This window comes from Ammodytes marinus, assembly GCF_949987685.1.
Source record: "Ammodytes marinus genome assembly, chromosome: 16".
In the NCBI taxonomy this organism is placed as follows: Eukaryota; Metazoa; Chordata; class Actinopteri; order Uranoscopiformes; family Ammodytidae; genus Ammodytes; species Ammodytes marinus.
The window spans coordinates 10,103,612-10,175,494 of record NC_137220.1 but is presented as its reverse complement, the minus strand read 5'-3'; the positions used below and the strand labels follow the sequence as shown (position 1 = coordinate 10,175,494).

Here is a 71,883-nt window from a genome sequence, read left to right as displayed (position 1 = left end):
GGAGTGCACCCCCCCCCCCCCCCCCCTACACACACACATACACACCCCCAGCCCCTCTAGGCTCTCATCTAGCTCTTATCTCTACTTCACACACATTTTTTTTTTCTTTGGAATAAATTAAAATTCCATCTTTAAAGTTTCAGTTAAGAAACAAAGACAGACAAAAAACTCCTTCCCCGGGAGCTTTCTCTTTAGTTAACTCCTGCAGCTGTATGCAAATGCAAGCAAACATATTTAGAATTTACCCAGTGGAGAGACTTTACCCAGCATGAAAACTCACAGCATTGTTCTATTCAAGAGACTCTGCCTGAAGGGGGGGGGGGGGGCAGAATAGGGGCTGAAGTGGGGGTGAATGGCCACACACGGTTTTTCGATTGACTAATCAGCAGTGAGACCTCCCTCCCTCCTCTCTCTGTCAGTGCCCTGGCAGCTCTGACAGCTGCCTCACTGATTAGGCCGTTCTATTCAACGGGCTTTAAAGCAAACAGCGCCAGCCTCTGATCCCCTTCACCAGCCAAAACCACCACCACCCTTCTTTAAACAAATACAGGCTCACGACTTCAGCATCTATCAACATCTGCCCAGACTTTGTTCCACAAACAGTCCCGTTGGGCCTTTGCCTTGTGCCGCAATTTAAATCTGGAGCAGAAAGATGTGTTTTCCGGTCATTCATTTTTGGATAAAGATCACAAATCGCAGATGCTCAACAGCAGAATAAAGAACCCGCAGGAATGTGGGTTACATAGTAGAAAAGAAGAGTTGCTCTGTGAGTGAGGGGTTAACGCCCCACGACCTGGCGTGTAGAGACACGTGGCACAGATAAGGTAGGGTGATGTACGGCAGGTGCTGCCTCACCTTAGGGTGAAGGGTAAACAAACCTGGCGGTTACAAAAGCCCGCGGTCGGCCGGCAAACCTTTTCATCATCACTATTCAGCAGCTCGCACCTGCTCAGTGTGCGCGCTGTCATAAAGAGGAGGCTAATCTCCCCCTGCTCTTATGACTAACTGCTACATTGTAACAAGCGCCTGCAGTCTTGTGGTTTGATCCTCAGGTCTGTCAGTCACACAGAGGGCTTGTGTCGATGGTTTATCAGATCTGCTGCAGCATTCAACACATCTGAAGCGGCCGGCAGCAGGTCCAGCGTGGTGAATGGGGCTCAGCCGGGGGTTGGGATACACTCACGGGGTGTGTGTGGGGGCGGACAGTCTGCCTCCTGCTTTGTTCTATGTCTGGGATGCTTCGGGGCGCCGGCAGAGTTGCCATGGAGAGAGTGAAACGCTAGGACAAAGGGCCTTTATTAAGAGCAGGGGGTTGTTTAACTCAATGTGTTTTCCACTGCGTTAAAAAAAAAGACATGTTGATTGATGCTTATCACACTGGGGCTGGATGTGAAGGGGAGAATAAAAAATACTTTTGGACACACTGTTGAATGTGATCGTGTGACCGCTTCATTGGGATTGAAAAGAAAAAGTCCACTCATCTGTACTGTCTCCTTGTTTCTTTGCAGACGCACATCTTCACAGATGGAGAAGACGAGGAGCTAAAGAAGAAAATCGGTAAGTTTAATGGTTGGGAATTTCACACTGGGAACAGAGATTCACATTGTTTTGTTAGAAAGGAACCCGACTCTGAATTTATGAGGAAACCACATCATATTTGAAAGGTCATAAAGTGTCTGCTTTTAGATTTTCCGCCTCTGTAATGGATGCTATTAAAATACATAGAGCCTCTATTGATAGTGTCATTTTAAACTAAATGTATTTTATTGTTGCCACAGGGAGTCATGCAATCAACACCAACTGCTCAGCAGCCCATAGCCGACAAGCTCTTTCCTGCAAGATGGCGGTGGAATATGACAAGTTCATAGAGTCGGGGAAGAAGTAAGTATAATTTTAACTTTGTTCATTATTATTAATTAGTCTTGATTACCCCTGGATCTAATACATCTTCTGTTGGTGCTTCTTTAGGTGGTTCTGTCACGTAGATGACGACAACTACGTGAATGTTGGGACTCTGGTGAAGCTGCTGTCCCAGTACCCCCACACCCAGGACATGTACCTGGGCAAACCCAGTCTGGACAGGCCCATAGAGGCCACAGAGAGGCTGGGGGACAACAAGCTGGTACGCCGAAGATTCTCTCTCTTTTTTTCTTTTTTTTTTACTGCATAATGTATTTCAAGTTGATTTTATCAGATCATTCTGCATATTTACAATGTTTTTCTTCTGTCTCCTTTATAGAAACCAGTCAACTTCTGGTTTGCTACCGGAGGAGCCGGCTTCTGTTTGAGCCGGGGTCTGGCGCTGAAGATGAGCCCATGGGCCAGGTAAGAGATACACATGCACTTACACACACATCCTGGACTATTGAAACGTTAGACTTTTATAATGTCTGGTCACGTGTTCAGGTGATATGTCAAAAAAAATGCTGAAGATGTACACTACATGGTCACAGTCAATACTGACCTAACCGCCTGTCTTATTCATTTTGTCTCTCCAGTGGTGGCCACTTCATGAACACTGCGGAGAAAATCCGCCTGCCCGACGACTGCACCATCGGCTACATCGTGGAGTCGGTTCTGGGTGTCCCTCTGACCCGCAGCAACCTGTTCCACTCCCACCTGGAGAACCTGCAAATGGTGTCAAGAGCTGAGATCCACAAACAGGTGAGAGGCCTACAGCTTTAAAAACAAATATAAATCAATAGCCTTTTTTAATGAATCAAGTGTTAGGGTTTTTATTTTCTAAAATGCTCATGCTTTTGTTGTGATCTTTTCTTCCCCCCAGATCACTCTCAGTTATGGGATGTTCGAAAACAAGAGCAACATCATCAATTTGAAAGGAGCTTTCCCTGTGGAGGAGGATCCATCAAGGTGAGAGAGACTTGCTATGCATTTCAGGACGTGACACAGATTGAAAGGTGCAAATGTGTAGAGACGGTGTTGGCATTTTTCAGAACAGACGTGGTAGAAATGTCGCACCGCCAGGTTTCTACAGTAGCACAGAGCGGACAAACGCTATGGCCTTATGCAAAATGCTTGGAAGACCAATTATAACTCCTATAGAACAATAACTTAAAACACCTTCATCTCATCACTTGATAGTGTGGAAGGACTTGAGGCAATGGTGTATAATGCCATCTTTAGTTACTTGCTTCTTGTCCTTGAAGGCCACCGTAGCACTAGCTTCTGTACATTGCCAGAACGGGAGGGGTTAGACACAGAGCGATGCAATCTAGAACTCTCACCTCTAGATGACGCCAAAATACTCCTCAATTACACACTGTACTATTCATCTTTTTTCAGCCAATCAAATTTCTAATATCTCTCTCTCTTCTCTCTTGTCTTCCAGGTTCAGGTCTGTGCACTGTGTCCTGTACCCAGACACCCCATGGTGTCCTCACCAGGTTGCCTTTTAGGGCGACCGCTCCTTTCTCATCCTCGTCCCCGTCTAGCCTCGGTATCTGAAAGGCTTGTGGGGACCAGTGTTTGGTTATTAGACCGCGCCGCTGCTGTATTCTTGCTGCAGTGTTTAGCGCGGTCTTTAGTTAGTGTTACTGGGCTGCTGTGCGGCCCGCCTCGGGACTATATTACCTTCCTGTCCGGTGCCAGGACCTCATCATCCCAATGACGCTTGGGGTGGAGGACGCCGGGCTATCGGCAGGATGTTGCTTTCAGCGTTTGCGCTTTGCAGGCAATCAGTTGAGCTTTTGTTATGAATATGTTGCTTGTAAATGTATCTGCAATTCTCATAGAATGTATTGTTATATATATATTCGATGCCTTTTTGCCAGCTTTATTAACACATGTTTTTTGAGCCTTTGAAAATGCAAAGCCATGCAAGGTCTTTGTTTGTTGGCTTTCAGGCTTTTCTCACACATAATTTGGCGTTTTCTGGCTTATGTGTTTTAGTTCTTTTAACTCCGATGACTCCGGACAAACGCTCCAATATGAAGATATTGTTGTGCTTTTTTAGGTGTACAGTGTTATTTCTCCCACATCCTGAGCTGGCAGGTGGGCAGATTTCCAAATGCATCCTTTGGTTGACCTAATCTGAAGTATATCAGGACAAAGCACTTTTTGATATTTGACGGTTTTGTTTGATAAACTTGTCTAATTTACGTCCATTTAATGACATGCTTCAGATTTGTGTCCAAACTAGAAGAAAAAAAAGAAATGACAACCCCTCAAAATCTCAGTATCCATTCATTCTTATTTATTTAATAAGTCTCCTTGTATTTTTTTTACAATCTGGGGAAAAATAATGAGTGGAAGAGATTTTGACTCGGGGTTACAATCAGCTTTTGATTTGCTTTGAAGAGTTTGTTTTAAAAAACGTTGCACAGCTGAGTTTCAAATGAACTGATATTTGCTCCTGGAAAGATTTTCACCTCCTGAGTTAGTGACTTTAACTTTGTATGAATGCCACTTAAACGGCATCTAAATAATGACCACTATGTGTAATCTGAGCCACAGTCTATAATAGTTTGCACAAAAGACTGAAGAGCCTTTCTGTTGTTATTACCGTGAATGTTCCTTTACTTACACATCATACCGCGAGGTGAGAACTTTACAGGAGCAACGTCAGTGTTTCAACAAGGAGGTGTCGGTTGCCTTTTGTGTCGTCTTTCACCCATATTGGGTTACATTGTACATTGATTACAGTATTGTATACTGTTTAAACTAGCAGTCATTGTATAATGTTTAGAATGTTAATTCCACCTCTGTGTGGTTTACATAATGCTTTTAATGACCTGGAAATGTTTTGTTTTTTTGTCTACTGTTTTGAACTGTTAAATGATGTTAAAGTGTTTATTCTCCAGTATCTGGAGCTTTTGAGCAGTTCATTCCCAGTACTGGCTTCTCAGGGATTATGAGCTGATCCTGGTATTTACTACCATGGGACCCACGGTGGGACTTTCAACTTTGAATAAAAGTGCATAACCACTGAGAAACGATACATATTTGGTCTTGTCTTTGTTTGACTTTTCTGCCATGTTCCAGACAACACATTTTGATGTACAAAACTAACACTTTGTACCTACTCTTTGTTTACGGAAACATATTGACATTTTTTTAAAAACTACTATTAACATTAAACAACCAGTCCTGCATGGTGTTGCAGTGGAGACCACAAAGATATGGATGCATGAGGCAACCACATGTGCAGAGTAGCCTAAATCCCCCTTATTCATGAACTGTACTTTAGTATTATTATTATAAGTAATTTGTCGCTACTATTTCCATTTCATAACATTAAAGCACAACTACTTTGAGTGACTTTCCCTTTAAAAATCTGATGGTTTCATTTAAACAAATGAGGCAAGTAAAATAATCAATATCTCACACATAAAAAGTCCAAAAAGTTATTTGACATAATTCTTCTTTTCAACTACGTAGGCTTCCGAAATTGGAACTACACAATTTCTAACTTGACAACCATCCTTCATTGAGTTTAAAGGTTGAGGACCTTTAGTATAAAAAAGCTGCCTCATAGGATTATACAATTCTGGACAATTTTCTTTCTTCTGATGATCAAACTCCAACACAGTTAAAACATTTTTTTCTTAATCAGCACATGCTGGCTGAACTCTTGCAGACCCGGAGCTGAAGATCCATCACCAAAGCTTTGCATGGGAGACACATTACTCAGTGCAAAACATCCCTGCCACAAACCATAATCACAGCTTTGCCTTGAAGAGATGTATAGTGGGAAAAAAACACGAGTCTTTTATGTGTTAGAATCTCATGTTAAAACAATCTTCATCTGCACCCTCTTTCCTCTCTTTGTTGACTCATAAAAATATTTCCAAATACATCTGTACACAAATTCCAAATGGTACAATTTGTGAAATTGAACAATTGGAACAGTTTGATTGGTAGTGCTGCTTGGTGGCAAATGGTCAATCAGCTTCACTCAGCTTCCCCACAAGAGGAAGAGGGAGATCCCTCTTCTGGCACTGCACCCATGGGAAAAGACTGCATGTGGCTTAAGTCTAAACTCTTGTATCATTACATTGGCAAGCTGTGAATGTGCAAACAGTAATCGGATCAGCAGCAGAAGCCTATGATCTTTTCCTCCGCGAGACGAAAGGTTTGGTACATAAACAAAGCATTAGAGTTGTTGGTCTTATCTGTCTCTACTCTTTGAAAGGTCCATACCCTCAAAACTGTCATTTGCATGTGAAATGTATAAGGTCACAACTGAGGAGACTTGCACACTATCACAGCAATCCACAGTGGTTTCTGTTCACTGGAAAATCAAACATTATGAAACATGTGCTGCACAGAGGAAATAAAGTAGAAGTATGAGATGTAAGTAGACATTTCCTCCAGCTCATTTGTAGCCTAATCCAGCGGTCCTTGAAACATACCAGTCAGTCACATCTGTGAGCAACTGTGAATGAGCGGCGGTTGTTACATGTGATTACTGTCCTTTGGTGGTTTTTTCCACTGTTTATCTTTCCTCCACGTTTGCTATTGCAATTAAATCTGTTTCCCATACCAGCAGCTGCACAATAACAAATACAGTCAGATTGAGCTCTTAAAGCGAACGCTATTAGCATTTAAATTTAGGGCCCTGAGCTGCGGCCAAGTTTTCAGCCTCATGCAGGGAGACAGTTTGGACAGAGCTTTGACAGATGAGGAACCACTTGAGACACTACATGGGTCGTTTGAAAAGACAGCGTGTGTTTAACAGGTAGGCAAGTAGGGGTAATCTGGGCTAAATTTGGTTTTCTGAATAAAATTACTCAAGTTTAACGGAATTATTTCATTGTCACAAATGCTGTCCTCTCCCCCCCCCCCCAAAAAGAAAGAATTTAACACCATCCCCAGTCTTGTGTTTTTTAATTTATATGTGAAATTTAACTTTTCACAAGAAAGCACCTTCCTTAAAGTAAAGCGTTTGAATGGATTATGTTTCCATTGAGGAGCTATACTTGCACTTCTGGTAAAAGTTACCAGTAGTTCCTCAACTGTGAACTGCATCACTTCAACACTATCAGCAGATACATCAACTGTTTTGACTCTAAGTATGAATCAGGCGTAACGTCTGTGGTTCAGCTCTTTGCAGTGGAATGATTTCAGTCATGCTGTTTTGCATATTGTGCGCCGTGGCAACAGGTGAGAGATTTACAAGAACACAAGCTTCCAACTGCAAACCTCCACCGCCGCTCGGCCACCTAACTGTCAGTAAACTATGGGGAAATATGACTGGAGGCCGTTGCTGATTATCTCCTATTGATAATGGATCCGGGTCCCAAAATGTCCATCATGCTCTGTTTACACAACAGAAGATATCCTGCATGACTTGTGTCTGTCTCAGTTTGAGTCACACTCAAGTGCAGCCTGTCTGCCCACCTACCTTTCTTCACCCCCAGGGAGAAACCAAATAAAAAACTTGTCTGTCACAATGTAATGGGCCTGAACTGAGAGCCATTAAGAGTTGTATTATTGTTGTGACTTGTTCTCCCTGTCTTTTGAATAAGAAAGAGTTCAGAAGCAATTCATTTATCTTAAATCCCACAACAGAATATTCAGTCTATCACGCTGTCACTACAACTACATTTGATTATGTAAATACTAAAAAATAATGACAAAGCAGTGGCGGGCTAGAGGGGTAGCATGAGTTCTCCCTTGAATCTGGTTGCACCTGGTGCCCACCTCAACAGGTGATATCATGGATGGATAACTGAACAGACTAACTGGTGGCAGTATCTGTATGAAATGAAATATGCAAGAAAGAAATGCACAAAACAAGATGCAAGATGCCTGAACAAAGACATTAAATGACTGAAGAGAGACAAGGCCACCACAAAGACACAGATGAGAATAAACATATGGAAACATAGCGTGTGAAATGACACAAAAAGAATACGAGAAAAATGCTTAACAAGATGCAGGATGGCTCACAAAAGGACCACAAAGGAATGTAAAACGACCACAGAGACACATAAAACAAGACAATAAAATGACTTCAAAGACAAAAAGCCACAAAAGATAAATACAAAATGACCACAAAGAGTCTTGGCTTCTTGCTTTTCTTGAATATAGCTAACTTAATGAACTTGTCAAAACTGTTTAAAATTGCAGTCAAAAGAAGCAGATGTATTCTTTATATTTATTCATGTTAAAAACTATAATCATACAGTATATTTACATTCAAATCAAATATAAGAACACCTTTGAAACCCTGGATATCAAGGCTCCACACAGCTCCTAACAATGACATTGCTTCGGCACCGTCTTAAGGTGGAATGACAGGAAACGTGTTTGCTTGTAATGCCTCGTTTCCACCGAGTAGAGCGGGTCGGATCGGAGCGGCTCAGAGCGGGACAGCTCACTTTTAAGAATCTCGGTGTTGTTTCCACCGCCGACCCTACCCTTACTGGTAGGGCGGGGTTTAGGCTGGACTGCGATAGCCGACGCCAGAATGTGGGTCAAACTATCGGGCTGTGGGAACAACTGTGGTCAAGCCAGCGGTCTCTTGTTTTTGCTTGGTCAAACCAGCCGCTTCTTTATTTATTCCCCCCGTGTTGTGAGCACAGAGACGGCTCGGTGCAACTGATAGAGACAGTGAGCGAACAGCACTGGCTGCGGCAGCTACGTGACATCGTAGCAGTGGGACACAGTGTAGCCAACTGATTCATTTAATGACGAGGAAAAACACCACACAATAAACAGTGCCGCGCTCACATTTTCGCCAAAACTCTCTTCACTCTAGCCGAGGTGACTACAAACGGCGGAGATGATTCAAACCAGCCGCTTCTTTATGTATTCCCCCCGTGTTGTTGTGAGCGTGTATTTTACTACTATCTATGGCGTAAACACACAGAGACCGCTCGGCGCAACTCAGAGACAGTGAGCGAACAGTGCTGGCTGCAGCAGCTACGTGACTATGGGACACAGTGTAACCAACTGATTAATTTATTGACGAGGAAAAACACCACACAATAAACAAAGCTGTGCTCACATTTTCGCCAAAACACAAGACTCTCTTCACTCTTCGAGATCTACACATGGCGGAAATGATTCTTTCGACCAATCAAATGACGGCAGTGTGTAGCTCCGCCTTCTCATGCATTTTCGGCCCGCTTTCAGGCCGCTAGTACCCCTACGGAGGAGTACTGAGATCGGGAGCGGCTCAGAGCGGTTAGGTGCGCTTAAACCGTACCCTACCCAACTTTTGGCAAATGAAAAGCCAAACTACCCGGACCGAACCGCTCCGACCCGACCCGCTCTACTCGGTGGAAACGAGGCATAAGTCTGTTAACAGTTTGTAACCCACGCTGATTAAAACACAAACACGTGGGTGTGCTTTCTTGCACCTCCCATTAACGGCTCTGAGTTCAACATGTGAAATTTCACATCTCTGTAAAGTCACAAACAAAACAGTGTCTTTAACTGTCAATGGAACCCCCCCTCTTCACTGAGCGGGAGGTGCGGAGCTGCTGGTCTGGGTGGTGAAGTATGGATGGCTGCCACAGAGGGACATTCCTCAGAGTGCAAAGGGGATTACAGAGAAGCCGGCCACTTGCACATTGTCTTCATGACTGCCCCCTTTGCTATATCAGTCAGTCTGCAATTAACAGGCTGCATTGTCTGCAGGATTAGGAGCGCCGGCGGGACAAGTCCCATTGGCCTGCACAGAGATCTCACAGCAACTGGCCCAGGCTTTAATCCTGTCTCAACATGTGCTCTAAAAGGCCCGACAAAGTAATAAGCCAGGTATCACGTATCCCCGCTATAGAAGGACTTGAACTTGGTAGTAAGCAGCTCTTGAGGAATTTGAAGGAGAACCAGACAGTCCCCCTTCAAAGGCTGACCAGGACCTTTTGTTTCCTCTCTTCACATTATACGTTGTTGTTGTTGTTTTTATTATGTTAAAGCCAAATTAAAATTATTTGATTCAATCAGATAACACCAATCTCTTTTCGTACATAGAAATATGTAATTTATAGTTTATAACACACATTTATGCTTATGTACCTATACACACAGCCACAGACATAATTCTACTCAGGGTTGATTGATGTACAATACATGGTTATAACTTCCACTATGAAGACTTATTTTGTTTAATTACAACTGTATGATATGTTTCGCTTCTCTTGGGGACTTAAAAGTTGTTGAAACTATGGTCAATTAATATTTCACATCTTCTTATTCCTTATTGCCATGCTGGTTGAGGCAGAGGGTTTGTAGAAAGAGGTCCCATAACATGCAAAACTAAAAACAACATGACTTATTACTAATAATAATAGCCCTTAATCCACTAGAGGGATTTAAAGTGTCAGATAACTGTCAGTTTTCATCGTTTATATAGTTTGCACATCATCAAAAAACGTAATATATGAAGGTCATTTGCATGAGAGTAAGTATAGCAGCCATGGTGTTTGGCAGAAATGCAAATCAGGATGCAAATGATGCTGCACAACCGGAGGTGATAACAAGATACTATCATCATTCACCGCAACACACACTTTTGGAAGATATAAGTGAACTGGTATTATGAAGGGAAAATACTTTGCGAAGAAGACTGATAAAATATTTAAAATTGAGTGGGTGAGAGAGCATCAGAGGGAGCACAAGAACAAGGCTGTCTCTGTCTGTGTGTGAAGAAAGAGGAGGAGAGGACAGCTCCATAAATCCTCTATAGCAGTATATACAACTACGTGCTCCCTCTGACTTGCTCCGGGCCCTGTGTGTGCACAATGGAGGAGGTGAGGTGTGAATAAGTTTGACTCCCAGGATGCAGCTGCCTCCCCTCTGAGCTCCGGACACAAAAGACACAAACCAGGCTCCCTGTTTCTCTGACTCCCTCTCCATTGTTTGCTCGAAAACAAAGGTGCTCACGTCCTGTGTTTGCATCCAGTGTTCATCTGTATAATGGAAGGACACATGTTGAAAAAGTGAGAGGTAAACATGAATATAATGAGCAGTAAAAAGGGATGAAATCAGAGGCACTTCCATTTTATCCTTATACTTAACATGTATTGTACTTTTTACTTCATAACAAGTATTTGATAGCTGTAGTGATTAGCTACCTTTCAGAATAAGATCAATTGATTGATTAAGAAAAGATTTATGAAATACAACACTTCATTGGCTTCTATAATCGTTATGGCTTGTGACCACTCCAAAAAAGTACTTTCTTGTAGCGGGCCCCCTTCCCCTACGTTTCAAATGCTGTCTTTACAAATTCTGCCGAGTCGTTGAAGTAATGTAGTAATTGTGTATTACAAAATTGGATTGATAAACTCGTTTTTTCCTTCCTTCGTCTTTTATTAATCATCATATTATGTACCCACAGATTATAGATACATCTTGTGACCCTTTGGCGGGGCTGATACAGGCAGATTTTGGAATCTGGCAGCTAAACTGCTTTTTATCAATCAACAACAACCAAAATCATGCTTCTTCACAACAGCCATGTAAGGCTGCTGGTTTTCCGGGTTTTACTTAGTTTTAATTATGTATTTCACAAAGATCAGGTTTAGAGGCTTCCTTGAAAGCATCACTGGAGGAGGATTTTCCCAAATGCTCCTTGTCATGTGACAAACTGCTAAAAGGCAGCTTATTAATGGCAGCTTATTAATGTCACTATACCCAAATAAATGGAATCTACCGGCAATCGGAAACGTAGGGAATACATCTAATTACTTGATATTTGATAAATGATTAGAATTGATTTAGTTTCTGCTCAAATACAGGAAATTTTTGTGGATATGAAGAAGATTTGTCTGACCAGAATTTCATCTGTGGGAAAAAAATAGAGAGTAAGAATATAGGTCTGCACTATGATTTAAAATTGGTGTTTTTTTTTAAATGGACGTGTGGACTTGGTGCAGCGTTAACCCTCTCGTGTGCCTCCTGGCCGTCATGCAGCTGGCCTGGCATTGAGATAAAGAAGAGCCGTGGACCGAACCGCCAGGCAGAGCGCCCAGATAGATTCAGGAAGTGTCTGTGGTGGTTGTTGTGTGTGTGTGTGTGTGTGTGGGGGGGGGGGGGGGGGGGGATGGGGGGTCAGAGGGTGCTCCCCCACCCACCCTCCCTCTCCCCTCTCCATTCAGCTCCTCACCTCAAAGCATTAGTAATGCATTCCTCCAGACCAGCAACAAGCAGGGTAATTCAATTTCCTCGACAGTGAGACCGTGTGAAATTTCATTTGCATCTCTGGGTCTGGGTGTGTAAAAATCCTCTCTGCTCTCCACCGTGCTTTGTTTACTGCCTTTGTTTAGTCTGGCCTGCAACAATAAACAGCAGAGGAACCCAGGAGGTGATGTAATATGTCTAGATTCATATTTTTTGAACGAAAAATGTCTGGAATGTAGTGTATTTCCTGACAAAACATTGGTGAATTTTTTAATATTTCAGACACATTTTGAATACGTGTTTAAAGTTGAAGTGAAACATTTAAAAATCAAATGGTGCAAATATGTCAAGATAAAGAAGATAAAAGAAGTGTTTTTTAAGTATGTTTGTCTGTTTGTTATCCATTTCAACCCCCAGACTACCCCATGAGAAGTCAGTGTTTGGGGGGGGGGGGACAGCAGCTGGCCGGCGGTATGAAGGAAGTTGACAAAACCAGACTGGTGGCCCGGCTATGACACTGACCTCTCGCCTGCTGTCGCTCCCAGAGAGGTCACACACACAACACTGCCTTTCTGCTCCACTCACAGTCTATCTGTATGCAAAAGGCTGCAAGTCTGGCCCAGCTCTGCAAAACAGGAACGCATACCAACCAAATCCCAATGTAACCTCGACAATAAACACCACATTGAAAACCTCATGAATAAAACTGAAACCTAAATAACTGAGTTTTTATAAAGGGCTATCCCTTTGAATCCGAAAACTTTATTTATCCCAAAGGGGCAATTTTATCTTAAAGGGGAAGTAAGCGATATTTTTTGTTAAAGAGGACCTATGATGCTTTTTGACTTTTATGACCTATAAACGTTGTTATGATGATTCATAGTCATGCTTAACCATACTAAATTATCAAATAATGACTTACATGCATTTCGACGTATTCCCTGCTGACCGTCTGGGGTGTCTGTGCAGAGCACTAAACACTATTCTAGCCAGTCGAGAAGTCACGTGTTCAGAGCGGTTCAGAGCGGTCAACCCTTCCGTAACTTCGTGACGTCGCATGTAACTTCGTGACGTCACCACGCGGATGTTTCCATGTATGGTAATGCTGTCACTTCCCTGTTCGCGTCTGCCTCGCGCCCTTATAGGTCCATGCTCGCGCTTCCCGCCACTGAAAGTGTTCCGGAAGGAAGGTAACCAATCACAACGGAGTGGGGTTTGCAGGAGGGGGGAGGGGAGCGGAGATCCCCGAAGCACAGGCGGAGTGAGCGGAGATTGCCGAAGCACACACACTCAAGTGTTGACAGGACGTGCTGGATCGCCAAAATAAGAGAAAGAGCTTCCCGAAAATCTACATAGTTTTTTGTGATGTGATTCGTGTCAGGTTACTCTATAGCAGTGTAAAACAAGAAATTAAGACCAGAAAAGTAGTATAATAGGATCTCTTTAATATAGGCCTATGTGTTAAATCACTTAAACAGTATGCACAGTTCATAACACAGGTCTCCCAGTCGTTCAGCTTTGCAGTAATTGCCAGATCAAATTTTGAGTATCCCGCTCGTTTTTATCCAATCAGGAGACAGAGGGCTATAAAGAGGCGGGTCTCTGTGCCCGTGAACGATGACTCACTGCTCTCCATGGCGGTGTGAGTACCAGATATGCTCGGCTACCAGATAAGTTCGGGTTGCACAATGATGACGCACTTCCTGTAAATTATATTCAAATAAACTTCAAAAAAACTGTTTTCCCTACCTTTTCCTGAAGCGAAAATGTATTTACTGTATTAAAACCAACATTAAGCTTACAAGTTTGGCATTCGCCTTTTATTAAATAAAACAGAGAAAAAAGTTTCATGTTCGGGCTGTATTGAACACTCTCGCGAGATCTCTTATAACGCCGCGTGATCTTGGGGACAATAATTACGTATTCCATAATCCCTTGCTATTCCGAACGATAGCTTATCTATTTTTTCCGAAAACTACACATACTTTCTTTCTACATGTATCTTTATTGTAATGTTTATATTGTGAATGATAATATTATAATAGAATGCAGTTTGCAATAGATTCGCAAGAAAGAAGTGGATCTCGCGTAGTACAGGAAGTGCGTCATCATTGTGCAACCCGAATTTATCTGGCAGCCGAGCATATCTGGTACTCACACCGGCACTATCTGAAGACAGGACGTTAGCTAAAAGGACCATATCACTTACTGAACCTTTAACTGTTTTAGATCCTTGTGACACTCTATTAACAAGCATCAGACTCAACTCTGGAAAAATATATCATCATGTAACTAACACTTGTTAAAAGTGGAGTCAGCAATTCTGAAGAATGCTTTGCAAAAATGTATTTTTTTGTCAAAATAAGTCAACATAAAATATCAGCTCACAAATCAATCCCTATCCACTGGTGTGCGCTCTGAATTTTTTTTAGTGTTAATACATAGCCTAAGCTCTGTAAATGGGCATGTTACCCGCTGCTGTGGGCCCCCTTTGTTTACAGAATAAGGTGAATAGGCTGTGAATTAACGCCAGCTTATATTTCAGCGCACACAGTACGGGCAGGTAGCAGATTGTGAGGCGATATTCCACTCATTTCGACAACAAGTGTTCTCCAGAATCACTGACTTCACTCCTTAACTGTCTGGACAGAGAAAGGTTTATAAATGGCCTTGAGCTTCTGAAATAGATTTCTATCCAAGATTCTGTCATTCCTAAAATGATTTATTGACAGTGTTGAAGCTCAAAATAACATTATTTTGAGAGGAATAATTTCAGTACGTCATCTCTTATTTTTTATTAGAAGAATGATCAACACACTGTTCAACTCTTCCCTTGAAAATAAATGCAACATGTTGGAAGGATAAACTCTATCAGGTGTCAACTAGTTTTCTTCTGTCTGCTCTGGAGGCGATCTTACATTACTTTAACCACTTTTATGTCCATCACATAATACACATTAAAGATCACATGTTATATATATGTATATATATAAGATTTCATCCCTATATTTCTTACTTTTGGTGTAAATATAATTCACAATCATGCTACTGCAAACCTGGTAGAAGAAAACTTCTGATTATTTGTATGGGTTAAAACCTACTTGTGTATCATATTTGAAGATTATGTATCAATCATAATTTTACATTGTTTAAATTGTAAGAATTGTAACAAATTATGTTAAAAAAGAAAAAAATAGACGCTTTGAAAAACTAAATCGGGGAGACAACTCAGACAAGAGAGCTGGCAGTGGAGTTCTGCTGCTACCTAGTGGAAATATTTCAATCCAATGACAAAGAACTCCAAGCAGCACAACAGTTAAAGATCGTTTAATTTTAAAACAGCATTCAAGCTCAATATAACCACAGGTTGTACAAGAACACATTTTAGAGATTGCAAAAAACAATGTATAAAATAAAAAAGTGATTACATCTACAGTGCTTTTTTCCAGAAAAAAAGAACCCAACTCAAAAACTCAATGAAAAATTAAAATCTATTTACCATATTCACATTAATGAAGCAGCACATTGTGCTTGCTATAGATTCTAAAATGGAAATAAGAGAAAAACATACAAGCAAATCAAATAGAAAAAAGAAAAAAAGTGAAATTAAGGTTTTAAGAAATTCAAATTGAAATGTCAAGTCCAGACACCTCTTTTTTTTCTTCATTTTGAAAAATGTTCATAATCTGTACAACATAAACAACAAAGAGAATATGACTACTAACCAGAAACAGACAGACTGGATGAGTGTAAGAATGTTTTACAGAGCTGAAATTGATTTGAAAACATCAGGCTCATTTTCTGTTGACTGCACAGGCAACCAGGAGCTGTCAACTTTACAAACTGGCCTAAAGTAAAGACATTGAAAAGATCGTAAAAGAGTTTTTGTGCTTAACGTGTTGGCACAGTCTAATTTTTTTTCAATAAAATCACCTCTCGTACCGATCAAAATGCTCATCTATGAGAAGCAGGTTGACGCAGCAGGGGTACAAAACATCTCACTTGCTGGATGGTCACGCTTCAACAGGAAATCACATTTCCTTTTGACAATTTGCAGATCTATAGAGAGCAGAGTCATCACAATCCCTTCACAGCACCCACTCACTCACTCACTCTGATCTATCGGTGGTATAGAAATGCTAAAACACATTTGTGAAACACTGCATTGCCAATGCATAACGAGTCCCTTTTTTCAATTCTCTTAGAAACTGCGATATGCATATTTTCACATGATGATGCATTCATTCTCGTTGGAAATGTCTAACTCTAAACTGCTGCATTTAGTAGATAGGACCATTGAGAAAAGGGTGTGTGTGTGTGTGTGTATGTGAGTATGTGTGTGAACAATTGCCAGTTCTGTTCAGGGAGATCAGGCTCTACAACTTAGCAGGAACATGTTGAGAATAACAAGCAGTCTGGTGAAGAGGCAAATCATCATTAAAAGTCTAGAGTAATTTGCAGTAGACATCACGCAGGAGTCATCTCGGATTCACCGTCGTCTTAAAACATTTTTAAAATAATTGCTTCCAGTGGTATAAAACGTCCCTCACAATTCAGTTCTTTTTTTTCCTTGGTCGTCCCCTTGTCACAAAGCTTACATTTCCATCATGCAGCTCATCTTTGTCCTCATCACATCCTCTGAGAGCATTGGCCTGAATCAAATTCACAGCTTCACAAGTTACAGTCACTGCTGTGGAATAGTGGCTCATTGATTTATACAAAATAAAAATAAAAAACGCCACAGGAAATAAAAAAGTGTCCCAAGAGGAGATAAGGTTTTCAGTTTTAAGACCTGTAAGACGTGCAATATACTGCAGGAAAACTGGTCCCAGACATCAGGTTCAACGCCAACTGCAAAAACACGGCAATGTGCATGTGTAATATATACAGTAAGAAGATAATAACTGAGGAAGAACAAACATCTGACTGGTTGACTCAAACAAAGTAAAAATAGCCAACTTGCAATTCATGTCCCACGAGAAAAACTTTAACCTAAAAGGAACTGAGACGCTGCCCTCTGAATTGAATCTGTTCCCTCGCAGTTTGTGAGAAATAATGTGGACACTTCTCAGGTACTCATTTGTATGCGTAAGGCATTTCTCTGTCTCTCTCCCATAGCGATGAGAGAGTACAGTACAGTACAGTACTTAACAAAACAACAAGTTGTCATCAGTGTTAGTCTATGAGCACTTCCAGAGTCCTCAACACTGCAATGCCATGTTAGACGTGACAGTGAACATGTCGTGGTGCATTCAGGTGGAGAAAAAAAACTAAGTAAACTAAAATAAAAATAAAAAAATCAAGTAGGAGTGTAAAAGTCAGTCCAGTCCCTCATATCAGAGTTGCAGATGAATTCCCAGCACCAAATATGATTCTTGTAAATAATAAAATTCAGCCAAGGTTTATGGAAACTTGAGAAGAAAAAAAGGAATGTCCTGACTATTTAGATGAGATCGCTACAGTGAAACAACACAAGCAAATTTGGTTTTCCATTTTAAAATCAACAGAGAAGGATGAAAGGGGAAACCATCTATGAGAAGTAATGAGTGACTGACTGACTGGATGAGTGATAAGTCCAGTGTTGTGGAGTGTTGTGTTCTAGTGAGCTGCTGCTGCTGCTGCTGGAGGGCTGTTTAGGTCTGGTCTGTTGTTTGGGTCTGGTCTGTTGTTGGGATCCGGTCTGCTATTTGGATCTGCTCGGCTGTTGGGGTCTGGCCGGCTGTTGGCCAGGTACTTGGCCCGCATGCTGTGGGTGTACTGTGGAAAATGACACACAGAAGAAAAACGTCAATCATCATTTCACTCTGGTAGAAATAATTAATTCCAAGTAGTTCATAAAGTGCAATTTCTCATTTATTTTCCAATAAATTCCATGTATGATTCTGAGATTATTTTATGAATTAAATTGAAAGTCAGAGAATTTACAGAAGCCACCTGTGCCTTCGAAGACGAGCAGCTAGTTACTTTAGATGGCATCATCCGCACCTGCCTCAAGTTTTTTTTACAATATAAAGTGATGAGGTCAAGATGTATTTAGTTATTTATTATATGGTACTTCTACTTCATCTTCCAACAGGTGCGTCTTCGGCAGGTGGACACCCACTATATATAAAAACGTCTTTAAGTTGAAGTTTGTCTGATCTTTGCTGTAGAAACATGGCGGCGCGCCCAGCTCCTATGGAGATCGAAAAGGCTCTTTCTAAAGGTATATATATATATATTTTTTTTTAACGTTTATTTTCAAGCGATTATACAGTAAATAAAACAAACATATGAATATTATATTGCATTTCTACCAAGTCGGTTCTAAAAAAACACCCAATTCCCTTTATACACTGCACCTTTAAATTAAAAGCCACAGGTTCGTAGCCTGTAAAATGTATCAGATGGAACAGCAAAGACATTCAAAGGCTCAAGATGTGTAAGAACAAAACTCCTGGTGAATAAAACATCAAAAGCAGAATCAGATTATACAAAACTCTTTACAAATTACCTTCATAACTAGTTACTCCAGAGTGCCTGAATCTAAAGGGATTGTCAAAGATTCAAATACAGAAACAACATCACAGAAACGGCTACAGAGGAAAAGGACAACAGAGTTCGAGGTAGTGTTGTTTTTGGCGGCCTGTTTTAAGTTTAGTTTTAGTCCAGTCTTTGTGTCAAACTGTCATTTTAGTTTTTATTAGTCTTAGTCACGTTTAAACTCTTTTTAGTCTAGTCAAGTTTCAGTTGACTAAAAGTCTTGAGCTTTTTAGTCTTCTCTTAGTCAGAATTATCTGGGACTATTTTGGTCTAGTCTTAGTCAACAAAAACTGATGACATTTAAGTCTAGTCTTAGTCAATGACATTTGTATTTTAGTCTTTTTAGTAATGCAATTATATTTAACCCAGTTAATATAGTACAAGTACCTAGTATAGTACAGCCAAAACCAAAATGTTCTTTAATGGCGCTTTTCCACCGCAAATGTAGCTCGACTCGACTCAACTCGACTCAGTTTAACTTGGTTTGGTAGCAGCACGGGTCGTTTTCCACCGAAAATAGTACCTCCTGAACGTGGGCGGGGTTGTCGTAAGGGGCTGAAAGCCAACTCCGGAGTCAAGTAGCAAAGCAGAAATTACGAGCAGTTGTTGCACTATTAACTGAACCAACCGCCAAAAACACGGATGAGAAATGTTTAAGAAAATACTCCCCTTGTATCTGTTTGCTAAAAGAAGTAGAAGAATATTGCTACGGGCCGTTAAAAGGGAGGGTTTGTGTCCTGATGTGTGACTGCCACACAGCTGTAGGGATGCGTCACGTACATCCCTATGCACGTAAACACGGGCATGATAAAGTTGACTGTTAAGTGCTTGTTTCAGGATACGTGTTTTCAAATGCAAGCCGTGTCTCAGCCTGAATATTTTATTGAGGTAATCAGTGCAGTCCGAGGCTTGTAATGTAATCGCTCGCTATCATGTCTGTCCCAGCTTGCTGCTATAGGCTATAGCCTAGCTGCTATGTCTCCTCTCGTATGTTCAAAGTAACTTCCCCAACAGCCAACACAACTGGGTGAGCTTAGCGAATATATGGAGAGAAAAAAATCGGGTCTGTGATGCAAATCAAATGAAAGCGAGCCAAAGAAGGCTGCACGCGGCGAGACAAAATACACATAAAAGTCCCGGAGAGTTGTTGAGAATCAAGGGGAGAATAATCAACAGAATGAAGCCGGCAGACGGTAGTCTCTGGCCAATCAGCGGCCGGCCGTCTGCCGACGTCACCTTTTAGCTCGACTCAGCTCGCTTGGACCCTAGAGCAAGGCGATACTAAAAAAGCAGCCGCCAGCAGGTACCAGGTACCATGAAATTGCGGTGGAAACGCCAAAAATGCGAGTTGAGTCGAGTCGAGTCGAGCTGATACCATGCGGTGGAAAAGCGCCATAAGTCCCCCATTTCACAAGTCAAACAAGGTTATCTTATCTTATTATATTATTTTTACCTTATAGACTCAAGAATACATGCAATTCCAGACACGGAAGACTAGTGTTGTTTTTGGCGGCCTGTTTTAATTTTAGTTTTAGTCTAGTCTTTTTGTCAAACTTTAATTTTAGTTTTTATTAGTCTTAGTCACGTTTAAACTCTTTAAGTCTAGTCAAGTTTCTGTCGACTAAATGTCTTGAGCATTTTTCTCTTCTCTTAGTCAATATTATCTGTGACTATTTTCGTCTAGTCTCGTCACTGTCACGTGAAAAAGGTTAGTTGACGACGATATTTAGTCATACATTTTGTTGACAAAAACAACACTAGTTCGAGGAACTGTAGAAATGAAAATCTTTGCAAATCTTTCACTTTTTTTTTTGTCGCTAAACCTCGTTATCATCGCACATCAGCAGGGCAGAGTCATTCATATACATTTAGGATGCACCCATGCATTTTGTCATACAGGCGATACAAGCACACAATAAGGCTGCATTTCAAACTCATAAGGAAACACTGAATCGATCTGGTTGGCTTTCAAAAGGTTTTTTTTCAGGAAGATGGTATATGTTCATATAGGCCTGTTGAAAGCTGAAGGATACAACACGGCTTACCTTGGACATTGAAGACTGCTATTTTTGAATACTATAGAATATTTGTAAAAATTGGTTTAAGTATTAATTTTGAGAAAAGGAAACACAGAGAATACATTGCATCTACAAACATAGGAAAACTAATTATTGTACCACTGAATGTTGTAGTATACACACCCTTGCTTTATTAAACTGCCTACACAACAATTACCAAGACCCAGGGCAGAGTTACAGAATCACACGTTCCTCCCAGTGTATCTGTAGTGCACAGGTTGTGGTGGGGGGGGGGGGGGTAACATGCAGCCCAGGGCCACAGAAAACACACATTGGGTGAGACATTTAGCAAGAGTCAGGATCAGAGGGGGAGTGGGGGAATCCATTGAACCCAGTGGGACCTACATATATACAGGGGGGGTGGGAAGGGGGGGGGGGCGAGTAGAGCTGGGAGATTTGGGGAGGTGGTACAGAGGAGGAACAGGCCAGCAGGTGGAGAAGGGGCGGGCATGTTTCTGTACCTGTTAGCATAGCAGACGAGGTTACCAAAAGGATCTTGAACTCTCCGAAGGCTTTAACTGCCAGCTCTGACCGCTGTTACTGTCCGCGGCAGTCAAATACAACTGTATGGATTCGTAGAAAAACAACAACAAAAAAAAGCGACAAGTAGAGAGTATATTGAAGATATGCAGAGCAGCGTCGAGGTCCAGGGCAGACACACAGACACCAGGGGGGGGGGGGTTTGGTCTCTGGTAGAGGTTCAAGCCAGAGGGGTTGGCAGGGAGATGACAGGAGGATATGATTGAGGTTGGTTCAGAATCCTGGTCAAAACCTTGTTTTTACTCTCTGCAAACCATGTCTACTTGTTTCAGGTCGCAATTTACAAGAACGTTCTGGCACGCCGTACAGTCGTAGGGACAGGACAAGGTTTCAGTCCTCATCAGGCAAAATGTATATCGACAATGGTCAAATCAATAAATGTCCAAATGCCCCCTTATCGAAATTCGTGGCTCGCACGCTGTTTGAATTTGTTGTTGGCCTTTCAATCATTTCTAAAATGACAAGAGGAAGAGAGAGTTTGAGTGAACGACTCAAGAGCTGGACAGAGAGAGAGAGGAAGTTGCGGTCGAGCGAGAGTGGCCATGAGAAACAAAGTGAGTGCTGGAGTGGGTCAAAACTATTAGCTGATAGTTTCATAGCAGTTATGTTGTAAAGCAGATAGAAATGGCCATTAGTTCTTCCGTTTCGATAGTTCTTTGAAAATTTTGGTCTTAAGGGCCAACTGTCAGTCTCTCACAAATGAGTCAGAGGTTCTCCTGCAGTTGTCATGTTGCGACAGTAAATCAACACTTACCGTGGGGGGAGGAGACTCTCGTCCAATCAGAGGCGTGTTTTCACAGCGAGAGTTCTGAAAGTTGGCGTTCTGAGCCCTGTTGAGTAAAACACATAGCAAGATCACACACAACAAGCTAACAAGTACATAAATAAACCCCTAAACGCTGCTTTAAACACATTACATGAAAATCTACATGTCAGTTTTCAGCACAACAAGGCCTTATGGTAGCATACATAACCTGAAACATGTGGATCCCCTCCCCCGCAGTTTCCCCCAACACTGAACTTCACTGGTGAGGCGGAGAGCTTTGGGTTTCACGGACATCACAGCTGGAGAGCAACAGCTGCATTGCTGGCCACTACATGACTTTTCTATAGGAGAAGCTTAGCTGATCTCGGGGGACATAAAACCCGGTTCCTTAGTACATGAGGTATCTAATATCAGCCCCACAGTGCACAACACACAGGCTGGAGCTGTGAAAATAAATGACCTCCTACTTCTGCCTTTCACTTCCCATTCGCAGTACTGTTTGAGCGGCGATGACTCACATGTACTCGGTGACAGGTGCGTTGCTGACGGTGTGGGCTGCGGCGGGGATGGAGGTCTCACTGCCGTAGCTGCTGCCACAGCTGTACAGGCTGGGCATGTGGACGCGGTACAGGTTGTCATGGTTCTGCCTTCCACCATGGATCACAGACTCATCCTCACTGTCCTCATCGCTCCTGTAAATAGAATAATAAAGGCTCATCAAAAGATTTAGGAGGAAATTCAATACTTTAAAAGGCCTTATTTTGAGAATATCAAATTCAATGCTTTAATGGTAACCCTGTTTAAAGCCGCCACCAGAGGGACCCCATGTGCTATCATCTAACTGATGACAAAGGAGCATAGAGGTGCCACGTGGTCTCGTTTTTTTGTGTTTATTCTCAGTCACATTTGAATTCACTTTCATCACAGCCTTAGGGCGAGAAATCAGTGAGAGAGTTCAATGCTGTGTGAAGCAAAGACAAAGCAGTTTTTCCACTGACCTTAATGGGACTGAACAAAGACAGTACAAATAGCCTGGTGTAATTGGTTCAGTTTTTGCAGGAAAATTCAGAAAGCCCTAATTTTGCCTCGGGACAATAAATGCATTCGTTCCCGATGTCAAATAAAGACACTAAGCCCACTTCGGCAGAGAGAATGAGTTTCCATTAGTTCAATAGTGTATGTGAGATAACAATAATGCACTGAACATGGTCTGTGAACAGAGCGCAACAACGAAAGAGAGCATGGAGCCTGTCTCCCTCTAGTGTTCATCCCACACACCTTTTCCTGCATATTTAACCCATGAGATCATAGAATTTCATTCAGTGCAGCTAACAATACATTTCTTTGAGAGCATATTATCAACAAAAACAAAAAGCGATGCTAACATCTTTAATTAAATCAGAACTCTACATAAAATCCCAGATGGAATTATATGATATTGTAGAAATTAGTACGCCAGCATTGTTTTAACAGTAAAACAGTACGAGCTTAGCAGGGGACCACCAAGATAAACAGACTGGTGGCGTGTAAGCCTTAGCTGTATAACAGGAAGCGCCAGCTGAGATCAAACTGATAAACATGCCCCCCCCCCCATGGTTAGGGGGGGATCAGTTAATTATGTGGTGCAGACGAGGCTGAAGGCTGTGACTGGGAAAACCACTCTCCCTGCAGAGCGTATCTGCTGTCGATAGGATCAAGAAATCAGAATGATGTCATCCGTCAGCTGTAGAAAGAGACATTAGAGCCTGTGGTAAGGATAAATTTAGGCCATCTCGGCACAATTAGGTGGGGATAACAGGAAGCAATCTGCTGGAGGAAGCAGCTGGAGCCTTCTGTACGCATCGCATTGGTAAGCAGCCGCTCTTTAAACATCAAACAAATGGCAAGTTTTACACAAAAAGAAATCCCTGTTTCCCAGTGTGCGTGGATGTTTCCTAAATGACTTTTGTCCACTTGATTCCAATGCTGTGTCTGAACAAGTGCTGCAGAGGGTTACAAAGATATGCTATGAAACCATTATTAATTGATAGGCTTATCCTCTTAAATTATTTCTCACTGGTTGTACACCGTCCCGCATACAAACTCAGCTTAAAAGCTTCTGCAGTGGTTGCGATGTGGGCTGTGAGTTGAAGCGTGGATAGGTTGGCCAGCGGATGTCTTACCTCTTGCTCTGCCAGGTGTGAGGCACACTGCAAACGATGGAGCTGAACATGAGAGCAGTGATGAAGGAGAAGAGCACGAGGTAGATGAGGCCTTCCAGTCCGTCGTAACACAGTCCCGTCATGGCCTGGACATAGTCCTGCAAGAAGGGGAGACACCACCTTTAATAATTTGAGTCTTTGTCCATTTAAAGCTATTTGGGAACCCGTAGAAGGAAAGAGACAAATACAAATGCAGTGGTAGAAAAGAGCTATAGAGTGTCTGTTTACAACTTTTGGCATGTGCATTCTAAGAGGGTCTTTAAAACGCATTCCACTGTGATTTCTCATTTAAACTAGGTCAAACTAATGAGCTCACGGTTGGCAAACTAAAAGGAAGGCAGTGCCTTTTGACTCAGACTTGAAAAGAGGCATTATGATCTACGATATCATGATTGAGAATCTCTGTTCTGTATGCACTCACCGCATAGCGGTGGTGAGTGACAGGGTGAATGTTTAGGGAGCAGGCAGTGCAGAAACAGCAAAAAGAAAGTGCTACACTTGCACATGTGCACTTAGTGTTTGGAAGCCACTGAGGGACTCTCCTCCAATAGCTTTGCAATAGCCAACTACTTGTCATTCAGCAAGCTACATAAATGGTACACAGCCAGCATCATTTGGACAAGACCTCGCATACAGGAAGGCAAATGTTATTTATGGTGACAGGTGTAGCCAACTGCGCAAGCATAAAAGAGAGGTTGCTTTGTACAACTAAGCTGCACTACAAAGATGTCATAACCACTCAATCCGCAGGGACTTGTTCACAGTGAGAATGTCTCAGTTTTTTAAGTCTTCTCCTGCTTTGCTCACCATGTGCAGGCTGCGGCAGTCCACCAGGGCAGTGAGCTGATGTAGACTGATCTCTGTGGTGTTCAGTATTCCCTGGATCTCTTCCAAACTTTCCTGGAAATGGATGAGGTAAAAAAAAAAATTAAAACTTGCAACAGGCTTAAAGTTTAAAACCAACTTTGGCACCTTGGTTCACTTGAAAGTCATGACTAGCCACAAAGACACTTAAAAAACACAATCATTATTATGATTATCTTTGTCTACAAAAATGCAACTAAGTAGTTGTTTCCTGTTCCTGGTCCTTAAACAGTCAAGAATAAGAAAATGTCAACATTTGCAAAAAATGTAGAAAGCAAAAGTAAACTAAAATTAAATTCATGGTTATCCATTCTAGGCACATTTATCAGGGATGTCTCCTTCATAAATATACAACAGCACACAGCAGCTTCAGCTGAAAAAGCAGATTTTAATGAATGATACATTTTAATGAACTGTTCCCCTTCTTCCTCTGGTTCTCATTACAGCTACGGCAGAAAAGGCGTCCGATTGCCTGATATAAACATTTCCACCACCTCAGCACATTTCTCTGTGTGCGTATGTGAAGTGAAATATGCCTCACTCTATTCTCAATGTCAGCTCTCATTTGTGCCTCTGTCAACACAGTGCAAGGACCAGCGCTGGACAATACCACACAGCGTTGTATTGACAAGGGCCAGTGAAAGCCTAATGCGGCTAAATGGACATAATGCAGGTCCCAGGTGGGCCGTCAGCAGATCTTTATGTGGGCAGGTGCACTTCACTTCGTTTGGGCCCATCCACTGGGATATTATGTCATCACAAATGGTACAACACCACAGGACAGCTTGTGTCTAGGGGTGGGGGTGTGGGATGTTTATGGTATTTTTAGTTAAGAGTGTATTGATGGGGCTGGAAACATACCTTAGTTTGTTTATACTCTCTGGTGGCAGAGCGCAGCAGTTCAGACACGTCATCCTGCATCTCCACTAATGCTTTGTGGCTCCCAGAAAGCTTCTGAAATAGAAGTATGAATACTGTAGCGGCCCAGCACAACTCAAAAGTAAATCCATTCCCTAAATCAATCCAATCAATCGAGTGCTTTCAGTTGCCCACCCCCTGGGTAGTAAAGTGGACCTCAAGTGGAAGCATGATGACAGCTAAAAGATTACATAGCTTTTATTTTCTTTATAGTCATACCGAAAATAGACGCAGCACTCAAAGGTTTTGATTTATTCATGTGGTTCGCAACATACAAAGCAGGTAGTCCATTAAAGCCTTTGACTATAGGTTCATGGCTAAAGTGACATTCTCCTTCTCTAGCTTCTAAAACACACACTCTGATGCGAGCGCATGCTATCAGCACACAGGAAGAGCTGCCTTGCATCAGTCTTCCTGCTGGCAGAATGGGAAGTATTGTACTGTTGCATGAAGAAAAAGTCTTTCTTTGAGGCAATGGGAGTGACTCATTGTGCCCACTTGAATTCTTACTAATTACAAAGGTCATACATCATACAGAGAAAACATCTCGACTAATAATCAACATCACATCTGACGGCATGAGTTTTGATCTGAAGGGTAAATCATTTGATAGAACTAATCCAGTAATATATGAAACACACCTGCTGGTAGGGGTTGGTTTGTTCCACACTGCAACCAAGGTAGTACTGCAGGATGTCTGTGGATAAGAGGACAGAAGGAAACAGAGCAGTATATGGTTAGCAGAGCCACATACATTCACATGGAACAATTATCTTGAACTACATGGTCCGACCAATAGTAAAAAATGACCAAAGAAGTTGTTATGTCATATGTATGAGAGAGACAAGCAGAACTAACATTGAGTAGAACCTTTGAGAGGCTGGAACACATCAATGTGGGGCAAAACAACACAAGAAATAGAATTAAAAGTTTGTGTGGTGTTTAATAACACATTTAGCAATCAAAAGCTTCATTTGAAATCATTGCGCATATTCCATTATATTTACTGATAACTACTCATTCCTACATCACTAAAGAAAATGTAGTTATGTGTGTTGCATTTTATATTTCTTATTTCATAATACATACTGTGTATGCCAAGTAACAGACCGATGCAGAGATCTTGTAATTAATGATACTGTTTATATGGTTCTGTCTTGTCATGTTACCTACTGTTTAAAGCCTGACTGTAACTGCACCAACCCACTGAAATTATCCTGAGCTCTTGAGTTCACACATACTGAAAAATTAATGAATGTGTTTTTTCCCTCGACACTTGTGCAACAATGAAAGACATAGCCAGCAAGAGGCGTAGGTATAACACTCCTCACTGCAAAGAGCCTCCTGCAAAACAGAACTATGAGCACTTCTATCACCTCTAGTGACCAAAGCTGTATTCTATTCACAGTATACATGACACAAATCAGACTGTAATTATGGTTTTGGACTTCCCACATGCTATCACAACCCACTCCAAATACTTCTTCCAAATCCCAGCAGTGAGTAGGAGTCAATGAGAAAATCCTGAGTGACTTAAAAAGTCACAGCCGTGTCCACAAATACAAGCTGTGAGAACACCACCGCCGACCTAACACATGGTGGAAGTGACGTCCACGCTCACTGCTGTGTCAGGAGCTTGGTTCCCACACGCAGTTGAGCAAACTGATGAGCGGAGGATTTCCGGTATGGAGAAGTACATATCAAGCTAGCTTCAGTCATACACCCCATCATTGGGCTGGGTTCACTTCCTGTGTTAACTGTGCCTAAAAACAGATTGAAATATAGCTGCCAATATACAGTCGGTCGAAAGAGGACTCGTCCATAGCTTATTATGATCAAACAAATGCGAGTTTCTGGAAACATCTTCGTATTATTTATTTTTGATAATAAACGATTCTTGTTCAACACAATTGAACAGCTATCTAGAGGAGGAAAGCACTAATTCTAACAGTAATAATAACATACTTTGTCCTATCTAGAGATTTGTCTGGCGCAATTTCAGGAAGGCAAATGGTACAAGGAAAATACAATATAACAACAGAGTAAAAGTCTGCCCTTTCCTTGGCCAATATAAGTAAAGAAAAGCAACCTTAATGTAAGCCAAATAAGAACTTTGTTCATAATTTGCTATGTTTTATATGAATTCACAGTTATCTTTATAGAAATATACAAACACAAAAAGATATTCTTTCTTTCCATTGTTGAATAAATAAGGTATTACAGGGGGAAAAAATAGAACTGAACTTACCCTAACCCCCGTAAAGCATAAATCAGCCCTAAGGCAAACACAGCTTCATGCTGTATAATACAGTTTAGTGCATAGAGTGCTCATGGTTCAGTTGGAATTCCAGTATTTACAGCTGAGCTACGCCTTGACTAACCAAAAGCTTGGTCTGTGTATTCAGAAATCAGCATATTTTAGAAAGAGCACAAAAAGACAAATACAGTATACAAGCTGATGTTGGAAAATAAGTACATCAAGTAGAGACAACATAAGAGTCCTCTGTGTGTGTGTTTCTAAGAACTATTTTCTCTCTTTTCTTCAAGGAATGAAGAGGGATTCAGGAAACACATTGTGTTTCAGATCCTCTTCTTATCTGCTTCATACACTCTGTCCCCCACACAAACGCACACACACAATAATCTTCCCTTTCCAGGCATCCCATCATAGGACAGATTGGGCAATTACTACAACAAGACGTGTTAGAGAGGCTTGTAAACTGCTATAAAAAGGAAGCCCATTGCCCCGTTGACCCTGCCGCAGATGTGGCAGTCATTTGTAGAGGCTTTTTATGGGCCGTGGGCTAGACCAAGCCCCGCTCTATGGAACAATGTCGCCTCACTGCTGCACAATAATCAGAGCATTGAGAACAGGAAGCGAGAGAAGACTAGGCCGACATGTCCTCTACAATTTGATGACTAATATTCACCATTTTAAAAGAGTTGAAAACAAAGCCAGCTCATTACAACATGGCGCTGTCACTACAATATGAAGGATACTTGGTGCATGTGATTCATACCTTGATTGATGACTCCATACTGCTTCGCCACTTTAATGACATATGTCTCAGGAGCAACACAGAAGTCACTGGAGGTCTGGAATGAAAAAGAAAATGAAGACTTAGAAATCAGGATGAAACACTTGTAGAGACGTTTTTTTTTTACTGCATACTAACAACAAAGACATCAACCAACTTCAAGAACTTCAAGTAGCTTTTATCCTTCATAAATCAGCCAAATGCTTTGGTCTTCTTGTTGAAAGAAGACCAAAGCAGTATATTATAGCTGCAATGCTAGTCCTATCTAGCTTGGGCTCACAGGTCTTACTACTATTCATTTACAGTATGGTGGTCCAGTATGCAGCTTACCAAAGTGTGTTAACTATCACAAAATGTAACACAATTTATGAATTAAAGTAGAAGATTTTTTTACATTAATTGCAAGTCGCAGTATCGCTTTTAGTTATATTATACAGGTTTTTCTCCAGGTCACTCCATGCCACATTTTGTCAACACTCTGACTCTTCAGCTACTGAATTTAAAAATGCTCCGTCAAGGCCAAAGTCATTGGTTGTGCAGACACAAATCATGTTTTATAGTAATGAAGTGTTCAGCTCTGCCTGCACAACAGTTTCACGCTCCGATGAAGACACTTACTGAAGAGACGGCCAACTCCAGCCCCAGGGAGACCCAGCTGATAACCAGAGCCACTACACCTAACAAGCACACCCTGGGGGGACAAAGAGGAGGTGACAAGTTTAACCTTTAACCCGCAGTACAACAGCAATAGTAGTATATGAACCACAACAATCCATACAGTGTAGGGGGATACATTTCAACTAAATAAGATGGTCCTTTAGTATGTGTCAAACCTTTCCATGTATTGAATTGGACCAGATTTATTTTATAAGAAACATTTTAGGTTAAAGTAACTACAGCTAAATAATGATCTGCTAGAGACTGAGAAAGCTGTTAGAAAGGAAAAAGAAGCCAAAACATGACTATGACACCTATTACTGTATATATAACTAACTATTGTATGCACACATGATTGTGTGATAACACTGTACAGTACATGTGGCATTAATAATGCCTTTCCCCCCCCTTACCTGCCAAAAACTGAACAGTGGTCAGTGATATAAAGGATTAATGTTAATATAATTTCCTTTGTCAGACTTTTTTTCTTGCATTTCCTTTATTTTAGTGCCTATAACATGCAGATAGCCCTTATTTTTTGCTGCATGGTATAAAAGCAAACAGTTATTTGAATATAAGTGGAAATAAGTGAGTGTCATTAAGTCTCATTAGTAATCACTCAAATACTGATGTCAGTGTGAGACACTTATGCTATATTTATTGTGACTGGGCAGATATTTTATATGGCAATATTTCATCCAGACAATACTGTTATGACAATGTGTCCCTGATCAGTTGAAGGCTTTGTGTACAATAATTGCCACTCATTCAGTTACGACAGCTAAAGTCATTTCCCAGGGCAGGCAGAGCCATTTTCTCATAAGCGCTATAGTGGCTGATGTCGTGATGAGAGACTCACCCTATCAGCGTTCCCTTGGAGTTGCGAATGAGGCCAAACAGCACCAGAAGGCAGATGAGGACATCGAACAGTAGCAGGCTTATGTAGCCCAGCCACCTGTGGACACAAATGTCATTCACAACTAATGGCCAAGAGCAGCACAGCATAGCATACCAACTCTCGATGACAAAAAAGAGCTCCACCATTAGAGTAAGCCCCACAATTCAAACATTTAGCTCATTCGAGCTTAATTTCTGATTATTATTTAAATTTACTTACAATATCCACTCTGTTTAAGCTCGGTTTTTGGTCTCTACCAAATAAAGGATATATCTGGCTCTCCAACAGCTACATTTCACTCAGTCCACCAGCTCATCGCTAATCATTTGGTGCCAAGCAAGCAGCGTGCAGTGGTTTTTAAGAGCTTTTACACAGAAAGAAGCAGCTTGTTATGACCAAAAAAGGACTATGTGAGCAAAATGTTTTTAAATTTATAACAACATACCTTGTGATAAATCTATGTAAAGCTGAGGGAAGCTGCATACGAGAGAGCCCTTTCACATTGTCATTTGATACATTGCTATAACATGAGACATGTATTTTAGCTACTTTTTTTTTGGCCTTCCAAAAAAATCTATCAGACAGCTTCAGCGAATTCAGAACGCTGCTGCTCGAGTCCTCACTAGGACCAAAAAAGTGGATCACATTACCCCAGTTCTGAGGTCTTTACACTGGCTTCCAGTCACTCAAAGAATTGATTTCAAAATACTGATGTTGGTTTATAAAGCACTAAATTGTTTAGTGCCAAACTACATTACTGATATGCTGATGTGTTATGAACCGTCCAGAGCCCTTAGGTCGTCTGGGACAGGTCTACTTACAGTCCCTAGAGTTAGGACTAAACAAGGAGAAGCAGCTTTTAGTTATTATGCACCAAAAATCTGGAACAAACTCCCAGAAAACTTGAGGTCTGCTGCAACTCTCAGTTCTTATAAATCGAGTCTGAAGACTTTTTTGTTTCCATTTTAACCTGCAATTTTTATTTTATTTGCTTCTTTTATTCACTTTTAAATGTTTAATAATGTGTTTTATGTATTCCAATCTTGCCCCTGTAAAGCACTTTGAGTGGCCTTGTGTCTGAATTGTGCTATATAAATAAACTTGCCTTGCCTTGCCTTACTTTAAGATTCAGGAGTGAAGTGAGCTTGTAATCCCCCAGTTTGCATTCACAATGTGTATTACATTTTATTCCTGTTTTGAATTCATGTTAGTCCGTGGCACTTGACATATTTAGAACTTGAAATCAAAGTCATTACAGCCAAGAGGCATTACCAATACTCTTCAATATTTACCACTAAACCATGAATCTTAAACCGGATTTGAGATTCTCTGTAAATCAGCTGCCTAATGATATTCTGAACAAGTATGACTCATTCCTTGATGTCTGTGCTTATAGCTGCTTCCTACTTCAGATTCACTCACCGTTTTTTAATGCAGAAATATCCTCGACAGAGTGACCTCTATTGACTTTTCAACAATATATTAATTCATATCATATAAAGTCTTCGCAAGGCAGTGTATTACTGAAGTAGTGTGTCTGCATTAAGGATCAATGAAAGCTGGAGCACATGGATCATGGTCTGTTGTTGTCTGAGATGTGTATGAACGCTGCTGCTACTGCTACTGCCACTCCTTAGCCTGCAGCACCAGACAGCAGCTGTGCATGCGATTCATTTCTGTTTGCATTATTTTGTATGGCACCCTTTTGTTTGAAGGATTGTTTTAGACTGCACTATTCCAATCTTACCTGTACCAGTCAAACAGCTCAATGTTGACGGCCAGCTCCTCCAGGGAGATGTTGGTGTTGCCCCAGAAGGGAATCTCCACCATCTGGCGCACCAGCTCATCCAGCTGTCCCTGCAGCTTTTGGATGATGGACAGGTAGTCTGCGTGCTGCGCATACTGGCTCTCAAGCTGTTGCAGATTGTCCTCTACCGTCTGGTTCAATGAGGACGTACCTTCATACACCTACAACCGGCACAAGGACACACAAGGTCATGTTCAATGTTGAGAGAATGGAGAAAAATAAGGGGGTTGATTACTACAGCCATAGTGGTAGGGGGGAAAACCAAGGATGTTCAAAGCAGAAGGGGGCGATGAATTATTAAACATGCTGGTATAATTGGGTGTTCTCAAGTCTTACCAGCCTCTGCACCCCGGTGATAGTGCGGTTAGCATGGCGCAGGGAATACGTCAGCCGATTCACTCCATCGCAAGTCTCGCCGTTGCCATAGAAACCGACAGCAATGCCAGCGCTGTGGCGGGTAGACAAAAGGGAAGGGGAGGGGAGGGGAGGGGAGGGGAGAGACAGGGTGGCGGTGAGGAGGAGGGATTAGCTTAAAAAGACACAGAGAGGAGGCAGAGAAGAGAGAGAGCGAGAGAGGGAGAGGCGCGTGAACTCTACATTAACCCTGTCGGTCCAGACCCCCAGTCAACGGGCTCCTTTCAGCTTGGGCAGAAAAAAGGCCCCATACAGAACCATGGAAACACAGAGGAATGGACCAGCTATGCCCCCAAACCCTTACACCACACCATGGCTGACAAAGGCCGTACTGAGGCAGGAGATCAGCTCTCATTCGCACAGACAGGCCTCAAGGTTGCGGAAAAACAGTTGTGGCAACTGCATGGGGAAGCACTTTCTATAGATACATTCACAAAAATATACATATATTTTTTACAGTATTTTAAAATATTAAATCAATGTAGGCGTGTGCAATTTGCAATGCTCTGTCACACAGTAGCGACTAGAACCTTTTCACGGTGATATTGCTTCGTAAAAGAACCAACTCCCTTTCTATGTCCTGAAAAGCAATTTAAAGCAAGAAGCCATATCTCTTCCTGTGTTGCAGCTGTTGGTCTTTTTTTTTCTAGCCCCCATCCTATGCCAGAGTGGGTTTTATTAAATAGGATGATGATAACTGAAAGTCAGACCGACAGCACTCAGTGAATCAATGAGTTTTCCATCTTCCTGGAGAGCCACTAATCTCTTCCTCTCACACTCTGCAGTGTGAAAAAAGGTGGACGGGAGCAGCGTCACAGCAGAAACAAACCCAACCGCTGAACTGCTCTTTCAATATTGGAGAAAAAAATCACTGTCAAGGCATAACGTTTACATAATTCCAATATTGTTAACAGTGAGTGCCTTTTGCAATAAAGCCAAGCGGGGACTCAAAAGTCAGAAACTATCTCTCTGACTCAGTTTTTTGTCTGATTTAACTAGAACACATTTGTGCGTGGGTTCGATTGCAATGCAGTACTTGTAGTCATCGGGTCCCCCAGCTCTTTGTGCTACTCTGATTCAACCGTGATGGCTCTCCAGTGGGCCATCAACAGACGGAGGAAAACAGGAAACACATCTAGTGTTCAAGGATAGAGAAGCAGCTCCAGATGGTACAGTTCTCACACCACTTCAAATAATAAAAATAAAAAAACATAACATTGAATCCAATGCTTAAATTGCTCCTTTGGTCATCGTTTGCACACATGCAAATACAGTTTCCCTCAGCACTACTAGAAAGTCACAGCAGGGTTGCGTTTACATTTTCAGCCGGAAATTGCAGCCGTCCCTTTCTCTTTAAAAAAAATAACAAAGACATCAGTCTGACTTTGTATGCTCAGTTTAAAGTAATACAGTGCTTTGGTTTCTGCTTAAAAGTGTATTCTATTGAAATGTGACTTTAATTTTACATGGGATCATTGTGTGTGTATGGTGAATGGCCAAAAATACAAGCAGATTATTTTTTCTTGGCAACCCATATTGCAATATTTGGGTGATTGGAAATCATTGTAACGGATGCAGATGTAAAGAGTCAGTGACTTTAGATGGTTTGGTGATGGTTACAGAGAAGCAGGCAGTTTCAGACCAATTCCTAGCTCTCTTTGAATCTGTAGCTTTTCATAATGTGCATGTGCTGACCACATCATTTACATACCTGGCTAAGATATTTTACATATTTACCGTGTGGGTTTGTGAATGCAAATTAGCCAGAATCAAGAATACAACTGCCGTTTGCAGAAATTGCATACCGTATGCATCCCCTAAGGACGATACATCTGGGTTATAGTTGCCTTCTGCTCTGGTGATTCTCTGGCAAGTCATCAGAGACCAGTTGTGATTTTACAAGACATATGGACATATGCAGCAGGAAAGACTGCAGCAAGCGGGACACTGTGGATGCATGCAGGTGGTCAAACACTCAGAACATCAGGAAGAGTACAAATGCACTCTCTGAAAGCTGCACTTATGTGTCTGATGATATTCTACAATGGTCTTGGAATGGTCTCAAATGGAATCACGATCCTGTGTTAAATGAAAAGGATATGGTGACTTTATCAAAGTTACCACGAGGAACCTTCAGTTTGTGTTGATTCTAGCGGCCTAAGACAAAAGCGGTAGTGTTTTAGACGACACCAAATAATTGTGTTGGTTTAGGAAGCAAGTGAAAGAGAGAAACCACGGGCTGCATTGCAATGAAGCCATTGATTAATAATAACTATATAAAAAAGACTTATTTTCGCTGCTGATCTCGTTTGCTGTTGCAGGTCATTTACGATCATCACAGGAAACATTTAAAAGTTCCTCCTCATAGTCTCTCTTTAACAAAAAAAACAAAACATGGAGTGACCCCCTGGACACTCTGATGGTGTGTTTTGACTGACCTGCAGACAAGTGTTGCGATGATGACACACCAGGCCGTGCAGCAGCAGTCGGTGCTGGGCTGATGATCCTCAGATTTCTTGCGTCGGCAGCACAGACAAATGGAGTAGATGAGCAGGAAGAGGAGGTCCAGGGCCAGACACACCAGCGCCAAACCTCCTATTAACAGAATAGACTGATGGAAAAGGAGAACAGGGTTATGGGAACTTTCATTTGCTGATACAATACTACTTTGACATCAATAACAGTGGGGATAATGGGCCTCTATATAACGTCCCACAGAGAGACTCAACACAGCATTCTTCAAAAAGAGCACTGAACTATATAACTGAACACAGAACAGAACAGTGTCTTCATTTAAGTAAAATAAGAACGGCTGTAAATGTGGACTGGAAAACAACAATAACAAAACAAAGCCTATTTTGAGTGATTCACACAGTATGAAAAAAGCAAGTAAAAGAAAAATTGGAAAATGCTTCCCGAAAAAGGTCAACTAGACAAAACTTGATATTTATATGATCAAACGTTACACAAAGGCAGAATTTCAAAGTTGGCAGACAAATAAACTATCACACAGTCAAACCTCTCAACCAAAAGCAGAATTTCCTATGTAGGTCAAACAGATTGTATACTCCTGAGGATTCACAGCTAGGGCAGATTTCCATTCTGCCACTTTTGTATTGTAATAATAACACACGGTTGATTTATTGGTTCAGAATGATCTCTCAACGATGCATCACAGTGACAGTCACGCCCTGATGCGGTCGGTGGTTGCTGACCCCGTCTACCGCAGTGAATGAGTCAACTCAAAATCTTGGAACGATTGCAGGCTGAAAGAACAGTCTTTTGACGACACCGCATTTTGGCGGCTTTATTGTTTTCTTAATCCTGTTTAGTGATGGATGTGATACAAACAAAAAAGGACAGAACTGGATATTCAGTAGACAGAAATACCACTGGATGACTTATACATACAGGAGCTCACAGTGCAGCATTCAAGGAGTAGAAACCCTTAATCCTACTAGTGCATGCTACTTCCAGGGCACCGCTTCCATACCATCTGTGCAGGAGGTAAGAGAGGCTAGTACAGTGAAGGCACCTCGAGGTTGCATCATCGTGACGTAGCGCTATAAGGAGCAGCGCTGACAGCTCAGCCATCTGGACAAGTCAAGACTTCCCCCCCGAAGCCCGAGTGAGAGCATTGCTGTGACAATAATTAGCAGCCTGTCATCACAGTGGGTTAATAATTATGGTTTGGTAAATGATCCTACTAGTGATAACTGCTTTTGTGTTGCTCTCATCCTGATAAATGTGTGGAGGAAAGGGAAATAATGTGCTCAAACAGATGAAGCACCTGTGCATTTGAATACAATGTGCATTATTCTCAACATTCCATTTCCAGTCAATATTCTTATGATTTTTAATAGGGGTTTTGTTTTTATGTTGAATTTCCAGCTGTACACACTGGGTGCCAAACACATACAGCTGTAACAGTTATACCATTATCAAGCCAATGAGCACTTCCTGTACCCTACTAATAAAAGGCTCCCAATCACACCACAGAGCAATGAACCGTGACAACTGAGGTGGTACAATGATGACCCTTTTCAGTAAATGGACTTCAGCGCCACCTGAGACAAACGATAATATTCCTGAAAATGCATTCTTTTGAACTAAAGCACATCCTTTGCACTAAATGATGGATCAACCGTGGAAAGCTGGCATCAAATATCTGACAAACACACAAGATGGTCGAAGCCAAACAAGGATGCGTTTAGTTTTACATTAGATCACTTTCATTTTCAAAACATGACTGATTGCACAAGCTTTATCACGCGCTAAATGTCTGGAACAAATCGTCCCCCTTTTACATGATTCACTTCAGGATTTTCTGAATCGCACTTTGCAGTCAGTGAAAGGGGCAATGTTATCTTGTACTAATGTACTATCCACCTCTTGTGGTTATATCTGCCCTCGGTTATCTCTGAAGCCACAATGCTACATATTCCATCACTAGCCAGTCTGAGAGCCTTTTAAAAACCACTGGACAACATTAGATTTGGTAGAGACATATCTTCAAAATGGAACAACACAAAGTCCAATACTTGATTAATCATCAAAATATACGTGTTTAATCTCCAAGGGTCAAGGATGAATGCTGTGCCATCTGACCAAATTGATAAGGTTTATCTGATTTTCAAAAACAGGATGTAATCAATCAATCAAACAACTTTATTTATCCCAGAGGGCAATTCAGTTCAGCAGTCCTACACACACTAAGCAACACATAACAGACAATATACAGCGAATAAAAAACAATAAACAGGACACAGGATATGTCAGAGAGACACAATGGCTGGGCATGAGTAGGCCTGCACAGTTAAAAGAATAAAAAACATCAGATCCAAGTGAATAAATAAATAAATAAGTAAGGTACCTAACAACGACACTGATACCCAAGTGGTACAGCAACAAGAATCATGTCCAGACACTGCTGTCCAGGTTTAACAGCCTGACAGCAGACGGAATAAAAGACTGAGAATAGCGCTTCGTTTTCCTGCTTGGTGCTGCAAAGCGCCGGCCTGAAGGCATTAATCTGAATTCTGGGAAGAGGATGTGGTCCTTTGCAGACTCAGAGCTATTTCCCTGGAACTTGTGGTTTTACTGTAATGGGTGTTTGTGTCAATCACTGCTGTGAGAGGCCCAAGGTGCAACCGAGAACCGAAACTGATGGCATTAGATCAGATAAAGTGCTGCACATCCGCCAAAACTACAACCACTGCAATAAGAAAACAAAATAATGCATGACTTAAAGCAAGAAATTCTCTTTAACCTTAAACACGTGAACACATCCGTCCAGTCCAACCTAAGTGGCTCACACTAAACAATGTCAGCTGTCTGGAAAAGGTCAAGACCTTGATATAACGGCTACACACAGATGGTGGCATGGATCAAAGGATGAGGAGACATAACAGGTGCAAAGACGTCACCTGTCACTGAAAAAAAGTCTGTCACTCCCAATAACCCAGCTCCTAAAGGTGTATACTTAACTGAAGCTAACATGATTCATTGTAAACATTGCTCTAGGATACCTGGGAATCACAACGTCTAAGGTCATTTGACACGAGATAAAGGGGGGCATAATTACCTGTTGATATGTCCAGTCCTCTGGTCGGAAATCACTGCTTGTTTCCTCGAACTGAAGGTTGAAATGGGGAAGTCTGTGTATGATGTTCACCCACCATGGTGGAGAGTAGCTCACCACAGCTGCCATGGCGAGTAACTGACCGAGATCCACTCACCAAATAGACTAGCAAGGATGCCTACAACTGTTGGAAAAAAGAAGGGAATACACTTCAGAAAAGTCTGTCTTTATCAAGAATGAAAGAGACAATGAAAAGCAGTGTTGACTCATCTAGCATTATAAGGTAGCTCTCGCTAGACATAGCCTACCCAGTGAAGTTAAAGTAGATTATCGGCTGTGCCAATCCAAAAAATATCTCAAAGTTTCAAATAAAATAAAATCAATCGGGTATAAACTGTTGATAGGCCTGTATTAAACAGTTTAGTGTTTCGTATTAAAAGCACAGCTCGCAACATGACAAACCAAGGATGTTGCTGGTGGCTTTACTAGTAGCTAACTGCTAACCTCTTGCTACCTAAAGATTAGCCAAGGCAGAGGTTAGCCTTTAAACCTATCAACTTGAGTCACTTATGTTGTGTAGCTGGTGGGTATCCTATTGTAATTTTAGCTGTAAACTGTTCAAAAACCAGTGCTAGTTATGAGTTAAATACAAGTACCCGTCGTGGAGCTAGCTTTAGCCGGTTTAGCTGCTAGTTAGTTCAGTCCGCCGAGTCTCGCGCACGGACGCGAATAACAACAACAACAATAAGTCTTTTTTGTTCCTCTTGACATTCTGCTTTGCTGTAAGTTACATCCTCTTTCGCATGGGTTAGCAATGCTTCCGTTCTTCTCCTGCAAGTCCTACTCCACCGAAACAGCTGAAACAAGCTCCTCCGAGTAAAAACTCCATCCAGTTATTAACGGAGTGCAGGCAGGGAGTTTGTTCACACACATTCATCCAGCTGGCAGTACCTGGCGTAAAAGTGACCCATTAGCGCCATCCAGAGGTACAACGATATGCGTACAAATGTCCATTTCACAGTATTCTATTTCTGTTAAATTATTTTTCAATAACTTTATAGGCTATTATAGGCCTACTTGATCTTTGCATTTTAAATTTGATTGCACTCGCCTAGGTCTAAGTCTTTGTCATAGGCTATTTGTTTGTGTTTTTCTTTAAGGTCTCAAATTCCTCTCTTCACATAGGCTAGTTGTGTGTTCCTCTTTAATATATGTTTGTTTCTTTTTTTATGTTGCATTTGAAGACTTAAGAATAGAATGGCCAACGAGTGTTTCGAAATATAAGCCATATTGAATCTTGAATCACAGTGTAGAGCTGATGGAAGGTTCACAGAGTGTAGGAAAAATCAAAACTACTTGTCGAGTGCATAATTGAACCTGGGACAGACTACAACTAGGCCTATTTGATCTGATAGGACATACCGTTGGGGCTAAAAGCATGAACTAGGCTACTAAAACTAGTTAATAATTTGTATTCCCCCCCTGACCATTTCTGTAGTCATGCCCTTATTTTATGAAACGTAGAGTGACGTGGGATACCTGAAGGCAGCATTAGGCTACTTTGATCGTGTTAGGCCAGGGGTCGGCAACCCAAAATGTTGAAAGAGCCATATTGGACCAAAAAAACAAAAAACAAATATGTCTGGAGCCGCAAAAAATTAAAAGCCTTACATAAGCCTTATAATGAAGGCAACACATGCTGTATGTATCTATATTAGCTATATTAGCCTACTATCAAAATTACTAAGTTGGCTACAAATACATTATGAGCCTTCACAATTAAATGTTTTTTTCCCCGCAGCGCATCCTAGAGAATGACGCACCACGTGACTACTCTGTTGTACGATGCCGCCTCAAGTTTAACTTCATTACAATAGTAATGAATGATGTTTCATTGCTTTGATGAAATTAAAGAAATGCAATAAAGAAATCAGATTTTTTATGTCGTTTTTATTTTGAGGATTCGAAAACAACAACAAAATGGAACGTGCATAACGTGCCCCTTATCTGGGCAACAAACGGAGTGTAATAAAACGCAGCCTGCATTTATAAAAATAAAACAGCAGCCTTTTGAAAAGGTAAAGTATATAAAATCAAATTAAGACAGTTTAGTTTGATTTCTGTGCAAATGCCAAGCAAGTCAGTGCCTTTCAGTGGTATTAATTGGATCATTTCTTCTTGCGGCCCATCGGAGTTCACGTACCTGCATAAAAGCGCAGTCTGTTCAATATCGATCACATCACAGGACTCATCACAGGCAATTGAGTATGCTGGCGCTGAATTAATGTCCTTGATTTGCTGATCGGTGATGTTGCCTGCCATTTTAATGGCCCTTTCCTTCACTGTCTTAGCGGAGAGAGGCATGTCTTTGATTTTCTGTATTATCTCGGTTTTGTTTTTGAAATCTGCAAATAGGTGTTCTGATATGTTGATGAACGACTCCTTCATGTAGTCACCATCTGTGAACGGTTTTCCACGCTTTATTATCTCCCGGGTTGCAACAAAACTTGCAGCAGTAGTGGAGTTTGGAGATGCAATCCACTTCTTAAATCTATTTTTGCGCTCCTCTAATTTCTCCAGAAGTAATTCAATCGCACTTTTTCTCTCACTCCCAACTGGGTACTCGGCTGCAAATGTAGCATGCCTTCCCTGGAAATGTCTTTCCACATTACTCTTTTTGTTATTTGACAACTGGCCCATCACACAGCCGCCGATTTGTTTACGACAGCCACCTGCCTGGCATCCCGCCCTGCTGATAGAAACGTGTATCGCAGGCTATGACGCAAATCTAGGGTGACAGAAATGTTGATATTTAATATTTATTCTACACATTTTTAAAGCATTGGAAAACGTTAAGAATGTTTGTGTCATGTTTGTCCTCCTACAGAAACCATATTAAAACAAAAATTATATTTCCCTCCCCCATCTTTTTCCATTTTCAAACATTTTTGAAAAAGCTCCAGGGAGCCACCAGGGCAGCGCCAAAGAGCCGCATGTGGCTCCAGAGCCGCGGGTTGCCGACCCCTGTGTTAGGCGATGAGGAACATTGAATAAAACCAAATGAACTTCCACAAGTGAAACCAGGAAGTTAAAATGTTTGAAGAGTTTCCCAGAGTTTTTGGTGGAATGTAGACTTCATTATCAGAGTTGCTTCATTGTCGGCGCTGCTGGGATTTAAACACAACACAGAGCTTCTTCTAACATTTAAACATCCTATCAGGCTGGATTAGGCTACTGCAGGATTTTTACACACTCATTACCCAACAGTGCATTTAAGTGTCAGTTTTTACTGCTCCACTCCACACTTGGACTTTAACCAGCGCTCGCTACAACTTTAAGAAATAAATTACTTGTTTTTTTCTTTTGCAGCAGGAAATCACATGGAGGTGCTCTTGTGCTCACATGACAGTCCGAACCATGGCAGGGGAGATCAATGAAGGTACAGTGCGTAAACTTCTTATAGTCCCCTAAAGACATTGTTGTCTAATCATTCCCTTATTACTGCGCTATTTTGTTTTATGTTGCCGTGTCAATGTCATTATTAGATGTCTTTCAATGCGTCTATTTCTGCTCGGCGGAGGGACGCGGCGTGAAATAACCATTGAGAACTTTTGGGTACATCGAGATCTCATAGCGAAGTTGCTCCATCTTAAAACCCCTCCACGAGTGACTGATCTTATTTAGATTCACCCGATAGTGTTTTCTTGATACCCGAGGAGCTACAATAACTGTGAATCGTACAACTAAAGAGAATGCCAGAGCTGAAAACGGGTTATGAAAGTTTTGGTGATTTTTTTTCTTTCCCACATCGGGAAGAACAGTCAGCTGTGCAGTTGTACGTAAGCAGTGCAACAGACACAGACTGAGACTAACCTGAGATTTCATATATCTATCTTATCTATTACTCACTACTGTGAGGTTGCTCTAAGGTTTTCTGAAAAAAACGAGAGTTTGTGTTGGGATTATTTAAGTCACATGATGGGTAGGCTAATAAAACGAGTAGTCCTATAAAAGCTGATAAGATAATCATAACCTCTGCAAGGAGCTCCACTAATGTAAAGTAAGGCCCTACACTTAGGGGATGTTATAGGCGCATGCTGCTGATCAAATATTTCTTACACTGCGGTGGTTGTGATGCTATACACTAGGTGTTGTTCCTCTTTTAGGCTCAGTTCCTGCCTATTACAGGGAAGTATATGAGGCCATCCGCTGTAGGACAGATGAGAAAGTGCAGGTTGAAGTTTTTCAGCGGTTGCTCCAAAGGACAGATCTCTCCAAGGCGCTATTAGGCCAGGTGAGGGGTTCACACTTTGCTGTACTGAGGTGGGGAACATCATTGAGATGCTGCAGCAGGCAACACTTTATTAAAGGTCATGATGGCTCATGCTTCAGTAGAAATTCCCATTTTTCTGACCTTTCAGCACTTTTGGAGTAGAGGAATGCACATCACAGTTGAGTTTATATCTTGCATTTTAAAGAAACAAAAAAAACAAGGTGTCCTTCATGTCATATTGTCTCTGTCCTTTCTCAGATTGCTGAGAACGTTGACTCCACAGATGGATTCCTGAGCAAGTTGTCCGTGTATAAAGCGCTCGCTTTGATAGCCTTTGCTCAGCAAGGAAAGCAACCGAGCCCCAAACTGTTGGAGAACTGCATACAAGGTAGGCGACAGCAATGAAGTGACAACAGAGCAGTATATGTTTTTGCTTAATGAGTAGCTTGATAATTCCACTGTGTAACCAAGGACACTCTCAGACATCCCTGTACTGTGCAGATATGTCATCTGTACGGGGCAAATGTCACTCTTTTTATTGGCTCACATAGACTCAAGGTTTCATTCCTAGTCAAAGTTATCTGTGACAGTTTACACCCAACTATTGTTTTCATTTATGCTCATAATACTGACACTGCACTACAGAGACTTAAGGAGTATTTATATAACATGTATTTGTACAATAATATACATTCTCACCCCATACCTTTTTGTTTCTTTAGCAATAGAAGAAACAACAACATTCTGATTTTATTCATCTTCATTTGTGTTATTTTATTTTGGTAGGAAAGCCTTCGCTATGTTAAAGAGTTGCATTATTTTATAGTCCCACAGAATGAAGATGATAGGGAGGAATTTATGGTTTTGATAGAGGTAGCCATTATGCTGGCTCGAGTTAGATCCATTCCAACCTTCTGTGATTATTTAAAGCTCACTCTGTTATTTCAGGTGTGGCCAGTATGGCAGCAAGCTGCATGCCACTTCCTCATCTCTGCCAGAGCAAGTTTTCTGCGTTTGTCGCAGTACATTACTTTCAATTCGTGACCTTCTTGGAATGTACGAGAAGGGATGAATATCACATGGCAAGTGCACAATACTGCGTTAGCTGCAGACAAACAAATGTGCGACACCTAGTAATCTGTTAAAGAAAAGTGGTTTTACACCTGCATTCCTCAGGTTAGGAAAGTCGTTATATTTTAGATTTGTATCATAAAAATCAAATATTGATTGGAGTTGGTGCTGGTTGTCTGCTTGCTTGACAGAGTTGCCAAAGCCTCAGCTCGGGGAGCCAAGGGACTTGAGTGCACTGAGGATGCAGCCAGCTCAGGAGGATGTGCTGACCGTGTCCCAGACACTAGACAAACTGTTGGCCCGAGACACAGTCAAGGTGGAGCTCATACCTGAGAAGAAGGGCCTGTTCCTCAAACATGTGGAGTACCAGCTCACCAGCCAGGCAAGGGATCCCGTAAAGGATGCAGCAAGAAAAGAATAATGTGCTTTTCTTCTCACGTTTCAATAATGCATGCTCTTAATTGGCTTGAAGTTACAAGATGGGTGTTGGCTGCTGCACAAATGTTAATAGATAAATAAATAAATACAGTATGTAGAGAGACTTTGTTGTATAATTTTTTTATGCTGCAATATTGCAAGTGTTACTTGTCCCTTAAACATTTGCACCTATCATGAAGAAAAGCACTGATTTCAACTCCTGGGTTATCTGCCATGTACTTACATTTTCCAACAGAAGTGTTAATGTTCTAATTCTCCCTTTTGCTTTTTGTTTTTCAGCGATATAAGATCTCAGTTTACCGACGCTATAGTGATTTTGATGTCTTCCACGAGATCTTGCTTCAGAGATTTGCCTACAGAGTGGTGCCCGCCCTGCCGCCTAAAAGAATGTTAAAGGGAGGTAAGTTACTCCGTCTGAACTCCGACATCCACACTGTTCTGTACCATTCTATTTCTTTATTTTCTGCATCTCCTTTGTATGAGTCATTGTTTCTGAAGGTGTTATTTGGTTTATATGCTTTACTGAAAGTCAGCTTTAAATATCCAGTGGGTGTGTTTTTTTTTTGGTTGCTAAGGAATAAATGTTCTTTTTTAGTGCAAACAGTTATTGCTGCGCGTTCTGTTGTTTCAGACCCGGTCGGTGCCATTCATCAAAGTTATTACCTGAAAGACAAAAGGAAACTAGCGATGCGTAAAATGAGCCTGTTTCAGTAACAATGACTGACTGTGGCTTTGTAATGATAATTATGTCAACACACAAACACAGACAGGCAGACACACACACAGACAGGCCGACAGACATACAGACAGACACAGACAATTTTGTTTCATCAAGCCCAGAATTATTTGTCATACATGTCAAAAATATACCTCTTTCCCTCTCATCCTGTAGCTCAAGATGCATTACGATGTGTACATACTGTATATTGTTATTCATTTTTATGTTTAATCAGTGCAGAGAAACTTTTGTGTCGGTAAGATCGTAAATGTAACAGCATTACATCTAGAGCAGTACACTGACTACATCATTGCACTCCCATAGAAGTGTCAAACTCATCGTGGACAGTTCTTAAAACTGGTATTAAAATAGATGCAGTAGAAATAACAAGTTTATGTCTTTATTTATTTATAATTCCATGCATCATTTTCCTTGTCAAAAGCTGCTGCCTACATTAACATATTTCTCTTTACATCCACACACCCACTGACTATTTTAATTTTCAAACTTGTAGTCCCCATTGCCATCCGACTCTGACTCAAGTGACATAATTTCAGACGAATAATTAGATTTTGTGCAGCTCCATGAGGGCGCCACATACGGCTTGATACAGCTCTTTCTTTCATAATTTGCAGTGTTGCACATTCAAACAGACTCTGACATGTACACATTGATGGTGTCCTCCTTTGCTGCCTGATGTGTTTTTAAATGGTGCACTTTTGGTTTTTCTCTGGTATCTGTCCACAGTCCTGACCAACGTCTCTGAGCGGGACTTCATCGAGGGGAGGAGACGAGCGCTCGGCAGATTCATTAATCTGGTGGCCCGGCATCCCTTCTTCTCCGAGGACGAGCTGATCAAGACCTTCCTCACCTTCAGCGGCTCCGTACGTACTAGTATATTGTTTGTGACTCCACGGCCCGGGCTGTTGCACAATAAGCGTTACCATTATGATGAGTGACAGCAAAGTGCATCCTGTTCCAGAGACTCACCCCTCTCTCTCCCCAAACAGGATGTTCAGACTAAGCTGCGTGACTCTTACAAGAAAACTGGTGATGAGTTCATGACCAACAGAATTGCAACCCTGGCAAAGGTTTGTCACATGTGTACAATGTAACCCCCCCAAAAAAACAAACACAAAAACAAAACAATTACAGTTTAACAGTTGCTTTTCCAAATGTCAAGGAGCTTTGTCTGATCTGTTTTGTAGGAATATCTCCCCGCTGACATTCAGGCCCAGTTCTCCACAAGCAGAGAGCTGATTAGAAACGTTCACAACAGCTTCAACAAGCTGCGGGACAGGGCTGAGAGAATGGCTGAGCGCTCCAAGGAGAATGCAACTGATCTTCTCCAGTTTGGCAGAGAACTCAGGTATTTCATTATTACAGACGTAAAGCTCAAGTCTCTCCCCCCCCCCCCCACCCCTGCTTGTATCCAGAGGTTTTGGGCTGAGAAAAAAACAAATGTTAATAAGATTCCAAATCCTCTTGTTTTCTTGTGTCTCATAGTGGATTGTTAGCGCAAGTGAGTTTGGCAGCTAAGCCAATGCAATGTTAATGGTGCTCTACGCAATTTCAGGGGAGGGGGATTTGTATACACTGCACAGTCTGCAGTTAGCTCACAAAACATTTTTACTCTACTTGTAATTCTTAGTATTGAATAATTTTAACATATTAAAAAATATATATTTGTAGGCATCTGGAACCAAACGTGAGTCTAAAATAAGTTTGTAAACAAAACTGTGGGCCCCACAACAGCAGTGAAACAGTAACTTTTCAGGTAGCTTTTTAACTTCAAACAGGGTTCAAGGGATCCAATTTTTCTGTGAGGAAAGTTTGATAATTCAGTGATGAGAACATATCTTAGAAAAAATGTTCACTTCTCTGAAAAACCCCAAAGTTACAGAGTGCACCTTTTTAAATTCTGCCCATGTAATATTGTTTTTTTTTCCTTCTCCGGCAGTACGCTGGGCTCAGATGCCTCGTCTCTTCCCTCCTTGGCCTCTTCACAAAGCACCTGGGGGACCCTGCGCCAGTCTCTGAAGAGTCTGTCTGTGGAGTTTGCCGTGCTGTCGGACAAAGCTGCTCAGCAGGTATACAGCCACCCCCCCCCCCCCCACCCCGACCGCCTGCTGCGCTGCACTTGTCCAGAAACTGTCATTGAATAATAAATGTAGTTTTTGCTGATGTCCTCAGGGCACACGGGAGGAGGACGATGTGGTGGAAAAACTCAACCTTTTCCTGGATTTGCTGCAATCGTACAGAGTGAGTCGAAAACACTTTTTTGTTTTTGTTGTTGTCGCGCTCATGTCCCCCCCCCCCCCCGAATCCACCTCCACGTGTCCCTGACCTTTCATGGCAGCTGCTTTTTGTTTTACCACTGCCGGCTCACTTGATGAAGCGCTGCAAAACAGTTTTTATCTTTTCAAGGCAATACAATCCATCTCCTGTTTTATGACCGAGAGACACACAAAATGGAGTTGTATATTTACGATAAATCCAGGCTTCAGTTTGTAATTAAACTTCATCATTTTATGTAATGATTCATTTTAACAACAATGCACCCTATTTTCATCCTTGTCCTCATCACCTAGAAATGTCGTTCTGTGTAGTGAGTGGGTTGTGGAGATTAAACAAAAGACTGTAATATATATGGTAATTTGCTATTTGGGACAAACAATTTCTCCTATCATCCTTGGCTGTTGTATTACCATGCCATTGTGAGGGGAAAACCAGGAGAGCTTGATGTGATAATGTTTCTCTGTAGGATCTGTGTGAGCGCCATGAGAAAGGCGTGTTGCACGAGCACCAGAGGGCCCTTCACAAGTACGGCATGATGAAGAGGCAGATGATGAGCGCCTCGGTGCAGCCCAAAGAGCAGGCGTCTGTGGAGCAGCTGGAGTCACGCATCGTTCAGGTGTCCATTCTCTTTCCATCCACGCCCTTTATTTAGGGTTCAACCTGATTGATATTCACTCTCTTTTGGGGCCAGTTAGTGCTTGATCAATAAAATGCAAATTTGTCCCGAGTCTATCTATTGCTAATTCGCTCCCTTAACTAAAAGCAGTCATTCATCTCGTAACCCTTCCTTCTTCATCTCCATCAGTCTAAGTGAAAGTGGCTTGAGGTATTCCGGAGAGCCTTTTTTTTTGTTTGTGCCAAAAAACTTCCCACGCTATTTTGCGCGAGTGTTTGTGAGGCCTCGGAGTATATCCTATGGCAGAGTTCAACATTGATTTTCTTCTTGCGATCTAATTCTATTGAAATATTCAAAGGAAGGGGTCAGATACAATAATATAACTTAATGAATACGATTGTTCACCTTGACTGAACCACATCAGCATATCCAACGTGGGCACAAAGAGGAGTTAAGGTTATGGACTAATCAACAGCGTTTGTCTACTCACTGTGTACTGTTGAATCTGTTTCCATCTTGTGACCGTAGTTCCCCTTAGTTCTATGTGGTTTGTCTGTGTTTGGCATATGTGGTCATAGATTTCAGGACCGTTTTCCTCACCAATATGAAACAGTTTTTCTGACCAATGTAGCTGCCAATTGTTTTTTGGTGACTGTACTGTTGTTTAAGACTGTCTTTAGTGTTAATTAGCTAATCTTAAAGTCAAGCTGAGGCTTATGGGAATGTCATAGGTTGTGAAGGTCCACTGTTTGACCAACAGCAGTCATAAACCAAAGTATCGGACAAATTAAATGAACAAAAAAGTTAGCACAAAACCAGGGGTTAAGAAAATGGAATGTCTGTACAAAAGTCCATGGCAATCCATCCAATAGTTGTTGAGATATCAAGTGTTGGACCTAGCCGCCGATAGACGGAACATAACAGTTAGTGTGGCTCTGAACTTTATTGGCTATAGTAAAAGTTATATGCTGAGTTTATAGCACCCTGGCTTTGATGTTGGTGTCAGTAACATTGACTGAGTCTATGATAAACAGGATCAAAAAATTGTTCAACCAAAATGGAATGGAATGATTTATATGGGCATCTCCCTGTTTTTGGGGGAGCAGAGAGCTTCCTCGGCCTCATTTCATCACATGAACTGTGAGAGAAAAATGCCTGTGAATAGATCTGTTAAATATATATTTTTCTAAAATACTGATGATCTTTTTATAAGGTGTAACAACCTCACACAATTGTTTTTCTTATTATTATGTTAATAGCAAGAGAATGCCATTCAGACGATGGAGCTGCGTAACTACTTCTCCCTGTTCTGCCTTCATCAAGAGACGCAGCTGATCTTCATCTACCTTCCGATCACGTCCCACATTCTGGGGGCTTTCGTTAACTCGCAGGTCCAAGGACACAGAGAGGTGAGGCTCCTTGTCTCTGGAAAAATCACCTTTTCTACAGATGCTTCTCTGTGTCGACACAGTGCCTCTCCAGGAGGGTCAAATCACTTCTAAATTGGCTTTTAAAGTCCAGAGATTGAACTAATAATGATGGATGATATCGCCGCAGGGATAATATCCTCGGCTAGGATTTGGGCTGGCTTACATTTCACACGCACAAATGAATGTCCCACTGAGCCTTTGCCTGTTACTGTAAAATCAGATAAAGCACACCGTTTGTACTTCTGTGGTTTGATGTTACTGGTCTTTGTCACCTAGAATCCAATCAGGAAACATTTTGAGAAGGGTTCTGTTGATCTCAAAAGTCCTTTAACTTGCTTTATTCTACGAGTGTTCCAAGCTTAATGCTGGTAAATGATCATTTACTTTTTTGTGCTTTTTCAGATGGGAGCGGTGTGGAATGAACTCCAGCCAAAGCTGGGATGTCTCTTTGGTGCGAATAACGGGTTGAAACCGCCAATCTGAAACCTAAATACACAAGGTGGACGGAGAGAAACACTGCCACTGACGGGCGATCCTCGTCAAAACTGTAAAATTACCTGCAGTAAAATGTAGAAAACAACTGTTTTTCCTTCTACTGAGTGGCCTAATACACACTATTCACTCAATATTAGGATTTTTGTAATGCAAATGGATTCTTCACTTCTCTGATTTTTCCGGGGCTTTGATCATGGACCATGCAACTCTAAAATACAGTGGGCTCATAAATTTCACACTCTGCTTGAGGAGGAAATAATGACCATTTCCTCTAAATGTTATTGTACAAGGGACCAGTCTTCATGTCAGACATAAAGGATGACGGTATACATGCATTCCTACTCAGTCCGTAAAGCACCTGTTTGTAACTTGACCTTGTTTTATACACTAAGATAGCTGAGAAATATTGTGGAACAGAAAGTTTTATTTTATTAAAAGATAGGATTATTTGAAATCTCCAGGCATTGTAGGTTTAGTTACTTACTGAATAACTTTAGACCAATGTATTTTTGATACAGATGATAGTTTTTAAGGACGTGCAGCAGCGTATATTCCAATTGTGCCATTTATCTTACTGCTCTACTATCTACATTTATGTACAGTAGAGCAACATCTTATCTTTCTCCACTTACAATGTTGCAGGACTCCCAGTTTTATTTTATAAGCTATTTTTGAAAGGCCTACACTGAGTGAGTGTTCAATACTACAAAGGGCAGAGATTTGAGATGTAGTGATAAAAATGACAACCGCTGGCACTAAATGGCATAATGTCAATAACACTATAAGCTATCGCTTTACTACCAAAGACTTAAATTCACTAAAATACACACGTGCAATAGATTATATCACAGGATTCCAACAAAGTTTAAATGTAATAATCCACACCTTTTTATTTTGTAAAAATGTGAGCATTTTAATTTAGATTTGTACAATGTGTATCAGAGCACTCAATATTTTGAGTTTGTTGACTGTTAGTTGACTGTCCAGATATTTGGCATGAAAACAAATACAATGCATTTCTATGGTCTATACACAAAAGTTTATCAGAATTATATATATATTCTATTTTTTTGTTCTTTTTGTATCTAAATATGGAACTATTTTTTTGGATGTAACAAAACACCAACTGATGTCATCTCAAATACACCGAAATGACTATTCAAGATGCCAAGTTGAACTTTTATTTTGTGTATATAAAAAACTAATACTGTGCATACAGTACGAAAATTGTTTTGCCAGGAATCACTTGCACAGAATATTATGAAACCCAATAAAATAATTACTGTAGATATTGTTAATGTTTTATTCTAGAAATCCTTGTTTTAAATCAGTCATGCTGAAAAAAATAAAATGACAAAGAGTTATTTCAGCATTTTAAACATTCCCTTCGCTGGTTGTCTCACAGTTCCTGCACTTCCTCCAGTGTGTGGCTGAGGATCACATCTTGACCCTGAAACTTAAAGTACCCCACAAATTTCTTTTTCTGCAGCATCAGGGGGAACCACAGGATGTCATCGGCCCACATCTGACTGAAAGGAATTTGGTCATGTTCAAACCACTGGGGCCTCATCTCTAGAAAAAAACAAATTAAGTAATTAGTAGAAAATTTTTTATCATCTGCCTCGAGTTGTTAGAAGGATCACGAGTCATCTGTTTTTTTTTATGTGCCACTTCTGACGTCTTGCTCATCAGCGGGAATTATTGAATTGATTCATACTGGATGAATGTATTTCCTGCTTCCTGTTCTCAAGGAAATGTAATTGAATTATTTTAAATTTAAAAACAAAAAACAAATCCAATTCAGTTAAAGGGCAGATTTGGCTTCTTAGTGGGTATCATAAAGTTTAGTCTCCTTTACCTACAAAATATGTGGCAACTAGAAGGAAACGAAAATGTGAGTTCAGATTTCTTAAACATTACTACGTGCTCAGAGGGCTTCTGAAACTTTACTCCTACTAATCCCTAAGTTTTAGCCGCTGCTTCCTGTCTTGTAAAATCAGGGTTAGCAGCAGAACTATTCTTAGAACATTTCATTCAAGCTTTTTCCTCCCAATTATTTTCCTCACCTCTTGGCTGTTTGACTTCTGTTGCCCTCCCTTTCTCTTAGCTCCGGCACTTGCGTCTGACACGCTCAGACCTTGACTACATTCTCAGGAAATACAGATTCCTGACCGTCTCTGCATTCCTTCTGTTGAGGGCCTCTTCTTTCCTTTGTGCTTTTACAGGCTTTATGAGAGCTCACTTACCGATTCTTCCCCTGAACCAATATGCTCTGGTTGCTCATAAAAGTTTGCTTCCCCCGAGCAAGTGTTGAAATCAATTCACTCAAAAGGATCGTTATGGTTTATGATGTTTTAATAGTGATCCATGAACATAAACTGCTCTCAGTGTTAATCCCAAAATGGTTTTGGTTCTCAGAAAAAGCCTCATTATCTAAACGTAAAGGGCATTTCAAAACTAGAACTGCCACACAGCCTGGAGTGGCAATGGCATAACTGAAAGGGAATCAAGAATAAGGGGAACCAAAAGTAAAAGGGGAACATTTTTGGCAGGATTACAGTTTATTTTTTTAATGCACAATAAATAAAGTAATTCCTCTTCACCTCTGCAGTGCATGAATGTTCTTTTTATCATGGAAACAAGTAGCAATTGTTATTGATATTACGAGTTATTCCCTTTAAAGATGCAGTTTTCTAGCTTTAGGTGTCTAAAATCTAGCTATAATATAACTTGTGTGGTGCAGTGTTAACATACCGTCTGATTCTGTTGGCTCTCCGTTATAATCGTCGGCTCTGAAAACGTGGACGTCGAGTAGCTGCGGCTCACCAACAAATTCAAACTTGATATTTCCAATCTTTTCCAGAGCGTCCACTGTGAGGCCACTTTCTTCTTGCAGTTCTCTAAAATATGAAAACAAACATCAAATAAATATTTGATAGTGTTTCTTTTAAAAAATAGGATCACACAGTACATTTCACACAGAAGCTAAAAGCATGTAGAGATGGTAAAAGTGATGATATCAGTGTTTCCCCAGACAGGGAGTCTATTTGTGGGTGTCCCCACTCAAACAGTAACCAAGTCATTTTTTTACGCAGTCAACTGTAGTCACTAAAAGGCCGTTGAGAGCTCCAGGAATAGCACATCCAGTTCAGAAAACACCAATGGATCCTGTCTAACTTTTCTGATTTCAAACCTTTTATTTGGATGTTTTATGACGCTAAAGGACAACGCAGAAAAGAATCACAACATAACTTTGAACTTATACGAATAACTAGTCCGATGCTTCCTCCAGTAGTGACAAAGGTTTGGCTCCTTTTGTTGAGCTGGGGACTATAGGGCCTGATTGCCTTCAGGGTTTCCTTCCTTTAGCTTTTGAAAAAAAAAAAAACATCCTGCTGATGAAAAAAATGAAAACACATTGTCCAGACGTTTTCTTCTATAGGCTACCCTAAAACGCAAACATCATTTGATTTATCTTTTCAAATTTCTGTGATTTGATAATATGCATTCTGTTTTTTACCGCTTCTTCAATTCAAGCTCTGTCAGTAATAATTTGGGGGAGCATATGTGAACCGTGCATCATTATGCAGTCGACCGAGGAATGCACACTGTTAAGAGTCTAAACCCTGAACTTTAGACTATTTTTTTTATATCCTTACATACGCCAATTCATTTTTGATATGCTGAATGTTGTGATTAAATACATCCTGGAGCTGATAGTGAAATCAATGTAACTATCACACTTTTTCTTAATGAGATTCTAAAATCTATTTGATAACATAATTAAAAAGTTAAGAAATGCTTTGTTTTTTGTTGTTGTACTATTTTGTACAATTATATAAACGTACAGGCCTATTTCTTGTTAACATTCAAGCTTTGTCAGTAATCATTTGGGTGCAGTGCATCCTTACATCCTGTCTGCTCTCTAAATGAATAAACATTGCATTGTAAATCAAACTGACAATAATCACTTGGTCTCGTCTCATCCTAATTCATGATGGGCATTACATTGAAAAAGGCATGTCACTGTCAGCAGACCCTTCTCACTATGGCTCAGATAAATACTGCAATATATTTAAACGACATGGAGGGTGTCAACAGCATTGGCTCCTGAAGACAACTGGCAAACGCGATTTGGATTTACCTCCGCGCAGCACCTTCAATGGTTTCTCCAGGTTCAACTTTACCCCCAAACCCGTTCCACTTCCCAGCCCCAAAACCTCTCTTCTTCATGCCGAGCAGCACCTTCTCCGGCCGGACCACAAGCACCAGGGTCAGCAGCTTAGAGCTCATCATTTCACCTGTCCGGGAGAGAGTGAGGGCGTTTAAAGCCAATGTTACATGAACACATTTAAATATATAAGAGAATGAGTTATTGAACACAACACTACACGTTTGATGACTCCCGCGTGCAGCACTACGGGACGTCGTCAAATGACGCGTTGATGTGTAGGAGCAAGGATTGGGCAGATCTACGTCGGATTGGAGTCACGAGGTCCATGCACGAGCCCCATCATTTGTTTGATAGATCTGTTAAAATGTGTTGACTTGAAATATGTTCTGCTGGAAACGGTCACCTTTTAACCATAGATGGTATATAAAACTTTTAACCTATTATCTATGCTTTTAACACTGTTAATATAAAGTCATCCACAATGTGTTTAAAAAAATCACTACATATCTTATTGTATAGGCCTATCTAAAATAGTTTTCTTGTGATAATCACTGACTCGAGTTCATAATAAGCTTTGATGATATTAGTATTAATAACACACTAATAGTATTACACGGAGGTAGGAAACAGATTAACTACTATCACAATGCAGCCTATATCATATTTCATACACATTTGAATCATTCTTGATTAAAATAGGATATTAGGTATAACTGAAATGTATTGAAGCAAACAATAAAAAGTACACAAATGAGGCCCTATAAAGGCCTAGAAAAACAAAAAAACATTTACAAAGGTGAACATTTGAGCTAAAAGAAACATGACTTTGCCAGGTAGGAACTACATTTTTTTCGGGAGGGGGCATAGATATTGCGCACAGTGTTTTGTCGGTTTTGTCATTGACCAATGGGGAGTCAGTTGTATTGTCACACATGCGCAGTGTAGGCTACCATTGGGCACACATGACATGCCCCTGCAGAGTCAAAACAATGTCAACAATGTGGTGCTTCTCCCTTCAGAGGAGATCTCTACACTCCTCGTTTAGGTTAATGAAGAAGTTAAAGGGAAAAACTGGCGCCGAGCAGCGCTGGCTGCAGCGGCAGCTCAAAGACCCGTATGTCAAAGCGTCTCACGCCCAAAACTTCCGCTGCAGGAGCGCCTTCAAGCTGCTGGAGATAGATGACAAGTTTGGTCTGTTACAGCCTGGATACAGTGTGGTGGACTGCGGGGCTGCGCCGGGAGCCTGGAGCCAGGTGGCCGTCCAGAGGGTCAACTCAGCCGGGACAGGTGAGTGAGACAGTAGAGGACAGTATAACTAGGGGCCAGACAATGTGATAAGAAATCAGTAGTATTGTAAAGCATGTGATATTCAGGTCTGGTTGAGGCTGTGTCAGAAAGGTAATGATTCATTTTAACATTTTTTTTTCTTAGCCCACTGTTTGGTGTTTCTGTCCATATGGAAAGTGTTGGCTACTGCGAATCTTGGTTACCCCCTTAAATGATCAGGGTCTATGTATATAGGCTATTTTAGTTTAATGGAGAAGTTGTTGTCTACATTATATTCCATTGAATTATAAGCGTCTCCTATGCAATCCTTGTTAATATCACAATAATAACAACGCTTTTGACTTAGCGTTTACGTCTGGAGATTGACTTGGATAGTCTAAAACTTTCCATTTCTTGCCCCTGATGAACTCCTTTGTTGTTTTTGCAGTTTTTTTGGATCATTATCTTGCTGCATGATGGAGCATCTTCCAATCAGTTTGGTTGCATCTTTCTTTAAATTGGCAGACCGAATGTTTCTGTAGACTTCTAAGTTCATTTTGCTGCTGCCATCATGTGTTACTGTGTTGTTGTCAAGATGAACCTTTACCAAAGTGATGGAAAGGCTAAAGTTTGGAGAAAGAAAGGATCTACTCATGATCCCAAACATACAGGCTCATCTGTGAAACACGGTGGAGGCAATGTCATGGCTTGGGCTTGAATGGCATCTTCTCGGATGGGCTCATTATTCTTCATTGATGATGTAACACATGATGGCAACAGCAAAATGAACTCAGAAGTTTACAGAAACATTTTGTTTGAGACTTAAGAGAGTAACCCCCTAACACAAACAGCAACTGAATGAGGCTGGGGTGAAAGCCTGGAAAAGCATCACAAAAGAAGAATGCAAAAGTTTTGTGATGTCAATGGGTCACAGGCTTGATGCGGTTATTGCAAGCAAAGGATTTGCGACAAAATAGTATGTTTTATTCACTTTAATTTATTTAAAGTCTATCTGTTCCAATACTTCTGCTCGCCTAAAAATGTGGTGTTCCTTTACAAATAATGATATCTTCTCAGTTGTGTATCGGATCCAGATGTGAATACCTGGAAATGAAAGCTGAAATGTTGATCTATTGTCTCATATTCATCTTTTGGTGTCAAACCCAAATGTTTCCAGTCTACAGCAAAAATAAAGGAATTGGCCTCACTGTTCCGATACTTATGGAGGGGACTGTATTATAAACAGGTGCAGGTGAGAATTTTTATTTTTTTCTTGCATCCTAGATCCAGAGCTCCCACATGGCACGGTTGTGGGCATTGACCTTCTGAACATACAGGCTCTGCACGGTGCCCACTTCCTGTCCAGTCATGACGTCACAGACCCGGCCACGCACGCCAGGCTTCAGGAGCTGCTGCCCGCCGGCCGCGCTCACGTCATCCTGAGCGACATGGCGCCCAACGCCAGCGGCTTCCGAGAGATGGACCACGAGAAACTCATCGCAATGTGTTTGACTCTGATAGACTTGGCAGAGAAGACCCTACAGCCGGGGGGCTCTCTGCTTTGCAAATACTGGGACGGGAGCCTGGCTCACAAACTGCAGAAGAGTCTCTCCACTGTGTTCGCGAGTGTTCGCACTTTGAAGCCAAATGCCAGTAGAAAGGATTCGGCCGAGAGATACTTCCTCGCCAGAACGTACAGAAAGCCAGTAAAATGATCCATATAGTTGTTGTGTATTATGTTTGTAATGTCCATTATTAAAAGGTGGTCTTTGTAATTTCAGGAAAAGGGGGATTTGTTGACATTTGCAGAGCCTGCAGGTAGTTTACAAGACATATTTATTTTCTACATGTAATTCTTAGCGTTGAATAATTCTATCATCATAAATCGACACAAAATAATTTTGAGGAACCTGGAACCAAACGTAAGACTGGAATATGTTTGTAGACAAAATGGTGGGCCCTGCTTCTGTAATCAATGACAGGGAAACCGTAACTTATCAGGTAGCTTTTTAACTTCAGACAGTGTTTCAGGGATCCAATTATCCTGTGAGGAAAGTTTGTTTATTCAGTTATGACGATATACTGCACCCCAGAACATTTTCAATTCTCTGACACACCCAAAGTTACATAGTGCACCTTTAAAAAAACTAATTGTATTCTGGAAATTGAGGGGTGTTTTTGATGAGTGAAGCCGATGCAAGGAGGCTCACTGAATAAGGTTGATCAACAGGTGGCACTGTTGAGGCATGGGTGAGGCTCAGCTGCAGGCACAGACACATTACATACCGTTGGAACTGTTATTCAAATATCCCTGCAAACTTAATACTGTGGAAGCAGTGCATCTGTAATATGTAAACCTGTACGAGAATCATCAGTGTGATATTCCTCAAGAGCCCGATTCTGTGTCTCTTCTCAGGTTATTGTGTTGCCTCCATATAGTATATAAAAGGTTGCCTCATAGTGTTTATTCTACATAGTCAGTTTGGTATTTGCTCTGTTACAGAAAGCCATTTACCAGTGCTGCTTATGCTCATAATTTGCAATACAAGCCATGTATAACTATGTAATCATTCTCTCACTGAGGGTTCACAAAGGGAAAACCTTAAGAGTCACATAAAGCATGACTAATGGGAAGTGGGATGACACCGAAACTTGGCACGCTGCAAGTGTTGTTGGGCTTCTCTGCTCTCTGACAGTGCAGAGATGTCCATTTGCTGGGAAAAGGTCTTCAGCCCAGTGGATGGATTCTCCTTCAGGGTTCTTTTTTAAATCACTCTACCAAACTCAGAACACTGTTTTTTTTGTGTCTGTGCTTTTCATGGTTGGATTCTGATCTGAGAAAAGTTAAGAAGCACTGGTAGTGAAATAAAAGCATGTTTGTATAAGATCTGCATTTTAGGACACATCTCGTACATTTGATGTCACAGAAATCTATATAAGGATTCACAGTATAGTCCTGTCTACTAAAACATTGTCTGCAATGGCATGCACATAATGCAGAGTGCATATGCCGACTCAGTGGACCCTCTTCCCTTTTGAATACATAATTCCTCATGCATATGCTAATAACTTTTTTTTTTTTTTTTTACTGTTTAATATATTGTTTGAGGCATTTTATGCTTTTATTCTAACAAACAGTAGAGAGAAGACACAAAATAACAGGAGGGAGATAGGAAAATGCAAACACAGGCATTCTTAGCTGTAGCAGAGTTTTGACTTTTTGTACCACTTTTAAACTTATAACACTCAACTAAATCTATGATACTTTCCTATGAGGTTTGCTTTTTGCTGGGTTATAGATAATACAATAAAGGTATATACTTTTAATAAAGCAATATTTTCCAGAATCAACACTGAGAAAGATGAACTATTTTTTTTAAATAAAATTATTTTACAAGTCAGGTTTGACAGTGCCAGCAAGTAGTGTTGTTCATTCTTGTACATTTTCGAGCGTAAACTGCTGCACATGTTTGCATCATATATTGTAAATAGTCACCTCACAAGCTAACTTTGTCTTACATCTTTGGTATCATGGGGACTTGAGTGCCCTGAAGAACTCTGTTTGGGCCCCAGGTAGGTTGTTTCACTATAGCCTACCCGTCACTTTGATTTACACATCATTTATAGCAGGTCTGATAAGTAACAGTTAGAGGATGTTATCCATCATGGATTCTGGGCACAGTGCCAAAAAGCCAATAACTGTTCAGTTAGCAAAACGCAAAAACCTAGTTTTTAGCAAAAAGAGAAAAAAAAGAAGCAGAATACATCTTCCTTACAGCACAACTGTATGATCCTTCTTATAAAAATCAACCCCTTCAAATTACTGTTACTTTATCATTGTTAATGGAATCTGATTATTCCTCAAATTACGTTTAAAGTCTGATCAGTCCACAAAATGAAAATTAGAAACCCAATCAAGGCTGCATTTGCATTCATGGCAGAGAAGGAAGTGATGGCTACCATGCATAAATGAATAAGGCTGCTATTTAGCCTTTGTGCCTAAGGAGTGATGAGAAATACAGTAGGAACTGAAACATTCATGCCTCTTGGTAAAATTAACTGCATAGAAGGACCTCTAAACCTGACCTCTAAAGATGATTGTTTGGAATGAATGGGAGCAGCCATGCCTGTTGATGAAGCTGATAGTGAAATATGTGCACAGATGACCAATTTTACTTCTCATTACTTGTTGATTATTCAGCCCTTTTGCTATTTCAATTTAAATTATTTCAAAATTACTGTGGGAATTATGTAAATTCCACTGTGGCCGAGCACTCAGGGCTCAGGATGGATGATGATTCATTCACAGGTTAATACCTTCTTCTCTGGCCAGCTGTAGGTTCAGATGTAAATATTTGTAAATCAGAAAGTGTGCATGCCTTTAAAAAAACTGCTGGACTTTAGAGTGATTAGGAAAATGCCACCTTTTTCTCACGCAGTGCCACAGAACTCTAACACTTGGTACGTTTCGTAAAAGAAGATTGTTAACTTGTTTGCTTGGCTACAATAATGAAAACAAACAGTCTCTCTAATATTAACGCAGTGGAATATTCTCAAATTCAAAAAGTCTCAAATTGGCAGGAAATTAAAGAAATGGCAATATAATTTCTTAGCATCCATTCATTCCCTTGGCTGACCCGAGTTGCCAGAATTAATTGCCCATCTGACAACATTCATTTTTCCCCCGAGCCTGTCCCGGAATGTTAGCAGACTGAGCCAAGCCTTCACTGACACAAAGTAATGACTACTATCATGATGATAATTTCATGTCATCTTCACCAATGAATGAATCTGAAATCTCAGGACTGTGTGACAACTGCAACTCTTTTTATTGATACCACATTCCTTTTTATGATGCCGATGTTTTGGCAAGCCATTTGACATCAAGACACCAGGAAATTTCCCTGCATATGAATGAGTTTCTCAGAACATGTGGCAGGTTTGAAATGAGGCATTCAATCCAAATATTCTCGCCTTTTTTCAGACATGATATTGGACTCTGGTGCTTCTCAGACTATGGTGTGAATACTTCTTTACATAGCTTTTTCAACCCTTGATAAACCAATTCATTGCTACTCTTTATTAGTAATGGCAATAATTAGGGAAGCTCTAAGATGATGAAACATATTGCCCCAGACAGTGGCAGTGCTCCTTATCAAAGCCCTTACATATGAGTATAGCTTTAAAACCTCTAGAGCTTATGAATAATAATGCTTCATATTCATTATCAGCTCTCCTTTGAAGACCACAGAAACCACTTATCTGTCTTTGTAAACACTTGCTGTCTCTATGATGGTAAGATCTTAATAACATGTTTTCTATGAAAGAGCTAAAGGGTAGCAAATAAAATGGAAAAGGACATATTTCCCTCTCTTTGTAACAGCAGGGGAACATATTATTTACTTTAGGTAGGCCTATACATTATACTACTTATACTAATGCACCTATTGTGTCTTTGGATAAAAAATTCAATATGCAACTGTATGCATGCACTGATGGGTAGTTACATCACAAGCAAGGCATTGCAGTTCATATACAATCTCAGATTTTTCTATAATGAAAATCTAATGTCATTTCATCTCACTCCAACTCAACACAACTCCATTGTTGTTATTTGTAGTAGCAGAAAAGGTTTCTGAGAACATGAAATAAAGTGGAAAAACAGTGGGAAAAAAACTGTATTTTTCTTCTGTTCCTGCAGCTTTTTCAAAACCTTCATTTTGACAGAGGATAGTAGATGTGACAGAAAATGAGGGAAGAGAGAGAGAAGGAGGGTCAGAGGTCAGATTTGAGGTGTTGGGCTACAAAGTGTCTTTAAACCCCAAAGCTATTATGACGCCCAGTCCTCCAGTGTTGTTGGTCGGTTGAGACAGTTTTTGGTTAACTTGGGCTATACAAATAAACTTGAGTTGAGGTGACATGCTCCAACAATAGCAATTTCATCTTTTATGTGTCAATGTGTGTTATGCTTGTGGAACATTTTGCTCCCCTTACCATATAAGAAGCTAATTGTTTAGGTGGTGGTTCTACGTGAGCAAAGCTATTGTGAATCATCATTGTTCCAGAGGAGGCAACAGTAGTAGAACTACATTATGCATGCATTATTTAAGTGCTCGGTGCAAAGAGCAGAAATACGGAATGTACGTTTTAATTGGATTTTTGTTTTCTCTCCATTTAATTAACTTGTCTTGTGACAGGTGGGGAGCTATCTTGAGGGAATGGTGGGGCCGATCTGCTTGCTGCTGGATAGAAATATGAGAGAGTGCGACTGGGAACGAGGGCTAGGCAGAGGACAGATGGTACAAGGACTAATTGTACAACATCTTACTTTCTGTAACCGTTTACATTTTGGACAGCAGAGTTTATGATCTCTATTCAAACGCAGGCAAAATGTTAACATGGCTTTATGGACACTTGTGCAAAAAACACCCTAAAGTTATATGCAATGAATTAGAAATACTAAATTTACTTACTTATATTATTAATCCTCAGCCAGCAGATATTTTCTCATTTAATGTTGAAAAATGTTTAGTTGGGGCTAAATTACATTTGGGCTGCTGCTGCTATTGGCATTCTCTGGAAGTCTGCTATGGGCTGCAATTAAAGATTTAATGATGTTTATCAAATCCAATGCTTTGAAGTACAATTCACTCGCTTACCATCTCAGGTAATGACTGGAACCCCCTGTGGATTACTTAGAAAGTGAGAGAGGAGGCGAGGGAGTTGGTTGGTCTTTTGGAGTGCGTTTTGCTCATTAATCTTTCTGAAGATGCTGAAGGCAGAACTTGACATGGTTGTATAGTGGGTGGCCCCCTTGGGTTCATGTCAGCACTTTATGTTGTACAGCCAGAGGCAACCATAGGATGGGTTTTGTTTTTCTGTTCGCGCGCTCCCACAGTGCTCTACTGGTTGTTATGTCTGACTTGTCTCATTCCTGGAAGGTACAAATGTTCACCTATTGGGTTGTCATTCTACCAGCAGGAGATGAACACAAGACTTTTGGCGAGGCATCGAACATTCTCACAGAGTGAAGAGCAGCGGGAGGTTGATGAATGTAGTAGAGGAAAAACATGTCGTTGTTATGCAGGAGGATTGAGGAGTGAATTATACTTGTTACCGCTTTGGAGCTTTGGTCTATTCAAGCTGTGAATTGAAATGTTCATACATTTAGCAAAGATCCTGAGTTTGAGTGGAGGACTTTCAAGATGGAGTGGTTTATCAGCATCAGTGTTGACATACAATATTCTTCCCAAACGCACAACATATTACTCATACATGCTGATAAAAGTCATCATGACTCATTACAACAATGTCGTGTTTTCACTACAGTGCAAAATGACAGTGTTTTTTTGCTATATTTTACAGCTTTGAAATACACAATATTATATGAAATGAAAGACACAATATTCAAACACATCAACGCGAAAGGTATGGAAACGAGAAAAGGAGAAAAAGATGGATGTGTGTGCCGGGCAGGGCTGTGCTGGGTTGTTGGTCAGGAGGCGGAAAGAGGTTAGGGGCGGCCTGATGAGAGAAAAAGCAGCACCTGAGTCCCATTAACTCTCTAAGCCTATATCTGTCCCCGTCCTTCTCCACTGCCTCACCATATGGTGGCCTCATCTTTCGCTGTGCAGGCTTTATCTAACGAGAATAGTCTTTTGCCGCTCCCTTTTTCATTTCTTTCTCAGGTGCTGGGGAGCCTCAGCAGGAGCCACCAGTTCAGATATATATTCTCCCTTGTTTAGACAGGACTCACTTTCCCATGCAGGATGAGCTTTGTTTGTCTGTGTTTACACTTTCATAGTCTAGATTTTGTTTCAGAATGGTTCCATCATCTATATTTCCTCAGCGTGCCGTTAAATGAAAATTAAATGTTTTGTAAAAGAGGAAAAAAAGAGGGAAAGAAATGTTATCTGAAAAACAACGCCGGTATATCAGTACTTAGGGATTGTGCTCCTCTTTTCCCAAATGGCGCCATTGGAGTTTTATTGGGCTCAGTCAAGGTTGCTGAGACGGTGGGACGGGGAGAAGCCATTAGGTCTTTACTGTCAGGACAGGTGAGTATCACAAGCTGTGTAGGACTTAATTAAATGTCTTATATTGGATTGTGAAGAAGTTAATGTTCCAAACATTAAATAGTCTGAGTCCATCCTACTTTTACATCCCCTAGGCTTGAACATAACAATAACATCTGTGTGTTCACGCTTGTTTACGTGCCATAATCATTTCTTAGTGAGCAGTGGCAAATCGAAGTGACTACCCCAGAGTCTAGTCGTCACAATGTGGTTGCCAGGCAACGGGCGGAGAAGATGCACAGACGTGCTGGGTGGTCGTATGAACTGTTGTTTGTCAAGAAATAGTTACAATGTACAATGTAACTCCTTCTAAAACCACAGTTTGTCTCTAAGTTTCTATTTGTCAGCACAATCAACAAACAATATAGCACATGTTAATTAGTCTCAGAGGTGTTTGAACTTTATTCAGAGCCAAGCAGATACTTTCCGCTCGCTTCCAGTCTTCCTACTTTCCTTACCTTTCTCTCATGTCGTAATTAGGAGTTTTCGACTAATGAATAGTGATCATGTCAGCGATCAAGTCATAGATAGGACTAGGAAAGTTCAACATTTTTGACAGCTCCGATATATCACCTATATACTTGCCGCTTTATAATAGGGAAGTCTCCATCCCATGATGGGAAAGCTGCATAAGCTAGACTAATGGCTTTCCAGTTCAACTTCAGCTCCATACTTAACACATAGTGATATACAGCAGTCCCATTTCATCTAACTCACAGGAATAAAGTGAACTGGCAAATTTTCCTAAAATTTTGAACTCTTATGGCCATCGCTAATAGTTCACTGTTAGACTTTTCCTTGCTATTTTACAGTAATAAGCTGGCAGCACGGTTGCCAGCTTAATACTGTAAAACATATTACAGTATTAAGCTGGCAACCGTGCTGCCAGTTTATTACTGTAGAAACATATTACAGTATTAAGCTGGCAACCGTGCTGCCAGCTTATTACTGTAAAAACATATTACAGTAATAAGCTGGCAACCGTGCTGCCAGCTTATTACTGTAGAAACATATTACAGTAATAAGCTGGCAACCGTGCTGCCAGTATCTTATTGTAAAAACATATTACAGTAATAAGCTGGCAACCGTGCTGCCAGTATCTTATTGTAAAAACATATTACAGTAATAAGCTGGCAACCGTGCTGCCAGTATCTTATTGTAAAAACATATTACAGTAATATGCTGGCAACTGTGCTGCCAGTATCTTATTGTAAAGCTCTAGTTATTTACTGTAAATAATTTACAGTACTGTACATTCATTTTACAGTAACATTCTGTCAATTAACCTTTACAGTATTTTGCAGGCAACCGTGCTGCTAGTATCTTACCATATAACAAAGTCTTAACAGTGCCCTTACTGTTTAACAATAGGAAAAGGTTACTGAAATGATTGTTGTGCAAAACTGTAGTGCAGTGGCTTGTAGAAAACTGTAGAAGAAGAAAAAACATCTACAATGATATCCAGTAAATACATTTTCTTTTATTAATAAATTCACCAAGTCACAATACAAATACTCACACATCTTAAGAAGATTGGACAAGATAGATTTAAAATTACCACCAATACCAGGAACATAGTTCAGGGTTCGGACAGCTTTTTAAGAGTAAAATGCAATAACTTTTCCAGCACTTTCAAGATAAAATGTCAACTTTTTCAAGGAAGCCAACGCTTTAAATATATACAGTATATACAGTGGCTTGCAAAAGTATTCATACCCCTTGGAATTTTTCACATTAAAACCACACACGTACATTTATTTTACTGGGATTTCATGTGATAGACCAACACACAGTGGTGCATCATTGTGAAGTGGAATGCAAATAAAATATGGTTTTATTTATTTTTTAGAAATAAAAAACTGAAAAGCGTGGCGTACATAAGTATTCAGCCCCCCTGAGTCAATACGTTGTAGAACCACCTATCGCTGCAATAACAGCTGCAAGTCTATTGGGGTATGTCTCCGCCAGCTTTGCCCATCTAGAGACTGATATTTTTGCCCATTTTTTTGGCAAAATAGCTCAAGCTTCAGATTCAGCATCAGATTGGATGGAGAGCATCTGTCAACAGCAATTTTCAAGTCTTTCCAGATATTCTCAATTGTATTGAGGTCTGGACTTTGACTGGGCCATTCTAACACATGACTATGCTTTGATTTGAACCATTCCATAGTAGATCTGGCTGTATGTTTAGGGTATTTAACCTTCTGGAAGGTGAACCTCCACCCAGTCTCAAGTCTTTTGCAGACTCTAACAGGTTTTTCTGCCCTGTATTTGGCTCCATCCAGCTTCCCATCAACTCTGACCAGCTTCCCTGTCCCTGCTGAAGAAAAGAATCCCCAACGCATGATGCTGCCCCCACCCTGTTTCACAGTGGGGATGGTGTGTATAGGGTGATGTGCAGTGTTAGTTTTCCACCACACATTGCACTTTGCGTTAAGGCCAAACATTTCCTTTTTGGTCTCATCTGACCAGAGCACCTTCCTCCAACACTTGCCACAAGCCATGCGGGGGACACAGCATATTCAGATGAGACCAAACTTGAAGTTTTTGGCCTGAATGCAAAATGCAATGTGTGGCGGAAACTAACACTGCACATCACCCTATACACACCATCCTCACCGTGATACATGGTGGTGGCAGCATCATGCTTTGGGGGTCCTGTTCTTCAGCATGGACAAGGAAGCTGGTTAGAGTTGATGGGAAGATGGATGGAGCCAAATACAGGACAGAAAACCTGTTAAGAGTCTGCAAAAGACTTGAGACTGGGGTGGAGGTTCACCTTCCAGAGGGACAGCAAGCCTAAAAATACAGCCAGATCTACTATGGAATGGTTTAAATCAAAGCATATGTGTTAGAATGGTCCAGTCAAAGTCCAGACCTCAATACAATTGAGAATCTCTGGAAAGACTTGAAAATTGCTGTTCACAGACGCTCTCCATCCAATCTGATGCTAAATCTGAAGCTTAAGCTATTTTTTAAAGAAGAATGGGCAAACATGTCAGTCTGTAGAAGGGCAAAGCTGGTAAAGACATACCCAAATAGATTTGCAGCTGTATTTGCAGCAATAGGTGGTTCTACAAAGCATTGACTCAGGGGGCTGAATACTTTTGCACGCCACGTTTTTCAGTTTTTTATTTATAATTTTTTTTTAAAACCACGTTTCATTTTCATTCCACTTCACAATTATGCGCCACTTTGTGTTGGTGTATCATATAAAATCCCAATAAAATAAATGTACGTGTGAGTATTCATACCCCTTGAAATGTTCGACATTTAGTCACGTTACAACATTGCCTTATCTGTAAAATGGGAGGGTGTTCATAATATAATGTATATGGACAATCACCAAATTGGAGAGTATGGCCCTAAGGAGACCTTTATCAGTTTAGTTCATATGCCCAAAATGACCATTTATCAGGTTAATAACAACATGACTATACTTTTCAGGTCTCCCTTGCAAAAGAGTATTCGGTCTCAATGGGATATACCTGTATAAATAAAGGTTAAAAAAAAAAAAAAAAAAAAACTTAATCAATACTTCATCAATCAATAGGTCTAGATGTAGGAAATGGTTACTAATTAGAAACGTATTTCACTCACACACACACATGTAAGAAAAATTAAAGAATAACAAAGGGCAAATACAGCCTTTGCACTCCTTTTTTTCCCGGGCTGAATTTTAAAAATATGTATAAATGTATGCCTAGATATTGTATATTTAAATACATTCTTGAGCTTGTGTATGACCAGACACTTTCAATATTGCTAGGTTGCCAGATTACAGTTTGTGTATCTTGGTGTGTTGCCAAAAAGTGATCCTCCCAAAAAGGTCTTACAGTCAAATAAAAAAGGTATTTAAGCCAATATACGTCCATGATTTCAGAACGTAAACGGGACTAAGAGGGCTCTGGTCCAATAAAGCATCAGTACAAATGTGCCGACATAGCGTTAACATGCTGAGACTGTGGACTGAAATAACGAAAGTCCTGAAAATGACCACAACAGGTTACACTAGTATCACACTACGTGGTGAATGGGACTTTTTTTTTCCTTTTTAGATATCCTCATACTTTTTTACCAGATTCATCTTCATATTAAGATAAATACTATTTATATACTATTTGACCTCAACTACTAGCTAACAACATGAATTTGGAGCAATAAATTATTGAGAAGTAGCTGGTCAGCTAATTGCTAACGGTGTTGAGCGTCAATTTAGCATGCTATTTCTTTGTATCTACAAGTCAATAACAAACACAAACTCGGGATTTGGTGTAATTTACAAAGGAGAACATGAATGAACAGTCAGAGAGACATTGTCCGATAAGTTTAAACGGAAAAAAAATTCTCAACTGATTAACCTTGGCATGACTTCTGAATTTTTTTTAAATTTACAGAATAAAAAATAAAAACAATAGTTAAATTACAACACTGCAGAGAAAATCCAAGCACAAGCATCTGTACGAACCCTGATAGTTGCATTTGGTGGGGTTCAATAAGAAGAATGGAAGTAGCTGATGGAAGAAGGATTTGTCCAGCGTGGGGTGTCTTTCTGATGCACATGGAGGGGAGAGTAAAATTAAGAGAATGTCAGTAAACAAAATCAAATAAATAAACTAAAAAGGCGTACATTCACATTTTCAATTTACAACATCCATTCAGTGTGTGTGTGTGTACTTACCTACTTTGAGGTCTTCCATTGAAACTTAGTCAATTGGTGAGGAAAGTCGTCATCCAAGGGTTTTGGGAATACAGCTTTTTGTTAACCAGGCGGCCGTCTTTCTGATGGTTCCGACTTTGGCGGCGCACTTAGTTCCCTCTACTGGGTTTATCCTGAGAAATCATTTTTAACACACAAAAGCAATAAATTAGTTATCTAAATATTTTCTTGACCCACTTCATGGTTTTGCTTTTTTCTGAACTGATACAGTACAAGACATGCATCATGGTACTCCACAAAGGAAAAATGCAAGCAAACAAGTTCACAAAGAATGTATTTATACTAGGGATGTGAACAATGTGTCGATTCTCGGCTCGATTTTCGACACGTGCTTAAGACGACTCGAAAAATAGAAATCGATAAATCGGGTGTTTTACTTTATTAGATGTTTTGGGGACATGGGAGACGTCCGTCATGCGAGTTCATGTGTGGTCGCGAGCGCGCTGCAGGTCCGGTGTGTGTCAACAGTGCAGTGCAACATATGCAGCATAAAGTTAAATTAACATCACGGTCGTAGACGAATATTAAAAGGTTATGCTTTATATGTTGCACTTTCTGTTTTCAGCCGAGTAAGTTACATTCACCTCCGACGCATGGACAGCGTTTTTAAAATTAAAGCCTCTCTTTATTATCAAAAAGCTTTGATGCAGATGAAGTCTGAACACACACAGCGGGCGGCAGCAGTGTTTTTAAAGGAAAGCGCAGTTTATCAGCACCATAACTACGTGATGCTGCCGCAAAAAAAAGGAACACTGCCTTTTTTTATTTTATTTTTTTAAATGGCACAGTAAATCGATCGATTTGTCGATTCATGCCTCCGACACGTCGACACGCAAACAATGACTCGTTTAACATCCCTAATTCATACATTTGAGCCACTTAGACAAAATAGTATGGCAGGAGTTTCTGTATTAATAAAAAGGTTTCGGTGCTCACCTCTGTATCAATTATGTTGTGCAGGCCGACCCCCTTGCTGTAGAGATAGAAGCAATCGACATAGGAAGCCAAGGCAGCAGCAAAGTTGTGTTGCTGACTGATTTGATATGCCACCTTTCCCTTGATGCTGACCATCCACTGGTCAGCGGACAGGAGCTTTTCACCTGAAATAAACAAACACAAATTATAATAAATGTATTCAACAAAAATGTAAATGCAACCCTTTTTATTTGTCTTTGCTCCCATTAAGAGTTAAGATAAAACACAAATTAATAAAAACTTTCTGTTAACACAAAAGGCTTATTTCTCTCGAGACGGAGCGCTCTCTCTGGTGTACATACCTGTGGTCAGCATGCTACATGGATTTGCTATCTTTGCATAAGATCATTTTAGGGTGGCATATTTTCAATATAATTTGGTAACAGAATGAGAGAAATAATCCCTTTGAATGCATAGAAAAGGCCTGAGATGTTGTACTTAAACTCATAAAAAATTGAAGTAAAAACAAAAGTGTACCCTTTACTTGTAAACCAAGGTAGAACGCCAGTCCAGCTCTACTATGTACAGGAATACAAAATCTTAAGGAAGATGCCATATTTTGGAAAATATCGCTTATTTGACATCCTTTCAATAGTAGGACGAGAAGAGAGATGCCCTTATATTTCTGTTCAGCAGAAATCTAGGAACACACATCCAGTAAGCTTAGCACAATAAAAGGTAGTCTCTAGTATACACAGCCTACCTCCGTCAAAAGCCATCATTTTAACATTCCTAGAACCCCAAAACACACTCATGTACATGATGACTGGCACATTTACCCCACTATGAAATAATAATCTCAAAAATGATCTAATAATTTAAAATTATTTTCCTAATGTAGGGTATGTGGAAGTCACAATATGTAAATGGGGCGTTTTGGAGTACTATTCAGCTAAGTACAATGCTTGGCTGACTAGCAGGGGGCACATTTCTAAAGGTCCCTATTCCCCAGAGAAGGGCACATATATTCTTGTTTTTTGAGGAAAAATGGAAAATAGGTACATTACATTTTAATTTAAAAACTTGCTTAACCTTAATAAAAACACACAATGTGACTTTGCTATGTTGCATAGCTTTGCACGATGCCATACGATACTGGTTACCTAACTAACAAACCTAAAACAAAAAATATTTTTATCTTACCAAGTATAATGAGTCTCTTCTTGACATTAACAGTGGTTTGGTTGGCATTGTCTGCAAAAAAAGGAAGAAAAAAAGAATGTGAAATCAAATGAATGGCTTCATCAATAAGTTCAACATAGTGTGTCACATAAATCACCCAAACAAGCTTAACAAATGTAGTGTGAAATAAGAGTGTACAAGTTAGCTTTTTCCCTCCCAAATTTAAAGTTAGCTAGGCTATATAGAAAGAGAGCAACCCTGCTATGCTACTTCTCATTCAAATTCCCCAGTGAAATAATAGTTTAAAAAGCCTACTAACTATGTTTGCACCCAACTCCAACACTGCATGCGGTTAACATGTGAGTTAAAATGGTTAACACAATTTATCATCGACAAACCATTTTAAACAGCAGTACAATGTTAACCTGGCTAACACCAACTGTTACCTTGCTAATGCTAGCGCAACATATGACTTTAGCAATGGAAAACAATCACTGAAATCCCTATTTGCGCATTGCGCCGAGCGTTAATTAACAGAGCGTTAATTATACGAATAATCTCGTCAGCCGATAAAATATTCAAAACTTACTGTGGGTTTTGTTGTATGCTTCCAGCCATCTCACTGGAGACATTTGAGAGGCTTTTGAGGATCAAGTTCTTCGTCTCCTTCTCCATCTAGTTATTTCGCGCAACGGTTATGCTGCGTTCAGGGACACGGGGAATGTGAGACACTTTCTTTCCATTACAGAGACATCAAGTGTTTGTAATGGTTTGTAATGAATGTCCGCCAGTAGGCTACAATGTCAGTGCCAAAGAGCCTATTTTACCACTGATAACTTAATTTTCATTTTAAATCAGCACGTATCCAAATTGATCTCAATGTGGGTTATGTAGGCTACAAAAGGAAGCCAAAAAGGCTGTTTTAAAGCCAAACACCTTCTTGTTCTTCTTTTTTTTAAATTCTTAACATCACCACGCTGGTTTGAATGTGTGTTACAAAAGAACACTACAGCTAATATAATAATAGATAAAGTTTTTGCTTTACTGGGAAGTAATACAATTCCAATTGACCGTTTTTTCTGAATGCAGCATCTGTAGAAGAAAGTTCTAGAACATGCATACATTGGTTGCTTACTGTAAATAGTGTTGTAAATTACTGTACTGTATGTGTGTACCCATAATGCATTACAGGAAAACAGTATCCTACCACATTTTTTAATTATACAGTAAATAACTGTAGTTTATTAGAAATTTCCCATGGTGCATTGCAGGAAAACAGTATCCTACCACATTTTTAAATTATACAGTAAATAACTGTAGTTTATTATACATTTCCCATGGTGCATTGCATGTTACAGTTTCATACTGTAAAATGTTTTAAAAGTATTTTACTGGGCATTTTCTGGTAATTAACTGTAGCGTTTACAGCAAGGGCTAAATATCCTGTATGGAGACACTTCAATGTAACTGTAAATCCATGTAGTTTAAAGTACATTAATGCCCTTATGTATGCATATGTGCCTATGCATAACATTGCCAAATTACGTACAGGAAAGAGCAAAAAGGTCAACCTCTCCCTACCTATTAATATTCGTAACGCTTTTAGAAGAAGAAGACTTCTTTATTGTTTAATCAGATTTCTTCCTATACATACAGTATAATCTTAATGTTTCACTTCTGCTATATATTTAATAGAAAGCCGCCCTTCACTTTCTTGGTTCTCCCACAGCGTCCGTAACAACCTCTGTTAGGTCCGTTGTGTCTCAACCTCGCTGCCAATTTTTCACCTGCTGTGATGGATGCAGGATAATCTCCTCGATAAAGTCTTAAACTAA

General features: G+C 40.6%; 5 protein-coding genes across 8 annotated transcripts in view; 3 read left to right on the top strand and 2 right to left on the bottom strand.

The window, feature by feature from the left end:
- lfng (LFNG O-fucosylpeptide 3-beta-N-acetylglucosaminyltransferase) overlaps positions 1-4,950 on the top strand; it is a 7,768-nt gene extending 2,818 nt beyond the window's left edge. Inside the window, exons 2-8 of the mRNA XM_080043186.1 lie at positions 1,509-1,557; positions 1,779-1,881; positions 1,969-2,122; positions 2,240-2,325; positions 2,499-2,664; positions 2,786-2,871; positions 3,350-4,950. Coding sequence (XP_079899312.1) covers positions 1,509-1,557; positions 1,779-1,881; positions 1,969-2,122; positions 2,240-2,325; positions 2,499-2,664; positions 2,786-2,871; positions 3,350-3,416 — 711 coding nt within the window. The 3' untranslated portion in view covers positions 3,417-4,950. The remainder of the gene's footprint in view (positions 1-1,508; positions 1,558-1,778; positions 1,882-1,968; positions 2,123-2,239; positions 2,326-2,498; positions 2,665-2,785; positions 2,872-3,349) is intronic.
- Positions 4,951-15,405: 10,455 nt separating this feature from the next.
- ttyh3a (tweety family member 3a) lies at positions 15,406-39,259 on the bottom strand. Its single transcript, XM_080043796.1, has 15 exons — positions 39,034-39,259; positions 38,381-38,561; positions 35,235-35,407; positions 32,719-32,830; positions 32,323-32,543; positions 30,537-30,632; positions 29,639-29,711; positions 29,003-29,078; positions 26,624-26,679; positions 25,926-26,018; positions 25,008-25,100; positions 24,162-24,298; positions 22,518-22,691; positions 21,988-22,063; positions 15,406-17,850 (listed from the first exon to the last, which is right to left on the bottom strand). The coding sequence occupies exons 2-15, from the start codon at positions 38,504-38,506 to the stop codon at positions 17,692-17,694; spliced, it is 1,665 nt and encodes a 554-aa protein (XP_079899922.1). The 5' UTR covers positions 38,507-38,561; positions 39,034-39,259; the 3' UTR covers positions 15,406-17,691.
- Positions 39,260-41,561: 2,302 nt separating this feature from the next.
- Positions 41,562-50,737, top strand: snx8a (sorting nexin 8a). 4 transcript variants are annotated; one of them, XM_080043292.1, is made up of 13 exons: positions 41,562-41,816; positions 42,544-42,671; positions 42,909-43,038; positions 43,913-44,103; positions 44,439-44,559; positions 45,625-45,761; positions 45,888-45,968; positions 46,086-46,246; positions 46,838-46,967; positions 47,071-47,139; positions 47,642-47,791; positions 49,051-49,200; positions 49,624-50,737. In XM_080043292.1, exons 1-13 carry the CDS (start codon positions 41,780-41,782, stop codon positions 49,702-49,704), a joined length of 1,566 nt encoding a protein of 521 aa, XP_079899418.1. In that variant the 5' UTR covers positions 41,562-41,779; the 3' UTR covers positions 49,705-50,737. The 4 variants fall into 4 exon arrangements, with proteins under 4 accessions (XP_079899418.1, XP_079899421.1, XP_079899420.1 ...); XM_080043295.1 differs by lacking the exon at positions 42,544-42,671; XM_080043294.1 differs by lacking the exon at positions 47,642-47,791.
- A 146-nt stretch (positions 50,738-50,883) lies between these two features.
- nudt1 (nudix (nucleoside diphosphate linked moiety X)-type motif 1) lies at positions 50,884-54,012 on the bottom strand (the record flags this gene model as incomplete). Its single annotated transcript, XM_080043296.1, has 3 exons — positions 50,884-51,288; positions 52,471-52,616; positions 53,861-54,012. 3 exons carry the CDS (start codon positions 54,010-54,012, stop codon positions 51,116-51,118), a joined length of 471 nt encoding a protein of 156 aa, XP_079899422.1. The 3' UTR covers positions 50,884-51,115.
- An 876-nt stretch (positions 54,013-54,888) lies between these two features.
- On the top strand, positions 54,889-58,410 carry mrm2 (mitochondrial rRNA methyltransferase 2; the record flags this gene model as incomplete). The annotated part of the gene is made up of 2 exons (XM_080044190.1): positions 54,889-55,177; positions 56,441-58,410. 2 exons carry the CDS (start codon positions 54,889-54,891, stop codon positions 56,869-56,871), a joined length of 720 nt encoding a protein of 239 aa, XP_079900316.1. The 3' UTR covers positions 56,872-58,410.
- Between the last annotated feature and the right edge of the window lie 13,473 nt (positions 58,411-71,883).

Coding starts and splice junctions, on each gene's coding strand:
- ttyh3a (XM_080043796.1), bottom strand. CDS start 38,506: ATGGCAGCTGTGGTGAGCTACTCTCCACCATGGTGGGTGAACATCATA. Junction 26,680..29,002: donor GTATGGAGTCATCAATCAAG/GTATGAATCACA, acceptor TCTTATCCACAG/ACATCCTGCAGTACTACCTT. Junction 22,064..22,517: donor GCACCTGTCACCGAGTACAT/GTGAGTCATCGC, acceptor TTTACTCAACAG/GGCTCAGAACGCCAACTTTC.
- snx8a (XM_080043292.1), top strand. CDS start 41,780: ATGACAGTCCGAACCATGGCAGGGGAGATCAATGAAG. Junction 45,762..45,887: donor TCCTCACCTTCAGCGGCTCC/GTACGTACTAGT, acceptor CTCCCCAAACAG/GATGTTCAGACTAAGCTGCG. Junction 45,969..46,085: donor GAATTGCAACCCTGGCAAAG/GTTTGTCACATG, acceptor TCTGTTTTGTAG/GAATATCTCCCCGCTGACAT.